Below are 72,089 nucleotides of genomic sequence, written 5' to 3' on the forward strand. Positions count from 1 at the left end.
TCCATACCATTGTGAGCCCAATTACTATCCATATACCCACGGGTCATACGAGCAAAAAAATCCTTCTATTTCTCTAGAAGAGTCTCTCAAGAGTTTCAATGAGTCAACACGGAAGTTATTTATGAAAGAGATTTATAATATTCTTCTCCCAGAAGAGTCCGTAGAGCGGTCAACTAAAATATCTCTAGAAGAGACCCTCAAGCAATTTACTGAGAGTACAAATAGGATTGTGGAAAAACTTGCTCAGGATAGTCTTAATTTCCAGTGTAGTTTTCCCAATACCACCCTCGAAAATAAGGATAATTTTTATTCACATAATCAAGATGACGTCAGAATTGGTAACACTACTTGTTTTGATGAGGTTCGACCTTTTTCATGTTATTATAATGAGGACTGTGATGAGGATAGTATTGATGAAGAATCTGAAATATATAGGCATAGTGATGAGGAATATGTTACTCCCAGTGAGCTCTTTAATGATAATATTATTTCTAGTTCAAATCCAAATAATTTTAATAATTATTCACCTATTCAAAAGGACGAGGATTTGACTACAGATACCCCCGTTTTAGACGATGTAGTATTTCCTGTTTACAAAGCCGATAATGATTTAGAGGAAAGAGTTTACCCTGAGAATACTGTTTTAGAATCTAGCGATTTAGAAACACTAGTCTTAGAAGATGATAAACTCGTAGAGATGAGTGAGGATGAACCAGACTTAGAAGAAGCAATTGACTATTTTCAGGAATCTGATGACCTAGAAATTAGGGAAGTTGTAAGTAGTCTTTCTAGAGACACAAAAAACTCTAAGTTTGGGGGTGATTATCATTCTCCGTGTGCTTTAACTCTTATAAAGTAACCTCCTGTAGGACTTGACATTTGTGCCTCAACCATCTTACAAGATTATCTTCATACACGTTTTCCTGAACCTAATGATGTCCAGAAAGAAGCTCAGTTGTTAGAAACCCATCCTCTGGTTGATGTGGTTAACCCAGGCTATGATACCAAGATTGACTTTGTTTTCCCACCAAAACCTTTTCTTCCAATTATGGGAACTTTTGATTTTCAAATGTGTCGAATATTTAGTTGTGAGACTAAACCTAAATGCTTTAGGAAATTAGAATCAACACATTTTCTTAAGAATGACTACTACCCTCACTGTGGTCAATTTTGTAAGTCAAACCTGATTGACTTAGAGGATCCTCAATTATATAGGTTATTATTATATGCTTCTAAATTTTTATTTGAGTTTTTACAGACTCTAGGAACTAATAATTCGGATCTCACTTTTGAGGAGTTACAGCGTAAAGAAATATATTTAGACCCTTTTATAGAATCTGAACCTGAACCACAATTAGATGTAGTTGTCTTAATCAGGAAACTAGGTAAGGGCATGCTAGTCTTGTTCATTTTCTTGGTTTACTGCAGTTTCCTTTGGTCAACTCTTTTTGGTTTTGAAGACCCACAGTTATTCCGGCTACTGTTATACGGTTCGAGTTGACTAATCCTTTCCTAAGTCTGGCTGAAGACTTTAAACTTAGCACTTCTTGGGAGGTAAACCATGCTCATGCAACATGGTAATATCTTTCCTTAACTCTTTTTCTTCAAGTGGTAACAGTTTCTCCTTGTTCATGCTTTTAATTTTATCTTTAGAACATCGAGGACAATGTTAGATTTAAGTTTGGGGGTGGGGAAGAAATTTTTAGTTGCACTTTTGAAACTTCTAGCGTCACATGGTATCTGGTTAGCTAAGTTTACATATTGTTTCTCACCGAAAAGATAGAAATTGGAATGCTAGGGATAACAACCTTTTGAGACATTCGAGAAAAATACATTGAGATCCTTGAAATTTAGGAGAGAACTTGTTCCTTTTAGAGGGTAACCGTGATGGACCTAACCATACATGATGGAAAGGCAAGTAGGTCAGGAAATGCCAGAAAGACAAAGCAACCTCACAATGTAGTCTTAGTTACTGGATTGCGACTCTCTCTCAGTAGAAAATTATCATCATCAACAAGCGGAGCGACATCAAAATCTATGAAGAAAGTTGAAGACGTTTTAGGTTTAGAAGCAACAATAGAAAAGAATAATTCAAAAATCAAAGTTGAAGTTATAAGAGCAAATGATATAAGTTGTTAGAATCCATGATACCAAGACATCACAAGTTGCGAAGATCCAAGTTTTGAAAGTCCTTCTCTCATGGCCATGTAAATTGTTGTCTTGTAATTTTTGTTTCCAAAAAAAAAAAAAAAAAAAAAAATGAAAAAAATGAAAAATGAAAAAAAATCATCGTTACGTTTTGTTCAATAAAGCCAAAGGGAAGTAGAAATTTATAAGTCAAGGAAGAAATCGAAGACAAAAGTTAATTGTCAAGGTTCTATGAGTTTCGATAGTTTATCATCAACAGTTGAAGACCGAAGAAGACGTTGTTTCTACTGAGCACTATGAGAGAGTCGAAGAAAGATACATTTGGTTGCTTTGTTAGTCCGCTTTCAATCTGGCACAAGATCTTTCTAGCACTGTTTTAACTCATCACACGTAATTTGTCCAGCTGTGTAGTAGATGTCCCTCTCATCTTTATCTCTCTCCTAATCTTATCCAGCTGTAAAGCAGCGGACGCATCTTACAATGTTTATCTAGCTGTGTAGCGGATATCTCTTTATCTAGCAGTGTTGCGGATGTGTCTCCCCTTTTCTTTAGTCAGCTTTAGAGCTGGCACCTTTAATTTCTCTAGCATTTTAGTTACTTGGAGATAGGTTGAGAATATGTATGTCCTCATAGCTCTTTGGATACTTGTGACCAAGTAGAAGTCATGGTTTTGTGGGTACACCTCTGGTAAACCCTCCCGAGATTAACTCGGTTTTATTTTCTTATTATTAGTTTTGCTCGAGGACTAGCAAATAATAAGTTTGGGGGTATTTGATAGACGCATTTATGTGTCTAATTTGTCCTCAATGTTTCATATTGTTAGTATTCGATTTCGTACTTATTATGGTGTTTTGTGTGTTTATAGGTATTTTTTGGAAATAAACATTGTTGGAAAATTCGGCTCAAAAAGTTGCTCGGGACACCTCCGGAGAACATTTGTTACACGGATCCCAGATTTGGATAAGGGGCACCCATGGTTATGTGTAGCCCAAATTCATCTTCAGCACCCAGGGCTATATGTAGCCCAAATTTTTCCATAACACCCATTTGTTATTGGCATCCAAGAAGCTGGTTAAGGGGCACCTTCATCCCCTTCGTTTGAACTAAATATTGGCGGGAAAATATTTTTATTCACTGTCAGATTTCAATCAAGGATTTGGAGGTGTTATAGGGAGACTAAATGGCTGAAATTTTTTGGGATTGTTCCTGGGACATATACAAAGCTATTATAAGTGTTTTGGTCTATCAAATTTGGCTGAAAAATCCGTGAAAAGAAATCAGGGCAGCACGTGCATGAAAGGGACAGTTCACGGGATTACATGAGTTTTGGAGAATTTAAACATGTTCTTCTCATGTATGATGACTCTAGCAACACTTTGGACCTTGAAAAAGATAAATGAGGATATTTTGCAACCGTAGAAACGCGTGAGAAGCTAAATCAGGGAAGAAAATATTCCCAAAATATTTTCTTTACTGCCCGAGTTCAATGAAGAATATTGAGAATCATGGCGTCATCAAATGAGTCTAAGGAGTATAAATAGGTGGATGGGATCATAGAGAAGGGGTGTCGAGAGTATGGGCGGCTGAGGAGAGCCAGAGAAGGAGAAATTCGAGTTTTCCCAAACTCGGTTTCTGCTGCTGCTGATGATGATGAACATGAAGAACACGAAGAACGGACCATCCAAGACCGTCGTTTTCCAACAGTAACAACGACTCACAGCCGTGGGTCGTACATCAGAGGCAGACTTATTTGTCAGCGTTTGCGGCACAGAGCCGTGGGTCTTAGAGCAACAGTATCAGTGACACATATTGTGGGTCGTAGTTCTCTGGTTTGTAACAAATATAATTGTTACAAACCCGGTTTTGAATTATTTCTCTATTTTCATCATTTGTAAACACACTTTGAGCAATAATAATGATTTTTGAGCGTGTTTCCAACATGATGAGCGGATAATTCTCCTACAACCAAGGCAATGAGGAAGCTATTTACGCATGAATAATTGGTAACTATTTTATTTTCTCTAATATTTAATTATAATTCACTCAATCACTGCTTTTGCAGAGTTTTAAATTGTTTGCGTAATTTTTCTAATCAGTTGTGATTCAATTAGATAGGTTATGCTTTGTTTAGATAATTTATTCTTAAGGGATACAATTGATGTTTGGGAATTTGCTTGATTATTACTGAGTTAAGATATAAAGGACTTCAAAGATAATTAGAGTTTTGGATTATTTACCATCATTAATTCATGTGTAATAGTGGAATCAGTGTCTTGGTTATTTTCTCATACCTCTCGCCCACTTTGTTAATATTTTTGTATATAATTTTATTAAATCTTTAAATTTAATCTTCACAAGTCTGAGAGTTTGAACCTCATTATTACAACATCATCAAAAATGTTATCATTGAGTAAAGCCTTCATACATTGATGGTAGGTGGATGGGACCACCTTATTGTCATGGAGCCACGGTCGCCCGAGTATCACGTGGTAGTCAGGTTCTTTCTCGATCACATGAAACTTCAGTTTTGATTGAATAAGACATACCCTCAAATCTATATACGTACATCCATATGTGTGGCTTTGGATTCCTTCAAATCCTGTCATCAGAATGGGATGACGAATAATTTTACCTTGCGGGAATCTGGCCATCCTAAGAGTTTTCATAGTGAAGATGTTTGTGGAAGCGCCTATATCAACGAGAGCCCTCCTAAATTCGGAGCCCTTGATGAAACCAGTCACGTACAAAGCTCGATTATGTCCTTCATCTACCATGCGATCTTCTTCTCCAAAAGTAATGTTGTCGATTGAATGTTCAGACGCCAGGGATATTTCTTCGACTGTTGGGGTTGGTGAAGTTATTTGCACGTCAGAGATATCTGGCTGAGCGCAGCAAACATGTCTATACGCTGCTCCCTGGAAAAGTGTAAAAGTTCACACAAGTTTTCGATCAATTGTGCGAATTCCTGATCCACCAGCTTCTCATAAGTAGTGAAACTATTGTTTGAGGGTTGGGTGACGAATCAGTCCCCAGTGTTGGGACTTCTGAAGCGGAGATGCCGCCTAACTCAGATGTCAGTTTGATGAGAAAATCGAGTATCTGGTCCATCATACTTTTCATCGGATCCATGTTCCTGGCGTGAATCTCCAGGATCTGAGCCAACTCTGTAAGATTCGGGGTTCCTCCGCCTTCCATGTCGTCAGATGTAACATTAGAAAGAGGAATATTGCCATTTGAAAGATTCTGGACCGGGTTTGGATCAGTTGAATTAGTACTAAGACCAACCATCTTGTGAAAGCTTGAAATTTTCAACCGAGAGATTAATCCCCCACTGTGGTCGCCAATCTGTAGATGGGGAAAAACGATTTGCTGGTTTTTACGGAATTGAGGAGACGTCCGTGTGGAGACTCCTTGAACCGAGCAAAATGTTGAACCTCACACAGATGCACTGCAAGAAGGGAGTGTTTTAAGTTCGATAGATCAATCTGTAGGACTCCGGCCTAAACCAAGAACAATGGTCGTTCCAGAGTCAATTCGGTCACAAGAGAGGATGGGTTGATCTGTAGGAGGGAAGCTGAGAAATGTGCGGGATCGATGGTGATCTGAGATTTTAGGTGTGTTGTGAATTCAGCGTAGGAAAGTTCTGAACGATTGAAGTTTACTCAATTGAGAGTGATTGCTCAAACGATAAGTTCGTGTAGACGAAAGATTGTCTATATGAACTTGACAAAAAATTCCTTGTCCTTTTTAATCATGATTCAGATGTCTTTTATATTGCTAAAATGAAAACACCATGATCCCATGAAGTGTGACAGTTGATGGATTCAGAGAGTGGGGAAGTGGGAAATCATGTCAAAACCAGTTACTCATCGTGCGGAGACTTGGTTAATTTTCCACCCACTACTTTGCTGACTCTTCCAACTGATTGCACGACTTGCTCACATTCTCGTCATGTGTTTAGACACGCGTTCCGTAGACCGCCAGACCAAAACCCTAGTTAATATCCCCCCATGTGACACGATTTACGTCTCGTGATTGTGGAGTCAGTTGCTGACTTTATGGGACGATGAATCCTTGTACTGCTGAGTTGAACATAATTTGCAAATGTTCTGAGACTCATGGATTGAACATGCCTGCTGAGGCAAAATATCATTGTCATATTGATAACCTGAGCAAACCGTATTTGCTGAATTGTTGAATATTGATAGTTGAACCAATATTCTTTAATCTGAGCAACTATTGCTAGTCTGAGCAAATATTGCTCGTTTGATGAATTGTTGGTTGCAGGACCAAATAAAATATTAATTTAAGATACTGACTGCTGGACGAGTATAATAAATAAAAGTGTTGATCATGGGATCAACATAAAATTATCAGTATTTGAATCTGCTCAGAATTATGTTTTGCAGAGCTCTGGATTCAAAACCCTAATTTTAATGAATTGATGATTTATTGAAAATCAACCGCAGAGCGAAGCAGGGACCGACTACATGGGATGATGAATCCACCATGTAATGCCCATATGCTCGAATGAGCAAAATACCAAAGTCTCTTGAGGTCCAGTTGGTGAAAGAATGATTAAATGCTGGTTTAATCATTTGTTAAAATAATGCTCGTGTGAGCGACATATAGTAAAACCTAACTATGAAAAGATGAGGAACCGACCAAGAGGTCATGAGACCGGCCCTTGGTGGTTGTGGGACCAATTGATGGTCATTTGAGCAAACCCTCAATTGTTTGAAAAGAGTTTCGGCCTAATACGGGCAATTGAGCAAATTAGGTCAAAATAACTAAAACATGTGGGATCGGCCATTTGCAAGCCTTAGGGCCACCCTTGGTCGGTCAAGGGGATATGTCCGTGTCGCCATGACGTTCGTTTCTCAGTCCTGAGAGTTTTCATATTTTCCGGTGTGCGTTTGAGCAACATTTTGAGAAAATATGCAGAATCTAGGATTTTGCTGAAACTAGGAAAAATTCATGAGATGATGAAAAATAATAATAAAATAGGGAATGATGGAGTGTGGGATCGAAAATGGCCAGGGCATGGCCGGCCGTCCAACGGGCCCCTGTCCCAGAGCACTCTTCCCAATTTTATGTAATTCTATGTATTTTCTCTGAATTGAGGGAAATTCCATGAAACTAAAGAGTTTTTATGAAATTAGGGAACTTCCATGAGATTAGGGAAATAAAATAATAACATAATAGGGAATGATTGAGTGTGGGGCCGGCAATGGCCAGGGCATGGCCGGCCAGCCAACGGGCGCGGTCCCAGAGCACTCTTCCCAATTTTATGTAATTTTCATGATTTTAGGGAATTTTCATAAAATCAAGAGTTTTGTTGAAACCAAGGTATTTTGTTGAAATCAGGGAGTTTTCATGGAATGAGGAAAACAAAACAAATAATAATAATAAAATAAGGGGCATGTGCTACCGGCTAGGGCATGACCGGCCGGCTCGGGTCCGGTCCCACGGTTTTCCTAATTTTATAATATATTTTCATGGGTTTAGGGAAAAATCATGAAATCAGAGAATTTTCATATGATGAGGGAAATAATAAAATAATAAGGAACCGTGAGGTGTGGGACCGGTCACGGCCAGGGCATGGCCATCCGGCTAGTGGGCTTGGTCCCGCGACACCTTTTCCTAATTTTATTATTTCCTTGACGTGTGGAAACACCATGGGACTGGGAGTTTCCTTGAAACGAAGGCGATTTGCTCAAATGAGAGGATTTTCATGAGATCAGGGAAAAATAATAAAATATGATAAAATATAAAATTGGGCGTGGGACTTGTCACGGCGTGACTGGATGGCTGGTGAGCCCAGTCCCCTGGCGCCTTTGTTAATATTTTTGATTTTTATTTTTCTTCTTATTTTGCATAGGTTCATCGTTCCTTCGTGCTCTGAAATGCTCGTTTGTGCATTCAGATGCTGGTCTGTGCATTATTTCTAAGTACACTTGCACCATTTTAGTCAGGGCTTAGTCGATGCTCAGATGCCTGTACGTTGAATATTTATTACTAACCCATGGAACTCTGCTGGAAAGAACCATAAATTGAAGTAACGAAATATTCAAAGAATCGTAGAATATAGTTGCATATTCAGTTACGATCAGAGATAATTAATTGATGGCTCTCTACTAGCAGGCATGCTGTCTAGGAGCATTAATTATATGAGAGTTGAGCAATATGAACTTGCTGGAGTGTCATACTTCTCCTATATAGTCAGGGAAAACCTGGTTGCATCCTGAAGACGTTGTTGCTCTATACTAGCAGGCATGCTATCTAGGAGCCGCCCAATCTTTCGACTCTATACAGAAATAATTACTGAAATTGCTCAGTATTCATGAAATGTGTCGTGGCCTCAGCTGGGAGACTACACATATATATATACTCTGAGAGACAGCCTTCTCAGTCAGAGATTTATGGTATGAGCTTTCATGCTTTACTCATCCGATTGCCGGATCCGGAGTATGTATAATTATGGTTTTACGATTTTACCCTTGTCGAAAATCCACCATCTACAGATTTGTTACCTTAATACCCATCTTATATGCTCTTGTTACTAACGGGTGATGATTAGGAGAAATTTATTTTTGTGTAACTTTGAGCAAGGTCTCTGTTGATCCTAAAAAATGTATTAATCTTAAACCTAAATTATCATAAATATATGTATAAACAAAATCATAATAAAATTTTATCTTTGTTTGTATCTGGTATTTAGTAGAACAATATATTTTCATCAATCTTTGAAGAAGATTCTATAGATGCTACTGATCCTATCAATTGTCTGACACAATACACTTTTTTACAGTTGCAAATATTTTTTGTATTTATTACAGACAGAACTGGCTCATACATCTCAACATTAATCAATGACAGAGATGATGGACCAATGACAGACTAACATGATAAAATGGACAAAGGATAAGAAAAAGGAAGTTAACAGCTGGAGGGTAAGATGAATGTTAACGAGAACTGCAACTATTATTATCCCCCCTCAGGATGAAGTTGTTTTGTAGAAAAAACTTTCAGATGGTTACAGAGAAAACTAAATCTTGTCCCTGCTAAGCCTTTTGTAAAAGTATTTGCTACCCGATCCACTATGGATATGTAATGAACATCCATAACTTTTGATTGCATTAAATCCTTGATGAAATGATATCCACTGCCATATGTTTCATACGACTGTGAAAAACAGGATTGGATGGCAGAGATATAACACTGACATTATCACACTGCATAATAGGAGGTATTGCCAAGAAGATATGAAGATCTTTAAGTAACTGACACAGCCAGACTACTTCAGCAGAAGTTTGAGAAAGACTTCTATACTCAGCCTCTGTTGAACTTCTATAAACTGTGTTTTGCTTTTTTGCTTGACCAAGAAATAGGATTAGACCCAAAAATACACAATAACCTCATGTACTTCTCCTTGTGTATGGATCTGTAGCCCAATCTGCATCACTGAATCCATGTACTGCCATAAGTCCGTTTGTAAAAAAAAAAATCCATAATCAATTGTTCCTTTAATATATCTCAGGATTCTTTTAGCAGCTAGAAAATGTACATCTGTTGGATTTTGCATATGCTGACACACTTGGTTGACTGTATAACTAATTTTTGGTCTTGTCCACGTCAGATATTAAAGTGCACCTACTAGTGATCTATACACAGTGGGATTAACAAGAAGTTGACCATCAGAAGCACTGAGTTTGTAGTTAACAACCAATAGTGAAGAACATGGCTTAACACCTAGCATATATGTCTTATTCAATAATTCAAGAGCATAGTTAGTTTGAGATAGGAAGGGACCTGAAGAATTCCTCTTAACCTAAAGGCCTAAGAAGAAATGTAATACCTCCAAATCTTTCACAGGAAAATGTGTTCCCGAATTTTTAATAACTTTACTGCAATGAGCTTTTTCATTCCCTGTAATGAGTATATCATCTACATATACTAGAAAAATAGTTATTCTAGTACCATTTTTCTGGACAAACAAGGAAGTATCAGCTCTTGAAGAAACAAATCCATAAGACAACAAAATGTTGTGTAACTTCTCATACCAGGCTCTTGGTCCCTGTTTTAAGCCATAAATTGTTTTATGAAGTTTACAAACATGATGTGGCTTATCTGGATCAACAAATCCTGGAGGTTGAAACGTGTAAACCTCTTCATGAAGATCTCCATGCAAACATGCATTGTTAACATCAAGTTGAGAGATATCCCATCAAAATGGACAACTAAAGAGAGAATTACCCTTATTGTAGTTGGTTTAACTATTGGAGTGAATGTATCTGAATAGTCAGGGCCCTCCTTTTGATAAAATCCTTTGTCCACCAATCTAAATTTGAGTCTTTCAATAGTGTCATCAGGATTATGCTTAATTCTAAACACCCATTTGCATCCCACTAAATTTTGAGAAGGATCTGGATCAACTGAACTTCATGTACCTGCATTTCTAAGAGCCGTGACTTCATCAACCATAGAAATTCTCCATTTTTGGAATTTTGTTTGCTTGAGTAAAACATGTTGGAGTAGTAGAAGGAGCCTTGGTAATAAGAGTGGTAGATAAAGCATGTTTGTAAAATAAACCTTTCTTTTAGATATTCTATTTTTACCCATGGTAATCATATGATGATTATTAATAGTTGGAGATGACAAACCTGTGCATATGAGTTATTTTGTGTACCAGAACTTGTTGAAGTTTCATTACTAGTAAATGTTACCAACAAAGGTGTTTTAATAGTTGTATTTCCAGAAGTGTGATCAGAGACAGATGATATGTCAGAGGAACTAGTAACTGTAAAATCATTACTGACATTTGTACTATCTGAATTAAGATCATTAGAGATATTAAAAATTGGGATACTCAAAGATGTAGTGCTAGTACTAGATATTGAAGATTTTGGAGAATACAACAACTTTGATTTCAATGGAAATACTGGCTCATGAAAGATGATATGCCTTGAAATGTATACTCATTTTTTAGTTGGATTATTTAATACATATATATCCCTTGTGAATAGTACTATAACCAATAAAGATGCATTGCTCTTTTTTAGGTGCCAATTTTTAATATGCATATGACCTTAACCATGGATAACAAAGATAACCAAATGCTCTTAAGAAAGTGTAGTTAGGTACCTGATGAAATAACTGTTCAAATGGAGATTTAAATTGAATTTCTCTTGTAGGTAACATGTTAAAAGTATAATTAGTTGTTTGGAAAGCTTCTAGAAATAATATGCAAGTCCTGATTGAATAAACGATGCTTTTCCAACATCAACCAAATGCCTGTGTTGTGACTCTGCTACACCATTTTGTTCAGGGTGATGTAGACTAGATATCTCATGAATAATACCACAATTTGACAGAAAACCATCCAGTTCATTATTAAGAAATTCCCCACCACCATCATTTCTTATAATAGCAATGTGACATTGAAGTAAATTTTTTATTTGAATTTTAAACTTCAGGAGCACTGTTTTGAAATAAACTTTCTCATATAAAGGATATATCCAACAATACTTGGAGTAGTCATCAACAATGTTTACATAATATCTGAATCCAGAATTAGAAGCAAAATGACTAGGACCCCATAGATCAAGTTGAAGTAATTCTAAGATGAAGTAGTTCTTGAAAATGCGGGGGTCTAACAACCACACCCAACAAATTCGTTTTGCAATATGAGAGGACTTACTCCAATATACTTTCTAGAGAATCAAGTAGACAGTCAGACTCAATCTAGAGTAAAGTATATCAAAGAGTTTAATATCTCGAACTCTTAATTCAATCCGCAATCAGCAAATAGAAATCTGCGAGCGCAATTGAATAAGAGGAGTAACTTGAACGATACCAAAGACCAATGTTCAAGTGTCAATCAATGTAAATCAACAACCCAAGGTTGGATATTCTAATTGATTGATCTTAACGCACAACCTGTGATATTTCAATTATATAACAAAATATAATGCGGAAAAGAAATAACACAGACACCAGGATTTTGTTAACGAGGAAACCGCAAATGCAGAAAAACCCCGGGACCTAGTCCAGATTGAACACCATAATGTATTAAGCCGCTACAGACACTAGCCTATTACCAATTAACTTCGGACTGGACTGTAGTTAAACCCTAATCAATCTCACACTGATTCAAGGTACATTTGCGCTCCTTATGTCTCTGATCCCAGCAGGATACTACGCACTTGATTCCCTTAGATGATCTCACCCAAACCAAAAGTTGCTACGACCCAAAGTCGAAGACTTGATAGACAAATTTTTCTCACACAGAAAAGTATATAGGATTGAATAAATTTGTCTCCTACAGAAATACCCAAGAGTTTTTGTTCCGTCTTTTGATAAATCAAGGTGAACAAGAACCAATTGATAAACCAGACTTATATTCCCGAAGAACAACCTAGTATTATCAATCACCTCACAATAAACTTAATTGACTAGCGAAACAAGTTATTGTGGAATCACAAACGATGAGACGAAGTTTGTTTGTGATTAGTTTTCTATCTTTCCTATCGGAGATATAAAATCTCGAGCCAATTATTTCAATTGCACTCAACACGATAGAACAGCAAGATCAGATCACGCAAATACAAAGAGAATAGTTGGTCCTGGCTTCACAATCCCAATGAAGTCTTCAAGTCGTTAACCTACAGGGTCTGGAGAAGAAACCTAAGGTTAAAGGAGAATCGACTCTAGTTATGCAACTAGTAACACACATGAGGTGTGGGGATTAGGTTTCCCAGTTGCTAGAGTTCTCCCTTATATAGTTTTCAAATCAGGGTTTGCAATCCAAGTTACCTTGGTAACAAAGCATTCAATATTCACCGTTAAATGAAAAACCTGATTCAACCAAGCTAATATCTTTCAACTGTTAGATCGAACTTAGCTTGTTACACACAAATGAAATGTGCCCTTATTTAGGTTTATGTAACCGTACCTAAACGTGTACACCAGGTTGGTTCACAAATAGTTAACCGAGGTTAGCCATATGATTACTCTCATATAAACCTTATTCATCTTAACCATAACTAGTTCAAATTACTCAAATGAAACTAGTTAAAGAGTTGTTCAATTGTTTAGAAAACACAATTGATACCAAATCGGTTTGATTCACTTGAATCAATCATGAACATTATAGCCACGGTTTGCAAATATTGCATTCCTTATGAATTAAATGTTTAAGTCCATGAACTGACCGATTTGACAAAGTAACCAGCTTAAGTATGCGTACGAGTATGCGTACTTAAGCAACCGATTTTGAGTTTTAAAGTTTCCTAACTCAGCAGAAATTTTTGGTCCGAAAACTTCCGCCAGTATGCGTACGGGTACGCATACTTAAGGTGACTAGTTAAGAGTTTTTCAAAAACCAAACTCAGCAGAAATTCTCGGTTCAAGAACTTCCGCCAGTATGCGTACGGGTACGCATACTTAACCTGTCTCCTTCACCAATTTCGTATACACACATATGCATATTCTTGGCTTCCGGTTTATGAATTTATACACTAATGTGCGAACACACTATATATGCTTATACTCAAAGATTGTTACATCATCAACTCTTTATTTAAATCATTGAAACATTCTTCTATAATGACAATAGACGTTTTCACATACTATTAGCATCGAAGCAATTTTCAAGATATTGAAATAATCATTATTGAAATATTCCAAGCCTACATCAAATGATTGTATCACACAAACCATGTAAGATGTTACTCGACAATTTTCTCATGATATAAGATGAACTTGGTCGAAGCGAAAGCTTACCAACACATATTTCGAGAAATATGTAAGCGAGATATACTCAGCTTGAAATCTCAAATATGTATAGAGAAAACTATATCGTATCACGACTTATGTCTCAACATAGGAGATAGTAGAAATAGACTTTACAAGTGATAGATAAGTCCAAGTCTCCACATACCTTTTGCCGAAGAAGTTCCACAAGCTCCCCTAAGTAGTTCTTCGTCTTCAAGAGATGAACGTCGAGAGATCTTAGCTCAACTACACTATCTATGTCCTAGTCCGAGACATCTATAAATATGCTAGAAATCAAGACTTATAGTTTTGATCACTAACATTGACAAACATGCATGAGATAGCAACGCATGCGAGTTCGACCGAGCAATGCTCTAACAGTTCTTACATGACTATATATAGTAAAAGGAAATTTATGACTTCTCCCAAGATGTTAGAGCATGGCTCGATTGAACCCATCAAGAGTTGGTATGTCAAGTTTGGTTGTCATATTTTAGTGAACCGAAACTCATGTTAAGTGTCGCTTGATTATGTACTTGAGTTAAACTTCTTATAAGTTAGCTTGAAAGTATTAGGATATGAGACATTACAAGTATTGCGAAGACTTGAAGATGTGAAAAAGCAAGGAGCTACAATGACAACAATCATCCTTCCACTTGAGGTTAGTGATATTTGACTTGAACTGTTTCATTCCCTAACGTATCTTTCAAGTCGTGCATATTGAAAACGTAACTGCGAAGCATATTTGAACTCTAGATAGACATAGTATTAAGGAATACAATACGAGGTTTATTGCTTAACCATTAAACTTTGTATATAAGACATCGCCATAATCATTTGAACGCGATTGTGATTATGTATGGGTATGAGGTGAGGATTTCATCCTAGGGAACAATGTTTACATGTGTTCTAAGGAAGTAAATTCATAAACTTGTTTGTGAACCGAAAAGGAAATTTCCAGGTGTTATTGGTTTTGTTATTCATTGCATATCTTATGACAACCAATATGTCATAAGATAGAGTATAACCACTCACAACTTGTTGTATTCTTGGTAGAACTGTTCACAAAGGCCTGACTTATGTATTGGTATGACTTTTATTAGTAAAACCAATCTTAAGTAATCACATGTGGTATGATCGGATTTTGTATGTCTGACCTAGTAAGGGAAAGGGAATCGATCCTTTTAAGGGAAAGGGAACCGATCCTTGTAAGGGAAAGGGAATCGATCCTAGTAAGGGAAAGGGAACCGATCCTAGTAAGGGGTGCAGTACATCAAAGGGAACCGATCCTTGTATGAGGTGCAACAAGGTTTATAGAAGAAATGGGAACCAATCCTATGGACATGTGCAACACATATAAGTTAGATACCAATATATGTGAGGAACTGATCCTAGTACCTAGTCAACCGATCTTTTGGGAATCTAGTGTGACTATGCACAGTACTCACATGGAGGTAGAACCGATACTTGTTTTGTTAGAACCGTAAACCCATGATTGTGATTGAATGTTGGTTTGACCAATCACATAGTTCTTGAAAGTCAGATGAACCAATTCTAAACTTGTTTGGAAGTGTGGCAAATCGGTTTCAAGGTTGTAAGTGTGAAAGAGAACTTACAAAGTTAAGATGTCGACAAATTTTAAAAACGTGCTATGAATGTTTATTTCTATAATTGTTCAAAGATATTCCTTAACGGCTAAGGGAAGAGAATCCCAGGATCGAAACATAAGTAAGTTAAGAATCTTTTAATTAAGGTTATTAATTTCATTTAGGGAAATTACAGAATTAGTAATGTGCATTTACTAATTATATTTTCCGAGAGATTTCGATCGTTATTTTTGAACAGAGCATTTCCAGGAATTATGGAAAACGAATTTGTGCTTTAATGAATATCTTGAGAATATTTTCGGTTTTGGAAATTCCTTGGTGTCCAAACTTCCTTGTCTATAAATACACGAATTTTTCCTTTCTAGCAAACTAATCCTTCGTAACAACAGACTTCCTCTTTTGTCTTTATTACTGGTGTAGCCGCCTATCGGAGATGAGAGTGATCTAATTAGGTGAAATCTCTTACGGCCGCTCGTTTTAAAGTCTTCTTTGGGATTGAGAAGCTCTAGCACGACCCGTTGGTGGGAAACTAGATAATTGCGGTTTATCTTTGTTTTCAATTGATTTGATTGACTAACGGTGGTTGAAATATGATTGCACCTAGTTTGTTTATTATTGAGAATCTTCTCTTCTGATATAATATTCACTCAAACTAGTTCAGAGTTTCGACAGGGATCTTTAGACTGTTGTGAGTTCTAAAGACGATCTTGTGATAATCCATTGTTAACAGACTCCGTTCTGTGCATGAATGATCACAAGAGATTCAAGTGATTGTGTGCAGGTTTTTATTGAAGATTTAAGAAGATTTGAAGACAAAGAAGATATTGAAGATCTGACTTGGGTTTTATAATCTTTGGTGTGCACAATACTTGTTTCAGTAAAAGAGAATCCAATTAATAATCGGATTATCCTTGTGGTAGATTGGATTGATTAATTGAGTAGATCGGCATCAACACAGTTCTTCGGATTAAAGGTGTTGTTAGCTTAATCTTAAACGATTACCTTTGGGTGATTGAACATAAGATAGATCTAAGGACCTGACTAAGGAGTTCATGTTAAGATAAACGGAAAAGCCTTTGTCCGACTCATATCACTTGGTTGAATAGAGTTGATACCAAACAGATTTGTTGTTCCTTTACTGTTTGGAATACGAACCAAAGGAATTGTTCCAAGTACGTGACTTATTCATAAGTTGGAGGTGTGGGAATATAGACGGAACTAATTGAACTATAGGGTTAGTTACTTGGTCTCAACTATACGAAGTTAGGTGTAATTTTGTGTAGCGGCTTAATCCTGAGAGTATTCAATTCTGGACTAGGTCCCGGGGTTTTACTGCATTTGCGGTTGATAGGTGTATAAAACACCTTAATATTTATCTATTGTTTATGCTTTCTTTGCTTAGTTTTCTTGTAAATTATGTATATTATGTTTGCTTTTGAGTTTTAGGTATTTTTGAGTCATTTGGAACAAAAGAAGAAGAAACGTCGCTTAAAAGGGCAAAAGTGTTGGAGGCGAAATTACTTCTCATTATTTGCTTCTATTTCTTAATTTCTATCTGAAAAGCATGTCGGCTTTAGTGATGCAAATATTTGTCTGAAAAGCACGACTGCTTTAGTGATGAAAAGAAATTAGAGAGAAAAAGTGGGTTTGAGATGTAAGAGGAAGCTGCTGCTGGTGGAAGAATTCGAGGAAGAAGGAAACCTAAAGAGGAAAGAGATCAATTCACAGGCGAGCGACAATTGGAGCCAGCTGAGGTTATGCCAGAAAGAGGAGAATGAACGAAAGAGGAATATGCAGTCGGTTCTATGGAACTGACAAGCAAATTATAGTTGGTGGCTCCTATCTAATTGATGTGTGCCTGTCGTAATCTCATTCATTACGACCCTACAATATAGAGAGTTATCTTCTCTTCTCATTATTGCTCGGTCTGAAAGTTAGAATTGAGAAAAACCATGGCGGCACATAAATCAGTGAAAGAGAGAAACGAGAAGCAGCGACTCAGCTGCTGAATTTCAAGAGCAAGAACAGATGGGAGATTTCAGTTGAGCGAAATCTGGTAGGTCGAGAAGACGATGCTTCTAATTCGAGAGTTTCTGTTGGTGGAGGAATTGATAAAGGGTTTTGAAGATTGAGATCTCAGAAGACGGAGAGATTTAGAAATTGATTGAGAAATTGAAGCATAAAACTAATTGTTTTAATTGTTTAGTTGTTCCTGCTGATGCTCAAGAGAAGAACACAAAGAAGAGGAGAAATTTAGGGTTCGAACTTATTGAAATGGATTTGGGGTTTGTTCAACTGTGTACAAGGGAGAAAGATTTGAATCTGAGATGGGCTTGCTATACAGATCGAGAAGAAATTGTTGATGTTGTTCAAAATGGAGAGTTTAAATGGGGTTTTGAATGAATCCAGATGAGAATGAAGAGTTGATGAGATTCATAGTAGATATTGGTTATAATGAATCATGGATAGTGTTGAGAGTCTCTGGCAGTTTCTATGTAACAGGTTTGCTGTAATTTGAGCTCGTGGTGGTCATGGTGTTCTCGAATGTGTTAGTCTGCCATGGAATTGAGCCTGTGTTGTGTTGAAGATGAAGTTTTTGTTACAGATGATATGTTATTGCTGCTGCTGTTATGGTGTTGGTTGAATTACAGGGAAGAAGGAGCTATATGTGAGTTGGAGATGAATCTGAGATGTGATAGGAGTTGTGAAGCAATTGATCTGGTGGTCTGATTGCAGAAACCAAGAACTGAAGGGTTGTTGAGTGAATATGTGTGTGAAACTGAGCTGCAGGTGTTGGATGTTATGGTGGTTATGAAGTATAATGTGTTGAGTATCACAGAGTGCAGTAGTGTTGTTGCAGTTTTGTCGGTACTCATGGATTTATGATGAGCTGCAATTCAAATGACAGTTGTTGCTGTTGGTTTTGGATGTGCAGCTGCAATGGCCTGAGGCATGAATAATGAATGCTAGATGAATGTCTAGGACAGATGAAGATTACATGGCCTGATGGCAGAGGAGTTGTTGCTGTGATGCAGAATTGCAGCTGCAGTTCGAGATGGACACCGATGCTGATTCAAGGGGTTTGTTCGAATTGAAGCTGAGAACTGAGACAAGAATGTGCATTACATGTTGAGTTGAAATGATTGTGTAGATATGTTATGAGCTGATCTACAAGAAAATGGAAGAGTTTTTCTTTCCAGGAAAGGAGAAAGGAATATGATGCTGTTAAGTTCATTGCAGGCGTTGTTAGAGAGCTAAGATGTGTTGTTGCTGTTGGCTTTGCAGGAGTTGCAATATAGGGCTGTAGTGGAGGTCCTGGTAGGGCAAGTAATGGCTTTGCAGCTCAGATGGAGTATGGTTGATTCTGGTGGTGAGTAACAACTGCAGCTGAACTGAAGTGCAATGCAGTTGAAAGGTATCGTGCAGCTGAAGTGATTTGAATGAATTGCCTGAATTGGTGACTTGTGGAGGTGGTGCTAAGATGCCTGGAAGGGTGGCTGTTAAGAAATGTAGTTGCAGCTGCAGCTTATGTGATGGAGTTGTTGTTGCAGAATGGTTCGAGACTGGTGGAATTTTGTTGCAGTAGTTGTAGATGGGGAAAAACGATTTGCTGGTTTTTAAGGAATTGAGCAGACGACCGTACGAAGGAGATTCCTCGAACCGAGCGAAATATTAAAACTCACACAGATGCACCGCTGCAAAGGGGGTGCTTTAGATTCGAGAGATCAATCTGTAGTACTCCGGCCTAAATCAAGACAATGACCGTTCCAGAGTAAATTCGGTCACAAGAGAGGATGGGTTGATCTGTAGGAGGGAAGCTGGGAAATGTATGGAATCAATGGTAATCAAAGATTGTGGGTATATGAATTCTGAATATGATAAGCTCTGAATGATTGAAATTGCTCAATTGAGAGTAGTTGCTCAATTGATGAGTTGATGATCTCGTGTTGTCGATGAGACGTGAGATTGATGATACTGTTGATGCTGATGATTCAATCATGATTCAGAGAATTATTTATATTGTTGGAATTGTAGACAGCATGATCTCATGAAGTGTGACAGTTGATGGAATCAATGACTGGGGAAGTGGAGATCGTGTTTGAAACCAGTTGCTCAACGTGTGGAGACTTGGTCGATTTTCCACCCACTACCTCGTGAATTCCTTCAACTGATTGCACGACTTGCTCACATTCCATCGTGTGTTTGAACACACATGCCGTAGACCACCAGACCAAAACCCTAAGTGATATCCCCCCAAAATGACACGATTGACGTCTCGTGGTATGTTAGTCAATTGATGACTTCGTAGTTTTATGGGACGATGATTCCATGTAGTTGCTGAGTTGAACATGATGTTCTGAAACTCATGAATTGAACATGTCATGAGACAGAGGTATAGTTCTTACGATGAAGTGAGCAAGTATTGCTCATTCGATGGATCGTTGAATATTGATTGTTGAACCAATATTCCTTGGTTTGAGGAAATATTTATCATCTGAGCAAGTGTTGCTCATGTGATGAATTGTTGAATATTTGATCGTCTGAGCATGTGCTGCTCATCAGATGGGTTATTGGCAGCATACCAGAAATATTAATTAGAATACTGGTCGTTGAACCGAGCATAATTAATAAAATTAATGACCATGAGGTCGTCGTAAAATTATTAAGGTTGGAATCTGGAATGATGATCCTTGGATTCGAAAACCCTAATTCGATCAATTGATGATCAATTCATGGTTCGTCATAAGCTTAACCATGGGATGAAGGAGGGAGCGACTACATGGGACCGTGGATCAACCATGTAGTGTCCATATGCTCACGTGAGCAAATACAAAGAACTCTTGAAGAGTTGACGATTTTTTGATGAAAGAATGATTAAATGCTGGTTTAATCATTTATTCGAAAATGCTCGTCTGAGCCTTAGGTGAGAAAACCTAATTAATTATGACGGAGTGAGGGACCGACCATGGGGTCATGAAACCGGCCCTGGGTTTTCACGTGACCGCCTGACGATCACTTCATGAAAATCCAAAGTGTTTGGAAGAGTTTTGGACCTAATACGAGCAATTGTGCAAATTAGGTCAAAACTATGAAAATTGATGGGACCGGCTTCCGTGAGCCAAAGATCCGATCTTGGTCGGTCAAGATAGCATGATCGTGTCCCCAAGGCATCCGCGTCTCAGTCCTGAGAATTTCGATATTTTCTGGCGTGCAATTGAGCATCCATTCGAGAAAATATGCCAAAATTAGGGTTTCGACGAAGCTGAGGAAAACACCATGAGATGATGAAAAATAATTATAAAATAAGGAATGAGGAGGCGTGGGACCTCCATGGTCAAGGCATGGCCGGCCGGTCGTAACCACGGTCCCGTGGTGCCTTTTCCTTAATTTTATAATATTTTGATGATTTTATGAAAAATTCATGAATTTTGAGAAATTTGATGAATTTAGGGAGTTTCCATGAATTGAAGGAGTTTTCATGAGTTTAAGGAAGCAAAAAATATTAAAATAATAAAAACAAGGGCGTGTGGGACCGTGGAAGGCATGGCCGACCGGCTTGGGCCCGGTCCCACGAGTTTCCCTAATTTCTGTGTATTTTTCATGTATTTTGATAAATTGAGGGAATTTTTCCTAATTTGAGAGAAATACCATGAAATCAAGGAATTTGATGAATTCAAGGAAAACTAATAATAAAATAATAAAACAAAGGGGCGTGTGGGACTAGCTAGGGCATGGACGGCCGGGCAAGGCCCGGTCCCATAAGTTTTCATAATTTATTTTATTCTATTATTATTTGATGATTTGTGCAAAAATACCATGAAATCAAGGAGTTTTTTCATGAAATTAGAGAAATAATAATAATAAAATAATAATAAGGAACCGTGGGGTGTGGGGCCGGTTGGGACCAAGGCATGGCCTGTTGACCAATGGTCACGCCCCACACTCCTTTCCTTAATTTTATATTATTTTTATTGATTTATGAAAGTACCATGAGACCGAGGAGTTTCCTCGAGACGAAGGACATTTGAAAAAATGAAAGAATTTTCATCAAATCATGAAAAATAATAAAAATGCATTAAAAATATAAAACTGGTGTGGGATTGACCACGACACGGTCGGTCGGTCGTGTGTCCGTGCTCCCAGCACCCTGGTCAATATTTTAATTATTTATTATTTTCTTCTCTATTTTGCATAGGTTCATCGTTTCGTTGTATTTTTGAAATACTCGTTCGTGCGGTGACTGTAGGTGTATCTTCGTTGAATACACCTTCACCATTTGAATTGGGGCTTACTTAGAGGTAGCTCAGATGCCCGGTTGTTGATTATTTATTACTAATTGTGGAATTCATTGGAGAATAATTCACAAAACTGAGTAATAATATGTTTATTATTAATTCATAGGATCAGCTGAGAATTCGACTACGAATTCAGAATAATAAAGTGAGCATTACCATTCCATGGGATCGTAGATTCGACCATAGAGTCGGAGTAATTAAGTTTTATCTATTACCATTTATGAGACCAGTTGTGGATTCGATCATGAAATCGGAGTAATGAGATAATATAGTTATTGCTATTCTATGAGATCAAGTCGTGGATTCGATCGTAGAATCAGAACAAATGTTTATTGCCATTCCATGGGACCAGTCGTGGATTCGACCATGGAATAGGAGCAATTGTTATTGCCATTCCATGGGACCAGTCGTGGATTCGACCATGGAATAGGAGCAATAATAGATTATTCTGGGAATTCAGCAGTGAATGTCATGGCAGAATTAATCTTAATTAGGAATAATTAACTTTGTGGCTCTATACTAGCAGAGCAAGCTGTCTAGGAGCATTAATTATCCCGATATGAGCTTGTCGGTAAGTCATATCCTTTATATAGTCAGGGTAAACTCGTTGTTTGTTCCTGAAGACGTTATCGCTCTATACTAGCAGAACAAGTTGTCTAGGAGCCGTCCATCTCGTGATACTATGTAGAAATAATCAATGAAAGTGTTCAATGTTCATGAGATATGCCGTTGTCCAGTCGTGAGACTACATATCTACATGTACTCTTAGAGAAAGTACTCTCCGTTCAGAATTCGATGAGAGACCCGTGTCTCAATACTCACGTCTGATTGCTGGATCAGAGCTTCGTATAATTATGAGTTCACGATTTTATCCCTTGTCGAAAATACACCATCTACATTAAGTCCCCTGCTTACTGAGGAAAGCTGTGTTCCTCAGTCAGCATTAAGTGGTGATTTTCCGGCCATAAATAACAATACCAGTAATTGAACTTAGTCGTAAGTTGAGACGTTACCGGATTTAGAGAGCATGAGCAAACCACGACTTGATGAAGGCTTCAATGTCATGATTGGAGTGTCGTTTGATGAGCATAAATTGGTGTTGAACCGCTGGTTTGGACGACGAGTCCGTGGTTGGTCAGGATTCGCGGGACGGGCCCATGAAAACAAATCCTTGTTTTGTGAATAGACGCTCGTTCGTTCGTTAGTTTAAGGAACAAACAAAATAGACCTGAGTCTAATGATATAAAATTCGTCTATGAGCTTTCACGAAAACCGGAATTTTATATTTTAAATATGTGAGATTTCACAAAGTGGAATAAACTCTCGTTTCAAAGGTGGATGCTCGTACGAGAGAAAAGTTTTTTTTTTGATAGACGTGCGTCTGTTAGTAATAAAATTTTGTTTATGAGCCTTCATGAAAATTTTTATCTTCGAGCTTTCGGAAATTTTTGAAAATATACTCTCTCTTCAAAGACAGATGCTCGTGCGAGGGAGCAAAAATATATAGATATATTTTTCAAATTTACGTGAGTTTCACGTTAAAATATATTTTGTAAAATCAATGTTTTGATTTTAAACAATTGTTGAAAGTAGACAACCATACATGGTGGAAGAATTCGAGGAAGAAGGAAACGTAAAGAGGAAAGAGATCAATTCACAGACGAGCGACAATTGGAGCCAGCTGAGGTTATGCCAGAAAGAGGAGAATGAACGAACAGAGGAATAGGCAGTCGGTTCTATGGAACTGACAAGCAAATTATAGTTGGTGGCTCCTATCTAATTGATGTGTGCCTGTAGTAATCTCATTCATTACAACCCTACAATCTAGAGAGATATCTTCTCTTCTCATTATTGCTCGGTCTGAAAGTTAGAAATGAGAGAAACCATGGCGGCACATAAATCAGTGAAAGAGAGAAACGAGAAGCAGCGGCTCAGCTGCTGAATTTCAAGAGCAAGAACAGATGGGAGATTTCAGTTGAGAGAAATCTGGTAGCTCGAGAAGACGATGCTGCTAATTCGAGAGTTTCTGTTGGTGGAGGAATTGATAAAGGGTTTTGAAGATTGAGATCTCAGAAGAGGGAGAGATTTAGAAATTGATTGAGAAATTGAAGCATAAAATTGAGGGTTTTAATTGTTTAATTGTTCCTACTGATGCTCAAGGGAAGAACACAGAGAAGATGAGAAATTTAGGGTTCGAACTTATTGAAATGGATTTGGGGTTTGTTCAACTGTGTACAAGGCAGAAAGATTTGAATATGAGATGGGTTTGCTATACAGATCGAGAAGAAATTGTTGATGTTGTGCAAAATGGAGAGATTAAATGGGGTTTTGAATGAATCCAGATGAGAATGAAGAGTTGATGAGATTCATAGGAGATATTGGTTATAATGAATCATGGATAGTGTTGAGAGTCTCTGGCAGTTTCTATGTAATGGGTTTGCTGTAATTTGAGCTCGTGGTGGTCATGGTGTTCTCGAATGTGTTAGTCTGCCATGGAATTGAGCCTGTGTTGTGTTGAAGATGAAGTTTTTGTTACAGATGAGATGTTATTGCTGCTGCTGTTGTGGTGTTGGTTGAATTACAGGGAAGAAGGAGCTATATGTGAGTTGGAGATGAATCTGAGATGTGCCAGGAGTTGTGAAGCAATTGATCTGGTGGTATGATTGTAGAAACCAAGAACTGAAGGGTTGTTGAGTGAATGTGTGTGTGAAACTGAGCTGCAGGTGTTGGCTGTTATGGTGGTTATGAAGTATAATGTGTTGAGTATCACAGAGTGCAGTAGTGTTGTTGCAGTTTTGTCGGTACTCATGGATTTATGATGAGTTGCAATTCAAATGGCAGTTGTTGTTGTTGGTTTTGGTTGTGCAGCTGCAATGGCCTGAGGCGTGAAGAATGAATGCTAGATGAATGTCTAGGACAGATGAAGATTACATGGCCTGATGGCAGAGGAGTTGTTGCTGTGATGCAGAATTGCAGCTGCAGTTCGAGATGGACACCGATGCTGATTCAAGGGGTTTGTTCGAAGTGAAGCTGAGAACTGATACAAGAATGTGCATTACAGGTTGAGTTAAAATGATTGTGTAGATATGTTATGAGCTGATCTACAAGGAAATGGAAGAGTTGTTCTTGCCAGGAAAGGAGAAAGGAATGTGATGCTGTTAAGTTCATTGCAGGCGCTGTTAGAGAGCTAAGATGTGCTGTTGCTGTTGGCTTTGCAGGAGTTGCAAGATAGGGATGAAGTGGAGGTCCTGGTAGGGCAAGTAGTGGCTGTGCAGCTCAGATGGAGTATGGTTGATTCTGGTGGTGAGTAACAGCTGCAGCTGAACTGAAGTACAATGCAGTTGAAAGGTATGGTGCAGCTGAAGTGATTTGAATGAATTGCCTGAATTGGTGACTTGTGGAGGTGGTGCTAAGATGCCTGGAAGTGTGGCTGTTAAGAAATGCAGTTGCAGCTTATGTGATGGAGTTGCTGTTGTAGAATGGTTCGAGACTGGTGGCATTTTGTTGCAGTGGTGAAGCCAAGGAAGTTTGCAAGGTCGCAGTCTAACGATGTGTGGTATTTGAATGATGAATGGAAGAAGCACAGGTAGTTGAGCTGTGAACTGATGATTTGGAAGAGATGGAGCTGCAGCTGTGAAGAATGAGCAGCCACTATGGCTGGAAGTAAAGCAGTGATGCACCATCCTGGTGCAACACAAACTTTGGCCCTTGCAAAATGGCTTTGGCATGGCAGACAGATGCTGACTCACTTAACCCAGTTGACTCACCCTGACTCAGTAACTTTGACTGAGTTGACCCAAGTCGACTCGTTTGACCTGTGACCGGATGGACTTTGCCGGTCACCTGAGTCAGGGTTTGCTTTCATCTTCTTTATTTGATTATTGATTATGATGAACTCCATAGCTATGAGTAGCTAATTTATTCATTATTGGTTAAGGATGTAGCCCTATGTCTACAACTTGTGCTTGATTAATGCATTAGTTTTCTCTCTTGATTATCGTTCGAACTTCTACTGTTTTTTATAATCACGTGATTGATGTATTGTGATAGGATTAGATGTTTGTTTGGTTAAGTGGCCAATTAATTAGACTTGCATCTTTGTCCAAAGCTAATTGAGGGTTTATCATCGAGCGATAACCATAAATACAAGTAGCATGATATGATTACGGTTTATAGTGATACACTCTCGTCATCATATGTAGAGTTTGACCATTGTCCGAATTGTCATGCGCAATGTATGACAATTGCATTGATTAGCCTATTTCCAAAAGTTAATGCTCCTAGGAATTGAACTTAATTAGCGCAAGGTGTTAGGTTATTCTTTAGGTAGAATTCACATACGCAGCTCTAGTGTGTGTGTTGATGAACTTAGGAAATTAATGGAATATCTTGCTCTCTTGATACTCTAGGCTTATGATGATAAAGAGATTAAATTGTAATTATAATCATGTATGCAAGCACATGTTTAAGATTGAAGATGAACTCCTTGACCAATATTCTCAACTCATTGATTATTTCTCTAATTACTTTGCTTTTGATTTACTTTTATAGCTTACATAAAAATCAGAAATCCCCCTAATTGGTTACTTTAGGAAATTGAATATATAATAACTACAACTGCCTCTCTGTGGAAACGAACTCTTTCTTATCATATACTTTAGGAAAGTGAAATTATTTTTGACGCATACGACAGCGATCAACGGTTTCCTCGTTAACAAAATCTAGCTGTGTCATTTACTTTTATTTTCCGCATTATAATTGTTTTATTATAATTAAAGTAAATCACACAAACGTTAATTCCTATTTACTTGATAAGCAATCCTATTGTGTTTGGTTAAGTCCGAACCTTTGTATCAAGTAAACATACTTCGTTGTTGTATTGTCTCGATCTCGTATCCATAGACGATCACACGAAGTGTGAACCGATTAGTTGTATTGTCTCGACTCAGTTCATAGACAACACTTTCGGAGAAAGGACTTATAGGTAGGAAAAGTTTTAGCTTGAGGTATATTTGGGTACCCTCGCCTTTTCACAAGCTGACATTCAATACAAAACATTGGTTTCTTGCAAACAGAACTAAGATTTAAGGACTTGCAGACATGCTGAAAAGTTTGAAACGATGGAAAGTCTTAGATGCCACACTTCAGCTGAAACTTGACTAATAGCTTGATAAGATTTATTTGAAGTAGTTAAGGTAGTGTTTTTCTTGGAAGTAGTTGACTGGAGAAAGTGTAGTGGATATAATTCATTAAATTGTTTGCCTTGTAAAGTGATCCTCCCAGATGAGAGATCCTTAAAAACAAAACCACAACCATCAAAAGTAATAGAGCAATTATTATATTTTGTAAATCTTTGAAAAGATAGCAGATTTGCTGAACTTTTTGGAACTAGAAGGACATTATTTAATGCAAAAGAAGTATTTGAAGACTGCTTAATAAAATTACCAGTGTGTGTAATTTTCATACCTTCACAATTGGTTGCATGAATTTCCTCATATCCATCATAAGAAGATGCACATTGTAGCTCAGACTCATCAGCGGTGATGTGATTGGTGGCAGCAGTATCAACATACCAAGGATTTTCGCCCAAAATGTTTGCAATTGCAAGCATTGCACTCAAGTTATGTGGTGTATTGACATTCTGATAATAAAACTGAGTGGATGCCTACATGCCAAAGCTTGATGTCCAGCTTTGTTACAAATCTGACATGGTTCTTCACTGTAGTGGAAGTTGATGCAAAACTAGAAGCTGGTGGAGGAATGAAAGGTATATAGAAAGTATTTTATGTAGATACTCCGGCAGGTAATTGAAAATTACTTCTATATGAAATGGAATTACCTCTATATGAAGGACTGAAATTGTAAAATCCCCTAGACCTAGGCCTGTAAGATGAAGAGGGAAAATAATAACCTCGTAGTGGTCTCTGAGCTGCAAGATAAGCTTGTTGAGATTGAAAAGCAGCAAAAGCTTTGTTGTTAGCTTCAAATAATAGAGACCTATATCTTTCAGCAACAACAATTTCTTCACTTAATAATAGATTTTGTAACTCATCAAAAGAGACGAGAGGATTTCGAATAGTATAGAAGTACTGAACGAGTTTTAATCTTGACCAATTTCATTGAGAACTAACACCACAAGTTCTTCATCATAAATTTCAGATCCAGAAGCTGGTAGTTGATCTCTCGATTCCCCTAAATATGTAGCTATAAAACCAGATCCAAGCTTTAGTGTTTGCAGTTTAATTAGTTCGAATTTGTATAACATGTGTTGTTGAAGTGTAAGCAAATCTTGAATCAATATTATTCCATAATTCCCTAGCCGATTCAGCACCAACAACATAAGGAACAACAAAGTCTGAAATAGTAGATTGCAACCACAAAATAAGTGTGTTATCATCATCACACCAAGAAGTATACGAACGATTTATAATTCCTTGAGTTAAATCAGCTTGAGTGAGAAATTTTGGAGGACAAGGAGTAGATCCATCCAAGAATCCAGATACTTTGTATCGCTTCAATAATGGAAGAATTAAGCTTGTCCAGGTGATAAAATTGTCATCCTTGAGTTTGTATTGAATAATATTAGAGATTTTATTTAATGGAACATGAGAAATTCTTGAATCGTACTGAAGATTATCCATTGAAGAAAATTAAGAATTGTAGATCAAAGATTAGCCATCAAGAATTGCAGATCAAATAAGAAAACGAAACTAAGTTTTGATAGAAGAAAAGCTTAAAGAAACACCATTAATGGTGATGAACATCAGAAGAATGGATCGGAACTTTAAAATGATACCATAGAACAATATATTCTCATTAATCTTTGAAGAAGATTTTACAGATGCAATTGATCCTGTCAATTGTCTTACACAATATAGTTTTTACAGTTGCAGATATTTCTTGTATTTATTACAGACAGAACTGGCTCATACAACTCAACACTAATCAATGACACAGAAGATGTACCAATGACAGACTGACACGATAAAATGGACAGCAGGGTAAGAAAGAGACAGTTCACAGTTAGAGTGTAAGATGAGACACTGCAACTATTATTAGTATTAGTTCAGGATATAGTGCTTTCATACTATATCCTACTTGCAAGCACGCATATCCTGTTTTTCTTATTGGACAATGATCATCCACAATAAATCTAGATGAATCAATGTTTTGTCTTTAATCTAAACATAATCAGTGGATGCTTGTATGATTGTATGTGTAATTTCTCCATGCAAGGGTCTACAACGAAAAATAAACATAGGAAGTGGTTTGTAATCAAAATTGAGATGTAAAATAACGTAATTCATCATATCAAATTTAATTTTTTAGACTAAATTGAGAGCAAATGACATTGAAAATGCGAGGTTTTATGTGGGACATATACTTGTTCCGGGTATCCAATACCCGATTAGGAGCTGATTTTTATCGGTTCTTAACTAGGTCTACCCATATGGTGGTATAATGGGTCTTATATTAGGACCCTGAATCGGACCCATAAAACCTGGTTCGGGTTAATTGGGTACTCATTGACAGTCCTACTACGACCTATTGACACAAAGGTTGACCCAATCACACAAATAATGGGATATCACTTAGGATTTGGTCTAACGGTGTAAGACACGTGTTGAAAATATCCAACTGTATTTCTCACCACCAAAGAAAAACGTTGGTCGAGAAAATATAGGAATAAGTAAAACTCATCTCAGCTTATCTCAAGCTATTTCTTTAATTACAAATGGAGTGCCCCTCACGGCAAGCAATTCTTGTCTCAACGACTTGAGATGAAAGAGTTCATATGTATAAATAAGTTAGTAATCAAATCCGCTAAACACAACTCTTAGAGAATTCTTTTGCAAACTTACAATCACTCTGATCTTTCTTTCTCTCTTTGTTTTCCTCCCCAAGACTAGCCCCAGTCTTCTCTTGTGAGTGTATTAGCCTTCGAACAACCTATATCTTGATTCAGGTGAAGAAGGCTGTTCGTGCTTAACCTTTCACATCCATACATATCATAACCACCCTTTGCTTACTCTGTCCTACCCCTGTTTTTCATCATCCACCCTTAGTTACCGGCCCCATATAGTCAAGCACCGGCATGGTGCTTGTAATTTTTGTATTTTCTCTGCCATTAGCTTAGGCTCTTCGACAAGTAAAAACTCCCGTTGGAACTTAGTCAAGGTACATGACAATGATTGCTCTACCTCCCCCAAATGGCTCCCACAAACCCATTACCCATCAAATGGAAATTGGGGTCCGGTAAAATTTATAGACAGAGGAAAGCTGGAACTTTAATCCGTGCCAAGTGCCAGTGCCGTAATCTAAGACTAGACTAGACTCCCATATAAAGGAGACTTTGTGTTTGTTTTTCTTCATCGTCTAAATCTCTTTCCTTGGTTCCAGAGAGAAGAAACGATGGGTGATTTTAACGAACGGGCATTAAAACGATCACGGCAGGAACTTTTGGAACTAAGGTAGGTAAATCTCTTTGTTTTCATTTTGTAATTAGGGTTCGTTTTATTTGTTTGCCACAACTTATTTACTATCATTTATTTTTGGAGGTATTTTTAGGGTGAAATGTTATTACAGGGTTTGTGTTTAATATTTATCAAATTTCCTTTTATGTATTGATTTACAGTACTTCGTTCTGGGTAATTCCAGGGCTCAATTGACAACTCTCTTGAATGACTGGTATCCATTTGTAGATGGAGAAGGCATTATTAGTAAATATGCGCGTCTTCTGAAGATCACTAATCCCAAGATACATGAAACCAGGAGCGACATATATGTTGATTTGGGTATTCTAAGGGTATAGTTGCTTCATTTTCATTTTAGAGACTACTTCGATATGATACTGACTTAAGATGTGTAAGTTTAGCTTAAGTGATTTTGTCTGCGTCTTACTCTTAGGCTCTTCTACCTAAATTGAAAGACGAACATGCTGAGGCCAAAAAGGAATTCTTCAATGCTCAGTTGTTATCTATCTACAGCTATAGAAAAAGATCCATGTTATAGTTAGTTCTAACTCAGACTCCACTCCAATTGTTACTGTTGCCTGTTAGTGACCTTTTTGTTTCCTTCTCTCTTTTATGTTGATTTGCGTACTCTTCTTAGATGGCTGAGCTTACAACAGGTGCTCCATGAGCTTCACGGTCTCTTACTGAAAAAGATTCCGGATGACCTTCGGAGATGGATTAAACAGCTGTTAGCAGCTGATGACGAATGGACTGATATTCTTGCGTTTTCGGATGAAAGGGAAGAAGAATTGATGAGAAGAGCTAATTCCAAGGGGGTTCTGTTGACGAAACAAATAATAGACCCTGAACAATTCAAGGTTGACAACATAGATCTCGTTCCAGATCGTTTCACGGTAGTAACTAACATATGCTTCCTATATGGCTGTACATAACTTCCATCACATATAGAGTATACCTGATTCTCAATTTTGTCGGATGATTCCTTCACCTTTGGCTCACCACAGGAGTGTATCTAGTTGGATTTTCTGCTGACATAAGAAAGGCGGAGGGGATATTACGTGCTTGCCCTGATAACCCGCTGACGTGTCAATCTATTGAGAACCTTTTGTCCTTTCTGGAGGATAAATGTTTATTGTTACCTGATGACAGCATTAAGGTAAATACTCTTCTCAGCATGTTTACAACATATTTGAACTTGAAACACTGGTGCTTATTGACTGAACTTATGTTTTTTATCCATTGTAGGAAGTTGAGGAAAGCCAAGCAAAAGAAGTTGACTGTTTGCTGGAAAAGGTAATGGTGCATTACCATAATTAAATGCAGCAAAGGGAACACTGAAGGTTTGCATGACTTTGTTTGAGAAACCTGGAAACATATTTGATGCTTTCGTAACTGTCTTACCAGCATGTTTTCCCGTTTGTAACTTCGTCTTTGTTCATTTATTTTTCTTTTTATTCTTGATTCTATGTTAGTTTTCTCATGCATTGGGACATAAATGATATGATGTCTTTTGTGGCAGGTTATTGACATGTTGAACGACAACCCGAGCAAGATTGTGAAATAAAATAGAAGATGCATGTATGCCTATATGAGCAGTAATAAGAAGCAGTGTGGCCTCAAAAGAAATCGGTGCTCAAATGCTGATGGCATGGAGGATTTTTCTATCACCATTCACGGTACTAAACTTCGAAGCCCGGATACAAATTCATCCAAGACCTTAATGCCAACATCTGATGAATTTGATGAACACCAAACTTATCATGATCACAGTGGAGGGATCAGGGACTAGAAGTGAAACAAGTGCACCATCCGCAGATTCCAAAGCCTTTTTATCCGGTCCATCAGCCAAGTCCCTAAAACCATTTACTAGATGGAAAACTTGTTAATGAACAACTTCACCAAGACAATGTGAAGAAAACAGTGACAGAAAAACAATGAATAGAAGATTTCTTTGTGATGAAGCAGTGATTTGATAGTGAAGTGGAAGGTCGACTGTCACTTTCTATAATTATTTTATACTTTTTTTCCCTCTTGTTTTTTTTACAATTTGTGGAGGTGCAAGACTGTCACTTTCTATAAAAAGAAGCTAAATTAGTCATGAAATGAATCCTGTCAGGTTAAGCTTTTTCAATGTCAATCTTGTTTTCAGATTTTTTTTCCCTTCAATATTTTGATGTCTCCTAATTGCGAACTGTACAACAAAAAGCCTCGAGCATCACAGCTTCTACATAATCCTAAACATGGTTTTTGTTCCCAAGAAGAACATTACAAGTGTTCATTGTCAGGTAAAAAATCCATCCTTGTAACTTTTGACTTGACGGTTCTACTGCTCGAGTCACTAAACTTGAACTAGAAAATGGAAAGTCTTTTCAGAAGGGAAAGTGGCGCATCTGAAAATTATGTTGATAGATCACAGGTTTATAACTTTATATACATTTGCCTGCACTACTTTCTGGGTTCTTGGTACTTAAAACGTTATTGTGATGCTGAAACATTACTTCTACTCTGAAGTTTCAAAAATGAATACAAACAACATGATTCACGAGCTTTCTTAGCATAATAGGAGAACTAAAAGGCAACATCAAAAGCTCACAGGGAGTGATTATATGATTGGGCAGTGGGCACATCCTCTCACAAGTGCATGCAACTAATATTTATGTAAGTTCGGCCCATTAGGGGATGTACCGGTGAAATTGGAAGACTTTTAAAGAAGAAGACAAAATGTACTTCACCAAGATTTGTGTAAAATTTTGCAAATCCTAAAGAAGGTTAAGTTTGGAATTGAGTTGTCTTTGAAATCTCTTTCCTTGGTTCCTTCCTTCCAGAAGAAACGATGGCTGATTATTACCGAATGAGATTAGAGCAGTTACGGGAGGAACTTTTGGAACTAAGGTAGGTGAATATCTTATTGTTCTCCAAATATTTTGTAACTAGGGTTTGTTTTGGGGGTATTTTTAGGGCTAAATGTCATTACAGGTTCTTGTTTCCACCTTTATGTATTGATTTGCTTCATTCTTCTTGGTAATTTCAGGGGTCAAGTGACAGCGCTCCTGAATGACTGGTATCCATTTCTAGATGGAGAAGGCATTATTAGTGAATACGTGCGTCTTCTGAATACAACTAATCCCAATATACATAAAACCAGGAGCGACATACATGTTGATTTGGGCATACTAAAGGTATAATTGCTTCATTTTCATTTTAGAGACTGCTGTTCTATGTTTAGCTTAAGTGATTTTGCTGCATCTTACTTTTTAGGATCTTCTGCCTAAATTGGAACACGAACATGCTGAGGCCAAGAAGGAATTCTTCAATGCACAGTTGTCAAATATCTACACTTATAGAAAAAGATCCATGGTATAATTAGTCAGTCCTAACTCAGACTCTATTCAATATTTTCCAATTGTTACTGTTAGTGACCTTTCTGTTTCCTTTTCTCTTTTATGTTGATTTGCATACTCTTCTTAAATGGCTGAGCTTACAACAGGTGCTCCATGAGCTACACGGTCTCTTACTGAAAAAGATATCAGATGACCTTCGGAGATGGATTAAACAGCTGCTAGTAGCTGACGACGAATGGACTGATATTCTTGCATTTTCCGTTGAAAGAGAAGAAGAGTTGATGAGACAGGCAAGTTCCAAGGGGGTTCTGTTGACGAAACAAACAATAGACCCTGAACAATTCAAGGTTGACAACCTAGATCTCGTTAGAGATCGTTTCACTGTAGTAACTAACATAGTAACATATGCTTCCTATATGCTTTCTATATCACATATAGAGTATACCTGATTCTCAATTTTATGGGATGATTCCTTCACCTTTTGCTCATCACAGGAGTATATAATTGGATTTTCTGCTGACATAAGAAAGGAGGAGGAGATTTTACGTGCTTGCTCTGATATCCCACAGATGTGTCAATCCGTTGAGAACCTTTTGCCCTTTTTGGAGGAGAAATGTTTCTCAATGTACAACGAAAAGCCATCCAGCATCACAGTTTCAAGTGTTCATTGTCAGGTATAAAATTTATCCTTTTTGACCTGATGGTTCTACTGTTCGAGTCAGGCCGGCGTAGAAACTATGGTCTATTTTCGGGAGTTAACTTGTCCTCCTACCCCACCTGGTACTTGCTACTGGAAACGGGTTTTGGTCTTTGGTTCTACTGTTCGGGTCACCGAACTTGCACAACAAACTAGAAAATGGAAAGTTTGAATTGTGCATCTGAAAATTATGGTGATAGATCACAGATTTTTGATTTTCTTCTTTTTTCTTCTCATGGAACGGGAACCAGAAACTGAGTAAATTATAAAGAATGACAGGCAAGACAATTAAACTTTAATAAAATGCAATATTACATTTGATGTTCTTGACATTGGAAAAATGCAATATTACATTTTTCTTCTCAATCAAAAATGAAATTACATTTGTCGGATATGAGAAATGCAATATTACATTTGATGTTCTTGACAATGGAAAATGCTAGTAAAAGAATAACACATCTTCTTTTTAACTTTTCTTTTTTGTTCCCTTCTTACCAAGTGTTTTTCTTTCTGAAGAAGTGGTTTCTTCCCCGGGTCGACATTCTAGCAGTTCGCCTTACTTGGCGAGGCCGAGGATAAAGAGCGTCTTCAAAATCATAAGATTCAAGATAATCATTCCATAGTTTACAAACTGACGTGCACCTTTCCATCGACTTGTCTTCCAAGCGCTTGAAAATTTCGCACATGATATCCGGTGGAAGCCTAGTAACATGGTTACTAGACCTAAGATGATACTTCGGTTTCTTGGGAAGTTGATGTGATTTCTTGGTGGTATTCATTGTTTGTGGTAGTGATTTTCTTTTTACGTATCTTCTTCTCTATAAGTAGAGGAAGAAAAGAGAACCCTAAAACGTGTGCGTGGGTTACTGGCGAGTGGGTAATATAATTATGGCAGTTATGCTCAAAACTTCCAGTACATCCACGATTTTGAATTTCAAATTGTTTACCAAATATATTTAAAAATAATCTCCATTATGAAATCATATTAGGTAAGTGATAAAATTTTAGAAACATATATTTCCGGTCTTTTCTGGGTTCTTGTTGTGCGCCTATAGTGCACGGTCCATGTGAACAGTATTCTTAGTCAGTCTTATACGTGCAATTCTATAGTAGGATGTACGTAGCTTAACTAGCCGGGACAAGTAGGTTGCAGAATGGCCAACTGTCATTGCTGACTTACCGTTTTACCAACAAAAACTGTTGTACCTCTTACAATTTTGATCTTGAATACAGCAGTCTAATACAAAAATATTCTATTTAACTTTCGTTTCACTGAAATTCAATCCAGTCTTACATGATAAAAGAAAAAAAAAACAAACTATGTTGTGGTACAAGGTTTGTTCTGTTGTAAATCTCAACTGGTAAAGTTGCAGTCACAAAGAGATATTGTGTAGTAACAGGTGCAAAATTGCGAAAGCTATGCAACACTTGGTGACAGTCTTCACCGGGGAATAGTATATCGACCTCATCTAATAATACAGCACTAGTAGATCCGGCACAAATGCAACACACTTTATTCTTCATTTGAGAGAGAGAATGCAAGGACTCAAGCAACTTGGACGACCCCTTACCATTTCAGGTTTGTTAGCTTAGCTGCAAGAAGCCTCCTTTATGCAGGTAAAGAAAACGACCTAATATTACTATGAGAAGATCCATATCTTGTTGGAGGCTTTCTAACTGTGTTTTCTGTCCAAAACCACCTGTTGCTGCCATAGACCTGAAAGGAACCCCAAATTTTGACATGGATCTGCAAGTACTTAGCACCACAAAACTTAAGGGCGTCAAATAAAATCATCCAAAAAACTGTAGGTGCACGAACCCAGATTCAATTTAAATACTAGTATACATATAACCAAGCTGGGAAAAGGAAAACGACGAAGAGTTATTGGTGGTACATGAATGGAGCTAAGCAGCTCTTACTCTGGTTTTTCCTTTTAAGTTTAGGTTGGCCGTAGTAGACAAACACAACAGCAAGCTTGTGAACTAATGTCAGTGCCCGTTTTATTCAAGAACATAGTGATTATGTCATACACAACATGAGCAATCAATCTTTCAGTGCCAGTTTTAGAAGCCAGAAATTACTCTCAAATATCTTATCAAGAAAATAACAGGTTAACAAATTCGGTCATTAATGGAAACCTGATCAATTTGAGGTTATTTGACTAATAAAACCCACATGTGTTACCACAGAACCATGAAACTGACTGTATTATTAGATAGTTGCCCATGGTCAGGGTAAGCATTTCAGCTTAAGAAAATGAAACATTATAAACTCCCTCCTAATTAAACCTACCGAGTTTTAGTCTAGTAAATAGCTTCCATTCTAGTGTGTTATTTAACTACACTGACACTAATTCTTTTGGACTCTAGATAATGTCTGCTAGCGTACTACTCAAAAGTTGATTACTAGTCAACGACTGGAAGAAAAACAGAAGGCAACACAACATCAGTTAATCGGGAAGTATGAGAATGCACTATCTGAGCTTTGACCTGAAATCTAGTGAATAGGGGCTCAATGCTCATTTTCACAGGATCACTGAGCATTAATGCATGGTATTTCCCACCAAGCATAAATACTTCCTTGGCATATGTTTGAGATGGCATACATGTTTTTTATCAACTGATCCACAAGCACATCTATCATATGAATAACCAGTACTAACTTGAGTTTGAAAGCAACTTAAGTCAAGAGAAATTATACCTAGGTTGTAAGCAACAATGCATGCTTCCATCCAAGAGCGACTTTGGTGAACTTTAAGGGTGATGATAACATCTGCGGATGGTAAGCATCAGATTGGCCACTGAATCCTCTACCCGAAGTGTAGACATGCCTAACAGCTGATTAAGCAGAAAAATCATCATCTTAACTACGTGCACGAGCTTAAAATAAACATCGGAACAGTGTGGTTGTACGGTGTAACAAAAAACCAATTCGGTACAACTGGTTCGCTGTTTCTTAAAAGGAAGACTCGAGAACCAGAAATAACAGGGAACTTCGTAGTAGTATGACAATGAATCACAATACATTCCTAATGGTTCAAAAACAAGAAAATCACACATAATATGCAATTACCTTCCAGTTGGTTCGATTTACCTTTCAGCAACGAATGGCGCACCCCGCATGTAATCTGTTTTGGAACTGAGATACGAAACATGAATAGGCAAGTGATAAGACTCATAATCTCCATTCCCTAGTTGTCCAAATGAACCAATCTCCATTCCCTAGTTGTCCAAATGAACCAATTCCACAAGTATAAACTTTACCACTATCTGGAACACAGTCATATCGTTACAAATTACAATCAAACACAAGACGAAACAGGTTTTGGAACGGCCACACGGGAGTGCAACTGTGAAAGACTTTGAGATAAAGATTCCATAACATGCAACAGAGATTAAAATAAATTATAAAAAGGAACTGACAAAGATAATTAAAACTAGATTTGTATTGTTGATGAATCAAAAATGAAAAATTACATTTAATTATCAGTAAAAATGCAATTTTACATTGATTGATATTGCTATTGGCGGAAAAAAGCCAAAGAAAACAACTTCATTAAACAAACAACAAAAACCAAATAGCCAAATAGATCATTGAACAACTTCATTAAAACCATTTAAACCGTGAGTTTCTCCATGCCCCCCAGGTTGACATTCTCGCTGTCTGCCGGGGAGGACTAGGAGCGTAATCAAAATCCGAAGACTCAAGATGAGTCTTCCAGAGCTTACACACTGATTTGCACCTACACATCAAATCATCTTCTAAACGCTCGAAAATGTTATACATCATAACTGCCGGAAGGTTGGTGATGTGATTACTCGATCTTAAATGATACCTCTTCTCCATTTTGATGGAAGAGGTATCATCTAAGATCATAGTAGAAGATTTTTCCGGAAGTGATTTTTTTGTCTTCCCAGTAGAAGGTTTTTTCGGAAGAAGCGGTGCCTTTTTTGTCATCACAGTAGAAGATTTTTTCAGAAGTTCTGATTTCTTTGTCTTCATGGTTTGCTGTAGCAGTTTCCCTTTACGAATCTTCTATAAATAGAGAGAATTCCTTCTTTGTTTTTTTCAAAAAAAAAAAACCCTAAAACGTGCGTGATTACTGGCGAGTGGTATTAGACCGTTATAATCAAAACTTCTTGTACATCACGTGTGGTACCCACGTTTTCTAACTAATCAACCCACGATTTTAAAATGTTTACCAATTATAATTAATTTTTTCTTTTTAATTTTTACCTTGAAATTTAAAATTATTGCCGAGTTTATAGTAGGAAATCATACGAGGCAAGTTATAAAATATAAATACTTCCGGTCATTCCATATACGTGTTTTCGAGGATTGACAATACAGTCCTACTGGTCACTGGTGCGTGGCATATTAGGATTATCAAACTTGTGCGCGTTCTTATTGTGCGCCTATGCGTGCAGTACTCTTGGTTTAGACGTGCTTTAGATCGATTTTTTTTCCCGCTTGTTTCCGGCGACCGGCGTGTTGTTGCTAGATGCTCTGGGTTTAGATCGATCTTTTTTCGTTTTCTTTCCGGCGTTAAGGCGGTTGAATCACCAGATCAATCTTTGGTTTTCTTTTTAGGAAAGAAGGCTTCTAAGATTAATCTTTGTAGAGAAGGCGTAAGAGCTAGTTATTATTGATTGGCGTAAGAATTCTTAAAAAGCTGATCGTTTGCTTAACTACCATGAGTACATATAAGGGCCAAGTTCATCCAGAGCAAAAGCAGCAGCAGCAGCAGCAACGAAAGCCTCATAAACGTAAACATAAAAACAAGAGTCTGCAAGTAAAACGAGTAAAGATCAATGCCAAACTCATCCAGAACAAAAAGAATCTGCAACGATAATTGAGAAAAAAGATCACTCTTTTAATCAGCCAACATGGGAGGGTCTGGTGGCTGAGAAGCCAAGGGGGGCTCTTCTATATTGGATTACGGTTCCCAAATTGAGTAAGCATGGTAGATTAGAGGACTATCTTATTCCAACACGTTCTTATAAAGCTTGCATTAAAACATGCAAGCCACAAAAATTCAGAATTGAAGTTTGTGGTTGGTATATGGGATACGGGGCTATTGTACGTGACAGAATGAGGAACCCAATGATTGTTATATCTAAGGGGGTTCTTGATGATTATGTTTCTCCTTTTTATCACGAGTTGCAAGGAGTGTCTCTGGGTTTGAAGCTCGCCATGAAATATGAAATCTGTTTATAGCTATGTTATGCGGACTTGGAACCACAAGTATGATTGTGACTGTCCACCAAGAGATAATCCCATGAATCCCAGAAAGAAAAAGCACTACTGTGTTGAGTGTTCAGCAAGTATATTAAAAGAAGTTGAGGAATGGAAGAACGCATATAAGATCTTACCATTAATTGATGAAATTTTTTATGATGCTTTAGAGTTTGCCAGTGAAGGTTATATAGATTTGTATTTGTTTCCTATTGAAAAGTCAAGAGCTAAGGCTGTTTGGCATGTAGCCAACTCGGGAATAGACCAGGAGCTAAGAATACATGAAATTGAAGAAGATGAAGAAATAGCAGATATTCTCTACAAAGAAGTTTTCGGTCATGGATCTATGCAGGAGGTGGTGTTGCTGCAACAAAAGCTCATGTTGCAGAAACAAGAGCTCAGGTTGTGGAAACAACGGAATCTGGCGGGAGCGTGCTTACCAAGAGAGCTTGTTGGAAAACGGTGAAGCCTAATTGATTTATCATCTGCACTCTTGGAAGATGTCAGCAACTAACTTTGTAATAATTTAACTGATGTTAGGCGCAACTACATTATTTCACTCTTCTAAGGCTTGTTTTTGGCATTGTTTAGGCGTCTCTTATTTTGCTAAACTCCTTGGTGAGCTAAGTCCGTTTAACAGCAATTTTAGATACAACAGGCTATATAACGAGATATGACCTTATGAATATATGGAACCAGAATCGGACACTTGGGTTCAGAGTTGCAGCCAAACCCATATTAGGGAGAAAGTGGAAATTGAACTATTGTCCTTGTTTTTTATGGTCCTTCACAAATATCCCTAACACACTTTATAAATGTCCCTGATGGCATAATTGAAATTTTATCTAAAACAATTATTTTCATGGTTTCCGTATTTAACCTTTATGGATTATATACTCAACTTCTTCTATACTTCTCAGAAAACACGAACACAACATCTTCATCGCTGCCTCCGCCACTACCATTTCCGTCTCCACCACAACCAACACCACCATTACCACCACCACCACCTCCTTAGTCACCATCTACATCTCCAGCTTTACAACAGATTCAGGAATCAATTAGATTTGATTTTATTAGATTTGATTTTGACGGAGAGATCTGTGATTGAAAACAAAACCAAACCAAACTAATCCCACCACCACCATCTTCATCGTCACCAGCTCTGAAACTATCACCACCTTCGTCGCTGTCAATTGGTTCGTGATTTAGAAGATTAATTTTCAAAAATCAGATCTGACGAGATGGAGATTTGAATCAAAACCTAAGTTTTAAAAGAAGATGGTGTTGATTTGAAGAAAACGATGGGGTTGGATTGGATCTGAGGTTGATTCGCTGAACTCATATAAGAAGAGGAAATAATTCTGTTGTTGATTGAAACAAGAATATTATGGTGTTAAAATGGGTTTGGTGTTGAGTTGATGGTGGCGGTGTTGGTATGAGTTGCTATTACAGAGATTGAAGTCTGTTGCTGAATGAAATATGGTGGTTATCTGGGTTGAGTCAGGAAGTGATATATGTGTTTGAGTAAACAATCACTGTTGATACAAATAAAATGGATCAACAGTAGAAGTTTATCCAATTTAGGGGATAAAAACAGCAGTTTATCCAAATAAAAATAGGATAAACAATATAAATTTATCCATTTCAGTGATATTTTTGAGTAAACCATCACAATTGATCCAATAAATCTATGTAAAATACCACAGTTGATCCAATAAGAGGTAGTTAAAGCATGGATAAACATCCATTAATGGTTGATGGTTTTGTTGGTGGATCTGAAACAGTAGCTGGAGAAATGGTAGCATTTTTCCATCAGCATGGATAAACATCGATTGTTGATCCAACTAAAATGGATAAACTTATACTGTTGATCCAACTAAAATGGATAAATTACTGTTGTTGATACAAAATTATCTGAACCGATGGTGGCGGCAGCAATGATGACGGTGGTTGCTTCTATGGATTATTAATGGTGGTTGATGGTTTTGTTCGTGGATCTGAAACTGCAGCTGATGAAATGGTAGCATTTTTCCATCAGCATGGATAAACATACATTGTTGATCCAACTGCAATGGATAAACTTCTAATGTTTATCCAACTGCAATGGATAAACATCCATTGTTGATCCACTTACTGTTGATCCATCATCATGGATAAACATCCAATGTTGATCCAACTGAAATGGATAAACATCCATTGTTCTTCCAACTGAAATGGATCAACTACTGTTGTTGATACAAAAATATCTGAACCAGCGGCGACGGACTAGTAGTGGTGGCGACGACGGTCTAGTGGTGGTGGATGACTGTTGGTGGTGTAATGGTGGTGGCGAAGGAGTGGTGGTGGAATATTGGTGGTGGTGGCGGTTGGTAGGTGGTGGAATGGTAGTTGAATGTTGGTGGTGGTGGTGGTGCTAGTGGTGGTGGTGGCGGTTGGTAGGTGGTGGAATGGTAGTTGAATGTTGGTGGTGGTGGTGGTGCTGGTGGTGGTGGTGCTAGTGGTGGTGGTGAAGTCGTAGAGGAAATTTGTTCCATTTTGAAATAAAGAAAAATATTACATGGGTGAGGGTATTAAGGTAATGTAATATTAAATGGATAAGGTTATAAAAAAGTAGGGATTATTTATTGTTGAATAAGGATATATTTGTTGGGTTTGAAAAGGAAAGACATATAATTAATATAACCAGGGAGAAATAGGATTTCAGCACGAGCCCTGGATTTTGCTATGTAAAATTTCATATACTCAATTATAAAAATACAATTGTTTGCTCAACCCAAAGTGAAAATTACATTTTAATTATGGTTTTCCCTATTTCATATCCCTACTTTTCCTATTTCCCATCCGCCTTAATTCCTACCCCCAATTATCCTAAGTACCATCCAAAAGAAATTTCATATATCCTAAATCCCATCTATTAATTTTCAATTTACACTTATAATCATCTCTCAAAGCATAATACATCATTCACCACCGAAGCATTACCTCTCCAACTATATCTCTATAATTCATCACTAGCTTCAGTCACTGTTTCAAAGGATTATTTGAGATCAATTAAGCTAGAAAAGAGTTGGTACCGATATCGAAATTAGGGAGAGTTAATTTGCAAGTGCTAGACACTCTTTTAATGGAGATTCATTTGATTTCTGTATAGCCTATACAACAATATTTTTATAGTGCGTCTAAATAGGATCTATTGTATATGGTATCTGTGTGACATGATTAGCCTATTTTGATGTACACGACTGAGTAGTTTAAGTTCAAGTGCGATCAATAGTCGGTACTTTACTGCAATTGGATGCAAAATCAGACTAACATCTTTGATCTATGTGCTTCTATCACCACACAAAAAATGATTAACCAATAAACCCAAGTCCCCACCTATTCCTAAATTAAAAAGTTACCGATTGAACAGGTGGTTATTTAGATTAACTACTAACCTCTAAACCTTGTTCACAAAAAGGGATTTCAATAAGATTAACATAGTATTTTTTGATATTCGATTGAATAGGGTAGAAATATTTTTATCTAAATTTTCAATAACGGATAACAATAGTTTACGGATTAATTCATCTATGTCTCAGCAAATTAAATTACACAAGATAAAGAAATCAGTGTACTATAATAACCATTAACAGGAATCTAATTTAAGGTTCTAACTAGATAGTTTTTGGTTTTGTTCAATAAAAAAGAAGGAAAAACGAAGAAGAAGACAGGTAAAAATGGTAAGTCATGATAAGAATCAATTTGACTTTTATAGGTGGTACATAGGAAAAATTAGAATGCAAAAGTAAATTCATTCTAAAAATTGCCAAGGAGATAGGAAATAGGAAAAATGGGGATGGGAAATAGAAAAAATCTTAATTATTAAATAAATAATAAAATGCGATATTACATGCAGAGTCTAGGGATCCCTATCAACAATAATAAACTTTGAATGGTCCTTTCTTGATAAGTGCTGTTCATGCTCGTGGTTTTGTTCTATAACATCTTACGATTGGCCATACTGGACGAGGACAATGAGTAACTTCGATAAGAGGACGATAAACAGCTTTAAAATCGGAAGATCCGATAAGACCTCTCCAATTCTTGCAAACTAATTTGCAATTTTTGATCAACTTGGATGGTAAGCGCATTAAGATGTCGTACATCATGTCTGGCGGCAGTCAATTTAGGTGATCACTCGGGCAAACGTGGTGCTTCACCATGTTGATTGAAAACGATTTGCGGGAATGTTACGTGACTGAAACTTTTTTACTGAGGGAAAGATTCAAACAAAGCCTAGAAAATTTTAAAACCACGATTTTAGTATTTATATTTATCCCACATATATCACTGAATTCCTAAAAATAAGGTAGACAAATAAAGAGATAAAATTCACTGCTTATTTCCAAAAATAAGAGATAGAATTTTAAGGAGACTATCTTATACCTTTGGAATTGTAGACCGGCAAGCAAATTGGTACCCCTATTAGCAGCCTGACACTTAAGGGCACTGCTTGAAAAAAACTGAAAAACTACTGAGAATAATGTCAATGATGGTATTCCGTGATCCCAAACAAAAAAAAAAAGGAAGAAGAAAATGATGGGTGTAAGAAAAGCAAGATGTAGGCATGTAACTTTTTTTATAACAGGATATATCTTAACTGGCCAGGAGAAGTAGGAAGTGGGTTGCAGAGTGGTTTCGGTCTCATTGCTGTGTTTAATGTGCTTATTCGGGACCAAAACCCTCTTGATCCCGAAATTGTGATATACCAAAATTAAATAGTTCATTCAAAATACTCCTATCAGGTCAGAGTTTCAAATTAACCCTATCGTTCTTACACAAGATGTGCTACTATGTAAGTCAATTCATACATTTTATTATACCTGTCAATTTGGAGACCAGATGTAAACATGATTTGAATAAGAGAAGTCTTCTTGAAGATCTTGCAAGGAGTTCCAATCAGCGTGTGTTTCTGGAATATCTTTGCGGCTTGGTTACAATAAAGTACGACTGCAGTTGCTAAAATCCGAAATGCTGCCTGCAGATTCAAGTACAAACCATGGTTACAGAACAAACTTCCAAGATGTGAGTACTAATATACGTGTTCTTTAAGTTAGAACTTAGAAGGGGATATATGTCAGACCTCCCAGTCTGACAAGCTCTGTGCAATAACAATGCTGGTCCTGGGAAGTGCAAGAGGGCCCCAAAACATCGCAAGACATTCCTTGTCTTTGGGGGTGTCATCGAGCTTTTTTAAGACATTCCTTGGGAAGTCCATGGCAGCTATGTAGGTGTCGTCAGGTACCGTCTCCAACCAACTGAGACAATGACGGGATCGCTGGACTTCAACAGTTTCATATGCCAATCAGGGCACTTAAGTGTCACCTGGAAGAACAATAAAGAATAAATCATCCAATGGATCAGGTTAACAGTAAATATAACTTAGAGAATGGCATAACAACCTGCATATACCCATAATTTTCTTCTTCAAAACCGACAAATCCAACAAGAATAGGGTGACATGGATTAAAAATTTGACCATATCAGAGGGAACATTATGAACCTCCATCTTTAGGAAGGTCCCTGTTTTAAAACCCTGAACTTCGAACCTTCCATTGTCTTGAAATCTCCGCCTGCTGCGAGTATCGGCAGGTAAAGGAAAAGGATCAGCGTAGCTTGTTACGCCGAATAGAGGGAAATCACCAACACCAGCAACGTGAACCTGACATTAATAACATGTCATCTATACATTTGTGGAACAAAATGCTGGTAATCTTTAAATACACTACAATCAACAACATAATGTTAAAGTTTTACGAGTGCCATTCTCTAGTCGTAAAGTTTGTAGGCCTTTTTGTTCACTTGTTTTGTGTTTGCTTGAGCTCCATGCAGAAGTTAACATAATTTCAAGTGAAGTACAGTTCATAACAAAACAAAAAATCAAGAAAAGGTGATTCCCTCACTCTATTTATATTTATTGCCTAAATTATGCACTGAACGTTGGTTTTGTATTTTTTTCCCAATCTAACAAATATACACAAGTTCAGAAAATATGAAGAATATAGACCGCGTAAAATGGGTTTAGAATCTTTAGATGGATAAAATGGTTTTAGAATCTTTAGATGGAAAGGTATCATGCAAAATTATGAGTACTACTACTATCACATGAAAACCAACCAAAAACATCAACATAACGAAACATCTAAAAATGTGATAAAACAAGAAACATATGTTTGCACAAGTCATCTCTAGATCCAAAGAGTGGATAAAAACCAAGTTTATCTACAAGAATTACCTTATTCTCATTCTTGATATCACAACCTCGAGGTAGCCATATATAAATATGTCTCTATGACATTTTTCATCCATGTTCACCTTTTTTACAGGAGTAACATCTTCAAAATATTTTGTCAGAACATAAGGTTGGGCTCGCAATGATGAAGGGTGTGTTGGATATTGGCTCGATTTTAGGAAACATCAGTTTGATTTTCTAAATCAGTTTTGACTGATTTTTAGAATTGTGTTTAGACTTTTATCTAAACAAGGGTTTCCTATCTTAGCTAGTTTAGGTTTCCTAAATTAGAGTAAAGTTTGGTTTCCTAATCGAAGTATTGTAAGCCTATAAATAAAGGCAAAAGTCTTAGGTTATAGGCATCTACATCATCTACATCAATATTGTCTAAACCCTTAGGTTGTAGACATCTCCTCACAAAGAAAAGAAGTAATCTCTTCATTAGAGAGATGTAGATCCTCTCATAGCTTTAGGGCTGAGAGAGTTTAAGGTGAGTTGAGAATGTGAAGAAGAAGAAGGGGTGTTGAGTGTCATGTGCATTGTGTATTCTATGATATATGAAGTAAGTGAATTTCTGCCCGTGGACGTAGGCACATTGCCGAACCACGTAAATCTCTGTGTCTTGTGTGTTCTATGTGCATTAGCTTCCGTTGATTGTGTAGTTTTTCGTTTCTGATGCCAGATCCTGTGAAGCCTTGAGGAACGATATGAACCTCTCGGCACAACAAACTGGTATCAGAGCTTAGGTTTAGGTTCTTGAAATCTAGGGTTTGCTCGTTTGAATTGAGTCAGAAACAATATGTGAAGATGTCAAATTTGAAAAAGAACACAAAGACAAGGTGACGTTTTTTGACTGAAATTTGTGGTGAAGAATCGTGATAGTTCTGAAAACTTGTGGTGAAGGTTGGTGACAGTTTTAGAACTATGGTGCAAGGTTGTAACAGTTCTGTCAGAAAACGTGGTGTATTGAATTAGCAGTGGATTTGTGGAAGAAGACATATTTATAGATTGAAGTAAAGCCTAGAATAAGATGCATCAATAGGCATGTTGCAAAATCAAGTTATGTCTGGTTTGAAATCAGAGGTACTTTGGAATTCGGAAAATCATTGTGTAGCCTCATGTGAAGAATCTTGGAGACAAGGTCGTTTGAATTGCATCAAGTTGAAGAGGTGGATTTTCTGATTTGACAAGCACTGTTTGAAGTATCAATTACGCATAAACGAATGTATTTGAAGTGTTTCACATCCATTGATTGATACACTTTTGAAGTTGAAGCTCTACTTGAAGGAAGGATTTGACGTTGGTATACTTCTTGAGAACTTATCCCTCTGTACTTTGCATCGCTTCGGGTAAGTAATTCCATAACATTATTAATTAGTTTGATAAAGGTGTTTGGTTGTTTTTTGTTCTTTACCTTGTTTGTTTGAGACTGTTGTGGACTATTTGGGAATACCTTGTTGGTTTTCCGTTTGAATGTGCTTGCTTTGCAAGCCAAGTTGCAAGGAAACAAGAGAATCATGTTTGAAGTACAAGTTGAATGGTTTGTACGTTGGAAGAGGTAAATATGCAAAAAAAAAAATTGGATTCGTAAAAGATCCTTAGAATTGTTCGAAGTACCAAGAGGAACAATTGTGAATGTTACTGGTTGTCATTAGTTTGATCATGTTGTCCTTGACGTAGTCGAAGGAATTGAAGAAGAAGTTAACTCAAGTTTGCCTCAGTTGCATGGAGTAGCGAGGATTGCAGAAACCTATTAGTAGGTTTCATGTGAAAATTATCGACCATTTGAATATATTAGTGTTGCGAGGGCACTAGTGGAAGGTTGATAAATTCTAGGTGAAGAGTTTAATTTCATGAAGAAGTGCTTGAAGCTGGTAGCTATAAGCATATTGCATTGTTAATGATCGATTGAAGACGCGGTAATAGATTCCCTATATGGAGATATTGTGTGTGGTGGAGCTGTAGTTTCTTGTTCTGTTTTGAAGAGAAGCGATTGAAGATGAAGTGAACACAATTTTTGGCATATACACCTTGGGTATATAATTGAAGAAGGGTTTATTTGAATGTGTTGAGTGAGTAACTTACCTGAAGAGTAAACGTACGCGAATTGAATTTCTGCAAGCTTTTGTTGTTTACACACATTGTAGGAGCAGAGTTTCTCGTACCGTTGAACACCGCAAATATGAGAATTAAGGTGTTTACCTTTTGAAGTCATCAAGTTGAAGAAGTGCATGACCGTGGTGAAAAAAACAGATTGGTTATATGGATATGTTCCGTTTCTGAGGTGAAAACACGGTTGCAAGGAACAAGGTACCATTGTAGCACTTCACAATTGTAAGGTACAATACTACATGTGAAGTATATAGTTAAGCAAAGAAATCGCAAGCTATTTGAAGAATGCAGTATGTGAATTGATGTGAATTGAATTGAATTGCATTTTGTGGTGCATTGGAAAACAAGGAAAGAATGTTTTTCTGACTTTTAAGAGTTGGAGTTTGAAGTTGTAGATGTTAAGCATTCAGTTGAAGTATTTAGATGTAACTCGAGAAGCTTGAAGTTGTTCGGTGTGTACCGAAGTTTGAAGAAGAATCTGAAATTATTAGATCCATTTGACTCCGTGGGGTTTAAAGTTGTTTAAACGGTGGAGTGTTGAAAAAGTTTTTCCAATGCAGTTACAATGATGAAAGGATTGAAGAATGGAAATCCGTATTGCTGAATATGGAAGTAAAAGGGTTAGATAGTGCGCAATCTAATAAAGTTGGAGACTACTTCATGCAGTTAAGGCATGAAGTTGAAGAAAGCAGAATCATGCAGATTAGGATTTTGCGAACATTGTGTGAAGGTGGAGAAAGAATTAAGCTTAGAGGAGAAATTTCCAGTTTTTGAAGATATGAAATATCATAAATATCACCACATATGGAATACTGGAATGTGTTCACACAAATGTTTGGGAACTTGCAAAGACTGCATCTTTGTAAGGTACGAATTATTTCATCTTTTGAAGAAAACTTCGTCGGTATGGGGGTACACCATACATTTGCATGTGATGAAATATTGAACTCCGCATTGAAAGACGAAGTGTTGGAATTTGAAGAAGTAGGATGGAGAAAGAGCTCAAATTTGACAAGTGAAGTGGTGAGTTGAAGTCAAAGACTATATCCTACAAGTTGAAACAAATGTGCAAAGAATTGAATCTTGCAAGTTTGAAGAATATGTGCATGTGAAAATATATGAAGCTGAAGACGCGTCAAGAATTCATAGATAATTGGATTTGCTGAGAAATTAGAAAAGTAGCAAAAGAAGTAGTGGAATTCGGGTAAGGCCTTCTTGGAATTAATCATGTCTTTTGAGTTTACTACACGATTCAGGTGTATTGGTGTCTTTAGACACAGTTGCAGCCCTGTTATGAGATCGAATTTGTAAAGCACATTGCATCTTAAAAGGAATTTGAAACACCATTTGGTGTATTGGTGTCGGTGGACACATTTGAACCTTAGACAAGGATTTTGGATATCGTACCAGTGAAACAACGTCTTCGGATGAATGAAAAATTGAAGCCCATTTGTGGGAGTGCAGCATCTTTAGGATGATTGAAGTATGAAAGCATCATTAGATGAGTGAAGTATTGAAGTCCTTTTATGGAAGTGAAACATCTTCGGATGGTTGACACCTACGGGTGAGTGAAGTGTTGAAGTCCTTTAGTGGAATTGAAGCATCTACGGATGATTGGCACCTTTAGGTGATTGAAGGAAGTAGAATACAAAGGCGTGGAAGATGAATGTCGAGATTTCATGCCAAGGTGGAGAAATCAGAGAATAGTGAAGTTGAAGTTGTCCTAGAAATCTTGCCAAGGTGGAGAATTGTTGGATATTGGCTCGATTTTAGGAAACATCAGTTTGATTTCCTAAATCAGTTTTGACTGATTTTTAGAATTGTGTTTAGACTTTTATCTAAACAAGGGTTTCATATCTTAGCTAGTTTAGGTTTCCTAAATTACAGTAAAGTTTGGTTTCCTAATCGAAGTATTGTAAGCCTATAAATAAAGGCAAAAGTCTTAGGTTATAGGCATCTGCATCATCTACATCAATATTGTCTAAACCCTTAGGTTGTAGACATCTCCTCACAAAGAAAAGAAGTAATTTCTTCATTAGAGAGATGTAGATCCTCTCATAGCTTTAGGGCTGAGAGAGTTTAAGGTGAGTTGAGAATGTGAAGAAGAAGAAGAAGGGGTGTTGAGTGTCACGTGCATTGTGTATTCTCTGATATATGAAGTAAGTGAATTTCTGCCCGTGGACGTAGGCACGTTGCCGAACCACGTAAATCTCTGTGTATTGTGTGTTCTATGTGCATTAGCTTCCGTTGATTGTGTAGTTTTTCGTTTCTGATGCCAGATCCTGTGAAGCCTTTAGGAACGATATGAACCTCTCGGCACAACAGGGTGAAACTCCTTATTCAGTATGAAGTTTGCCAGATCGCCAATATCGTGCTTCCAATACCTAATAATTGTGTAAATTGGATAAGAAACTTAGATGATACTGTCCTTTTAGTTTTTTTCTTTTTAAAAAACTTGGCTAACATAATCACAAAATGATATAAACCAGGGGCATGAATTGTAAGAATCTACTTATCAATGTTCATCCAAGAGACTTACATCCCCTGATCGAGACCAGATAAGCATAAAAGTTTTCTGCTTCATCCCTGAGGTGTTTGGCTATTTTATGATTATTTCCAATGCCATCAACAAACGTGAGCACCCCTATAATTTTAGGAATGTCGTGAACTCGTAACATGTTTAGGAGCTCAAATGTTTCCTGCAGTCAACAAAAGCATTTGCAGTTAAAAAAACCACGGTAACATGTTTTTCTCAAAAGTTGAACAAATTTCCAGACACAAAAAGAAAAATCACAAATTAGAGAGTCTTATGTAACAACGGTAGAGGTAAGTATATTGGTGCCAGACAGCAGACATAGCGAGTGAGGAATTAAGCAACATATGGTCTCGCATTTACATGTGTCTGTATTATGAGCTTTATTAAGCATGAGGTTTCACAAAATTAAGCGGATTGGGGTGTGGTTTCAATGGGAAGCAAAGATAGATTGTTATGGCATGGGAAGATCCACAGAGTCACCTATTATTCTCCAGTGGAACCCAATCACACTTACTGGTGTAGCGCCCTCAAAATCTAAAGCTGAGTAATGTTCTAAGACAAATCTAGACTAGTTCTACCTTGTATAAAGCACGAAGCAAGATCTATAAATACAAAGCAGATGGCAGTCCCCAAAATCATATCTGAGGAAAAGATTATTGAAACTTTTAAGTTGTGAGTCTTTATGACTTACCATTTCAGATATATCACCGCGTCGGAATACTTTGCAGCATCAATCAAGCCATTAACATTATTTGGACATTCCACAAACTGTGTCCGTCTTCCATTACCTAGAAAACAAACATTTAAACAAAATCATTATAACTGCTCTAATTAGAAGCACACAGGACTAAAGAGCAAATAATATACCTAACAAGAGCTCGGAAGTTTCATCACGTCCAGAGTAATGCTTCACTAATGATTTTATCAACGTGGACTTCGCAACCTACGCGAGAGACTAAACAATTTCAGATATCATACGCAGTTATAAACTAACCTTAACTGTAAAATGACTAATCACCTTGATAGGTCCATGGACTACAATAACATATGGGGCTTGATTTTCTTCTTCGATTGTACCATCAACAACTGGTTCTTTCATCTGATTCAATAACAATAATAAGGTAGAGCAAATACAAATTAGTAATCAAAAAAAGAAGAAAAAAAAAGGTAGTGCATGTAGCTCTGGTATGTTAATTTCATCTTCATCGTACTTCCTCTTCTTGTTCGTTTTCTGTATTCACATATGTTAAACCCCGTTCGATGATTCTATCTGGTAGAGTAATATGTTTAGCTCCTCGCTGATTACGAGAAGAACGATCCTTCATTTTCACTTAAAAATAAGATCAAATTGTTTTTCCCAAGAGATAAATCTAATCTAGTATTACGCAATAAAAATTAAAGAAAACCTCGAAGAGGGTGAAATGTTGACGGCATTATAGAGGATTATTTTTATTTCCGAATGAAATTTGAAGCGGTCGAAGGATAATGTAAAACAGAGAATATAAGCCTGGTTAGCAATTCAGCGAGCGGCAAAAAAAAGCGTGTTTTATTTCGGCTTGGTAACCGGTCAACTGTGTGATCAATTATCCAGAATTCAAACATGGGAAAATGCGTAAATTTGTATTTAATACGTTTTATTTACATATCTTAATTCGATGTAAAGGCCTCGGCAAATAGTTAACAGAGCAATCTATAACTCGATCAAAAATCTGAATACATATGTAGTCCTTCTAGTTATTTAGGGTCTTGTTAACTTGTATACCCGTATACATGTTAAGGTTCACTGGAAAACTATTTTTTGCATTGGAAATAAGGTTTATTTGTTTTATTGCATTGAAAACAGTGACTTTTTACATTAGGAAAATGATTTGTTGTTTTTCATGCAAGAAAAACCAATTTCTAGTAAATAAGACAAAAAAACACAATTTTAAATGAAATAAAATAATTTTTTATTAAACCTTAACATGTATAGCATGTTAAGAAAAAAAATGTATAGCATGTTAATATCATGATTTGTTTTAGAAAAAAATGTATAGCCCAATCATCTATCAATTCATCAGGTGCCACTCAGTTTGATCGTTGGTGGATATTTGTAGCCTCGTCAAAAAAGAAATCATCAACAACTTCATTATTTTCCTAGTAAAATAAAAAAAGAAAAAAACTTCATTATTTATTTAACCCGGCTAAATTAGGGCCTATGTCACTTAATTGGGCCTATAGCTAGATGACAAAATAAGATCATTCAGAAATATTTCATAGAAACCCCTTATCCACTATTTATGTTAATACCTAATATACCCTCGTTAAATGAGTGCTAATTTGGATTATTAAATAATACTTAATCAAGTTAATCATGAAATTAACTTTCATTAATGCATAATCAACAATTGTCAAAATTTTTAATTTTTTTTCGAAAGACTCGATCCAGAATCGGTTTATGTTAGTTAATTTGTAAACCGATTCTGGGTTGAGTATTTTCAAGTAAACCCAGAATCGGAGTTTTAACAATACCCAAATAAACCCATTTACAAAATCGGTGTTTATATATATATATATATATATATAATCCGATCATTCCTTACTTTCAGGAACAAAATATTCATTACATAGTTTAGGAAATTATTGCAACACATATAGGATTCAATATGGGAATTCTAGAATTTGACACATCAAATGCTCGTCAATGAACCTCCGAGCACGTCGGTACAACGTCGTGTATTTTTTGTGGTGAATGAACTTTCTTTCCCCATTACGAATTCTCCATAGCCCATTGAAACGTTCCAGCTGAAATTCAATGAATTCTTATATGTTAGTATGTGAACTAGTGTAGTTGACATAGGTATAAAAATGATTGCATTACTCACTTTTTCCCTAAGAGGAGCTCGTGGATGATAGTGGTACACCATATTTCTAACTATTACGTACTCTCGCATTGCCCCTTTAATGTATTGGAATCGAAATGTCAAGTCTCTCCATTTGCGGTTGTTGGGATTCGCGGTACGCCCGTAAAAGAACTCTTTAACTCTCTTCCAAAACATTGAATATATTTCATTTAGACGTTCACGGAACGTATTAGCAAAGGATTTAACGAGACACAAATCTTCAAACGGTTCCCATTCCATTTTCTAGGCTAAGTGTGTGATATGGGAGTGGCTGAAAGAGGTTGTCCTTATATAGACAAGGACTCAACGGCTATTTTTTTCAAATTCAAATCAAACAATCAGACTTTAGGTATGTTCACATAAACCGATTATGTCCTTACAAAATCATATAAATTGTGCCTCTCAACAACCGGGCTTTTTTAATGCACATGTAAACCGATTGTCAAAGTTACATGACTTTTCTTCATAAAAATCGGATTACATATTTATACATGTAAACCGATTCTAAAAGTTACAGAACTTTTCTTCTTAGCAATCGGATTACATTTATGTACATAAAAAACGATTCTTGGCTTCAAATGTTATAGGAGTTTTCTTCATGACAATCGGATTTTATAAAGGTACATGTAAACCGATTCTGAAACTGGACCTCTGGGAAATTTTCAGAATCGGTTTACATATAGTTACATGTAAACCGTGTCTGACTGAAAAAATGCCAGGATCCTACAATTTTTGCACATATTGTAGTTGGTTATTTTATCGCGTCTTGGACAAACATAAACAATTTTTTAAAAATACCAGATTAAGTCATTCATAAACTAGGAATATAACCAAACATAATTCGACGATAATTTTAAGACGAGACATAAGTTTTGACTCCATGATTATCCATAGTTAAAGACATAAACATGAATGTAACCATTCATTCATCAACATCCCCACCACGACCACGTCCACCGCGTCCTCGTTTAGGAGGTTGGGCACTGCTCGATACACCTTAAGACATTCTTTTTGGGGATGTTCTCTTCCTTTTTTTTCTTTGGCTCCTCCTCCTCCTCCTACTCCTCCTCATCATCATCATCCTCTTCCTGCTCCCCAAAATTTGCACCAGCTTCTACATCTTTGAGACCGTTCAATTCATCAATTAGATTTTCATTGGCCTTCACATTTTTCCCTTCCCTGATTTCTAGTTTTTCCTGGGTTATCAAGTGTCCGACTCTTCTTCTCTGTTTCAATTTCAAATAACAAACATTCAATATATAATGCTAAAACCATTAACAAAATCGTAACTGATTAACAATACGCACCAAGTAATCGAGAGCCGTATCTTTGTCCTCTATCTTGGGCCTCTCATCTACTCGTATCACTCGAGTATGCGAAACTTTGAGGTACCACCGTATGTAACCCGAAATTGTCTCGTCATCTGCTCGAGATGGACTATCCAAAGGATATCTATGAAACGCTTTGTCGTCCTAATAATCACATGATGGTAAAGGCTTGTGAACAATGACAATATCATTATCATATGATTTGGTTTTTGTCCAATTGATGTTGAACATCTTGTGCGCCTTTGGGATTTTTTGTACGTAACCACATTGTCTTGCAACTCTCGTCGGGTTGTACATTACATATCCTCTTGGGTGAAACAAAGGCCCACAATATTCACTTTTATCTCTGCATCCAACCTTCTTTCCTTTTCCTTTAGCCAAATCCTGCTTGTAAGGATCAAAGACAATATCCTTCGTCGTCAAGTTGTCTAACTGGCGTCTCAAATTCAGAAAGTCCCTTTTTTGTTTCTTCGGCTTACTTCTGTAGTTGTACTTGTCTCCATAATGCTCTCCGTCCCATTTCTTGTTCTCAAAAGCCCTTTTAGTAAATATTTGGAAGTGCAAATATATCCACGCCTGCAGAAAATCCATATTCCCTCCGAGTTGGTTCCTGGATGCCCTAGAAGCCTTTCTCAACTCTTTCAACGAGTGTGCAAGCATGGCAGTGCCCCAAGAGTATTCATGCATCTTATCAAATGGTTGCAATAGCTGGATAAAGTTGGAGCTCACAAGCGCACCGGAAACGTTGGGGAAGGTAACAACTCCCAGGACATAGAGGACATACGCATTGGCCGTGACGATGATACGTTACGGCGTCACCTCTTTTCCCTGAGCACGAAGATTCTTTGTTCCCATGAAGTTTTCCCTCAGCTTCGAGAGATGGAATATCCTCTGCTTTGACTTGCCTACTAGCATCTCCTTCTTGGTCTTCTCCTCATACCATTGGAACACTTCCTTGGTCCATGCATAAATCTTGTCCCACGCAAGCTCTTGCGCGTACCCTTTGTGCTTCACGGATTTACCTTCTATGCTTAGCCCGGTAATGAACTTCGCATCATTTGGAGTTATCGTCATTTCTTCAAACGGAAGATTTAAAGTATCCGTTTCCCCGTAGTATCTCTCGGCAAAGGCGGAACAAAGAGGTCTATCGTAACCAAGGCGGTCCAAATTGTCGACCGCAGGTACCAACCCCATAGAATTGACTAGATCGACTACTTCCGTAAGTTCTCCTTCAGTGGATTCTGGTGCTATAAGTGGTCATTGCCTCATCATACTCACTGACGTTCATGGCTTCATAAGACGAACGACATCCTTCTGTTCCTATAAAACAAAACAACCACGATGGACAATCAAAACACTACACGGATAATAATGTTTACATCACATAGCATAAGGTTTAGGTACTTACTATGGTATTGTAAACGACGGAGGCCCAACTTCTTTTGTAACCCCATAATACATTTCCTCCATCACCAGGTATCCTTAAAGGTGAATTATCAGGGCCGCGAGCAAAGATCTTCAACGGGTCAGGCATGTGGTCACATTTCTTCTTCTTTGCTCCTTCTTTCTTCTTACCTTTTTCTTGAACGTCTCCTCCTTGGTATTGTTGTTGAACTTCTTGTTATTTCACTTGTTCTTGAACGACTTCTCTTATCTCTTCATCAACTTCCTTCTCACTTTCATCCTAACCTTCTTCTTCATCACTTTCATCCTCACCTCCTTCTTCATCACTTTCACTCTCATCACTTTCTTCTTCAACACATTTCTTGCCACGACTTTCTTCTTCAACACCTTTCTTTCCACGACTATCTTCATCACTTTCACTGTCATCACTTTCTTCTTCAACACCTTTCTTTCCACGACTTTCTTCTTCTACATTCATCTCCTCATCACCACCTTCTTGTTCAGTAGGTGTATCAGAATCAGGTTCTTTATGTGTTGGTTGGTCCGCTGGAGGTGGTGGGTCATTGATGCTGATCCCTTTGGATTTACTCCCCGTGGCCCTTCGGTGGGAAGCATTCAAATTTTGACCGCCTTTTCGACGAGGTTCCAAAGGCTTAGGAATAGCAAGGTCATGTCTCTTCTTATATTTCTTTTCGGCTTTCTTTTGTTGGTTGTCCTTGTTTGGCCTGTAGAATACGGAGTTAAGCGACACAAAACAATGGAATCGAATGCATTTTTTCTAAGTCAAGGTACACAATCGTATTTTGTTAAGTGCTAATGTAAACCGATTCCAGAAATCGGTTTACTCGATATACATATAAAGTCCGATTCCAACTACACAATCGGTTTTTGTGAAGACATATGTAATCCGGTTCCAACAAAATAAAGATCTAGGAATATTGGATACAACAATCGGGCTATTTATACATTAACGTTCCCTGATTCCTTTTCACATGCAGAACAATCGGTTTATAAGTTTCAAAACATAATCCGTTTCTAACAAGCATCGGGTTACTTCGTCATTAACGTAACCCGATTCTGTGAACACTGAAACTTTTTGATTTCAAAATTCTCGATTTCTAACCTAATGCATGTTACTAAACCCTAGTTTAGAGGATTGGGTTGATAGAAAAGTACCTGATTCGACCCATTTCTTCCTCTTGTGCGATACGAGAGGCTTCAGATTGTTCTTGCACTTCCTTCGTTCTACTTCGAATCGCTTCAAAAAGTCCGGGATTGTCCGCACTAGAATGATTCATGTTAGTAGCATACTTAGTTCTTGGTTTCGACATTTTATAGAAGAAAGAAACGATTAATCGTTTTTGAATCGGCGATCATCGACGATTTTCGGTTTCAAAAATATAAAAATAGAGGGAGTAGAGGAGATGAAGAATCAGTTTTTAGGTTAGAAATGAAAACTAATTTTTGTTAGTTAGGTTTATTTAGGATTGATGGGGGTAATTTAGTAATATTAATATTTTTTTGAGGATAATTTTGGTAGTTTACATAAATATTAGACACCCCTTATCATTGTGTATTAGGTAGATGAAGTAATCTATAGGCCCCAATTAAGTGGCGTAGGCCCCAATTAAGTGGCGTAGTTAGGTAGACTTGGCTTTCTATCTTCTAATTCAAAGTTAGTAGCACTTCTCGGTATTATCGAATTCACCCTCATATATATAAGATCTTCCAACATATCTGATGTTAGTCTGTTTCTTTTCTTCGTTTATGCAACGTCAAAAGTACTTCAACTGCAGAGGCACTGCATGGACGACATAATAAACGAACTACAACCTTCTTTGAAATATGAACTGATGTATATCGTAGGTGCAGAAATTAATTCATATTATCTTCTACTTTACTAATGAATGATATAGCAGTAAATATGATTTGTTCCCACGAAGAGAGAGAGCTTTAGTCGTCAAGAGTGTCACAAAAAGGGGGTTTGTTATAGATTTTATAGCAAAATAAATGATAAAGTAAATAAAAGTAATTAAAATTGCAAGCAATAAAGAGAAATATGATCAGGGTATCCTTTTTGGTTACTAAAGAGTCATCAAAGTAGTATATTCATTTATTCTTTATTAAACACAGACTATCACCAACCGTAGGATAGCAGATACAATTTCTATGACTCTCTTAAACACTTCTAAGACTTCATTGATCACTTAAACACTTGTGTGTGTGCATGATTAAATCATCTCGTGTTTTAATGAACATCAATTTGCTTACTAAACCGAACACTCATTATACAAGGTTATTTAACCGGATCACAATGTATATTCTTTAATTGTTTTTCAAGACTAAAAGTGTTTGCTTGATTCTCAAGTTATTTAGCTTGAATTTTAAGCAACCCTCAGTCTTGAAAATCTATAAATAAAGATGCTCTTTCAACTTGGAAAATTAATCTCTGACTTTGTGTCCTAGTTGATTGCTAGAGTCATCCTCTATTGACCTAGATTTCCTCTGAGAAACATAATTAGGTCTACGACTAAAAGACTTCGTTTTAGGGATTCGTGAAGCCAGGTCTGACTATTTTTACCTTGATAGTGTATCCTGATCTTGCTTTTCTGTTATCAAGGTTCTCGTAATCTCTTTTAGGCAAGATATATAGAAATCACAAATTTCTCTTCGTCACAGACTTTGTGATTCCTCAAGATAGATAGCCGAAAATTGATGTTAAGTGATTTTTTGAAGATTATTCTTGAGAGGTGGTAAAAGATCCATGCTTCACATCTAAGTGAATATAAGTGTTTCGGATTATGAGGTTTGTTAACTTTGTCTATTGAAAACATATTTCAAACCTTGATCTTTGACCTAAAGGGAAATAAGATATGCTTATCTGTTAGAGGCAGATTGATATAAAAAGTCTTCACTTAGGTTAACGCAACTTTTAGGATGTAAAGGACATCATCTAAGGGAATCAATTTCTTAGAGCCTTGTGAGGTTCGAGATACATACAGAGCGCGACTGTAACTGAATCACTTGGAGGGTGGTTTCGGTCTCAACTACATTACAGTCCGAAGTATGATAATAGGCTAGTGTCTGTAGCGGCCTAATACAGTTCGGTGTTAAAATTTGGACGAGGTCCCGAGGTTTTTTGCAGTTGCAGTTTCCTCGTTAGCAAAACTTCTGGTGTCTTGTGTTTTTCTTTTTCCGCATTATATTGTTTATCTTTATAATTGGATTTACACAAGTTGTACGTATTCAATCTAAGTAGATACGTCCATATAATTGTAATCGATTACGATTCTCATTTCTTGTAGAATTCGTATCTTGAAAGATAGAAAAAAAGTTTTATTGCTTTGCATAACTCCAATTGGATTATTTGGATACGACTAGATTAATCTTGGATATTTATTTTTGTGATTGTCCAAGTACTCCTTTTAACAACCAGGTTCATGGATTCGTTGTCTATATATATAGATACTGATTGAGAAGAGATAGAAATATATATATATATAAGTTTTGTACTAAGTTGGTCTAGTTGCAATTGTATTAAGTTTTGTACATACATGTTGTCGGATGCAAAAGTTGGTGGTGTACTTGGTAACCCCGCGTTTTCACTCGCAGCTTCTTGGATTCATAGGCTGCTATGAGGTATGGTAGTTATATATTGAACCAATAGCTACTTTGCTGGTGACAATGAGTTAGTTAGTGAAGCTAGATGTCCTGTTTTTGGATGGAAAATGCAGGGGCATGAATTTTCTTTTGATATGAGGATGTTATCTCTAGGGGGTTGTGACATGCTTCTATAAGTTAATTGAATGAAGGAGGTGAGCACCGTGGCTTTTTGATGGAGAGAGATTTATGGAAAATAAATGTTTTATTTTGTTATCATTATTTTTATATTAAATTTTATAATATGTAAAAACACTGAGGAAAAGTATTACAAAGGCGTAGTTGGTAACCTAATAACAAGTGGGCACCAATACCTTTTTGGATAGCCAACCCCAATCTTTGAAAAAGAATACTACCATGATCACTTTAAGCATCAAGATTGGCTAGGCAAATCTTAAGTCTCTTTAAAAATACAACAAAATCCTCACCAAGCTCACCCAAGGTAGTGAATGCCAAAACCCCCAAGTCGTAACCATGAGATACACACTTATCCAGGTATTTTGTTCGTTTGCGTGAACAACATTAACAATGGCTTGACGTGGCTTGAAAATATTCCATGCAGCAGTAGTAAAAGGTGAAACACCATTAACATCCAAACACACATCTTGACCATTCTCCCAGCCATAAACAAGAATATCAGTGGGTTTCAAGGCATGGCGCTCCGCAAGAAAGCCTATGGACACCTCTTTCCTAGCATGAACACCATCCCTACAACACATGTCATCAACGAGATCCCTAACAAGATCATGAAGATATTTGATCCATGTATATTTTATTAATGATATTTTTAGTAAAAACGTAATGAATTTTCGAATATAATATTTAAGGTTATTTTAGGATAGTGTATAAAAGATTATTTTTAGAGTTTCAATAAGTTAGTAAAGTTGCCTAAAGGTAGTAGATACCTTGGTGTTTACGGGTAAAAACGATTTACTGGTTTTTGAGTAAAAGTGGAAAATTGCGAAGTAGGTGGATCCTCGGATACGCAAATCGTCTAAAACCTTTAACAAATGTATTGCACATAAGTACTTGAATTTGAGAAATCAAGTTGTGAAACTCCGGCCTAAACCAAGAAAGTGTATGTTCCGAAAGTCAATTCGTCACAAAGTGGGATGTGTTAGAGCATTGTTCGGTTGAACCCACGAGTTTTGCTATCTCAGTCTTGTTTTATATTTTATATGATCAAAACTATATCTTGATTTCTAGTCTACTAAGCCAAGTCTCGGACTAGGTTAGAATTTGGTATTTGAGTATTAAATATCACCCTTGAAGACTGAAGATCGACGAAGACATTTGGAGAACTTTTTGTATCTGATGTGTGAAGACTGAACAAATCTATTTTACTCACTATATTACCATTCTATCTTTTTGAGATGATGGTGTATGACTTCTAGTAGATTTACAAAGAAGAAATTTTTAGTCAAGCTTTTCTTGTTAAAAATCTCGAAATATTCTAAGCAAAGATTTTGAACGATCCTTAACAATATTAATTCTAAAAATATATTGCGTGAATTAATTTTTGGATCAATTTAAATTTTCCCATGATTTACGCAGGAATATTTCAAACATCATAAGAGATAAATATTGAACTTTTTGATATTTCTACTTAGGATAGGTTGGGGAACCAGTTCTCAAACCATAAATATCTAAGTTTCAGAAATGTAGGAGGGTTGGCAAACCAGTTCGCAAACCGCAAGTTCAGTTGGGGACTGTTCACGATCCCGGTTCACGAACCGTTGTGAACTGAATTTTGAAAGTTGATATTATAGGCTAGCAGTTGACGAACCCGGTTCACAAAAGCGTGGTCAACTGAGTTCGGTAGTATTGGAGGCTTGGCGAACCAGGTTCACGGACAGTTGCACCCTGACTCGTGAACAAGCCTAACGGTTCACGAGCCATTGTACCAACTGTCTAAGTTTAGTTTTTAGTATATGCTCAAAGACTTATTTTCAAAATATGTTTAGCATTAATAAAACTCTCTCAAACACTTCTAAGACTTCATTGGTCACTCAAACGCTTATTTGCATGCATTATGATTAAATTATTAAGTGTTTAAATGAACATAAAATTGCTTTAGTTCTTCGGGATACTTGCCAAACCGAACAATCATTACACACGATTCCAGAACCGGTTACTAGTGTATATTTTTTTATTGTATTTTGAAGACCTAAAGTGTTTGCTTGATTCCCAGGTTATCTTAGCTTGAATTCTAAGCAACCCCTGGCCTTTGAAAATTTATAAATAGATATACTTTATCAACTGGGAAAATCATACCCTGACACTTTGTGTCCTAGTTGATTCTAGAGTCGTCCATTATAGACCTTGGTTTTCTCTAAGAAACATGATTAGGTCTACGACTAAAAGACTTCACTTTGGGATTCATGAAGCCAGGTACAACTATCTTTTCCTTGATAGTTTGTGTATCCTAATCTTTGTTTTTTGTTATCGTGGTTTTCGAAATCTATTTCATGCAAGATAGATAGTAATCACAAAGTTCTCTTCGTCTTAGACTTCGAGATTCCTCGATATATATATATATATAATATATATATCTGAAAACTGATCTTAATTTATCTTTTGAAAATTGTTCTTTAGAAGTGGTTAAGAATTTAGGCTGCTCTTCGGGAGTCGTAAGTTCCGAATTTGTGAGGTTTGCTAGCTTGTCTACTGCAAATATATTTCCTCACCTTCATCTTTGATCTAAAATAAATCAAATAGGAATATTGGGATTAAAAGTCTTTACTTAGGTTGAAGCAGCTCTTAGGTTGTAAAGGAAGTCAGCTAAGGGAATCAAGTGTGTAGAGCCTTGCGAGGCTTAAGAGATGTAAGAAGCGCCACTGTAACTGAATCGCTTGGAGGGTGGATTCGGTCAAAACTACATTCCAACCCGAACTATGATAGTGGTATAGTGTCTGTAGCGGCTTAATACATTGTGGTATTCTAATCAGGACGAGTGCCGAGGTTTTTTTGCTATTGTGGTTTCCTCGTTAGCAAAACTTCCCGTGTCTTGTGTTTTTCCTTTTTCGCGTTATATTGTCTATCTTTATAATTGGATTTTTACAGGTTTGTAAATATTCGATCTAAGTATACACGTATTCTTAATTGTAATCGATTACGAGACTAGTTCTTGTAGAATTCGTATCTTGAAAGATATATAACAAGTTTAATTACTATTGAATTATTTGGATATAACTAGATTGATCTTGGATATTGATTTTTGAGATCGTCCAAGTACTCTGCTTAACAATCAGGTTCGCGGACTCTGTGTCTATATACATATTGATTGAGTAGAGGTTAGAGATATAAACTATATATACATATTGTCAATGATAATTTAGTTGGTCTACTTGAAATTATATTAAGTTTTGTCCATACAGGTTGCAGAAAGAAAAGTTTGGGTGTGTATTTGGTACCCCTGCGTTTTCAGGATGAGGGTCGATCTATAGGATGAAAGCTGAAATTAAAGTGTGAGATCAATGGTAATTGATGGACTATGGATGTGTTAAATTATTGGTGTTTGATTGAGATTAAAAAAATTATATGTTTGATAATGATGGACTGTAGTAAGTTGAATTACGGTAAGTTCTAATCAGTTAAGTTCGGCTGAGTTCTCAATTCATGGGTTGACGAACCAATTTATTGCAGAAGTAATTAACATACTGAACTCCAGTAAGTGTTGTCGGTTGAGGAGAAGTGAAAGAGTAGGGAAGTGGGGAATCGTGATTAAACCAGTTTCGCATTGTATGAGAAAGTTGATTGGTTGTCCATCCACTACTTTACTTACTCCTTAAACTACCAGCACGACTTACTCACTTTCTCATCATGGATGTCCTGCTACATCGCACGTGCTGCAGGGCGCCAGACGAAAACCCTATTGAATATCCCCCATGTAATATGATTGATGTCTCATGTGAAGTATGTTTATGCAAACGAGTGTGTAGTTAGTAAATTGTTGACTTGGATAGACCACGAGTCTTAGTTTTGATGATTCGAGCATAACTGTCGAATGTGCGATACTCTGTGACTCATCATTTTGATGATTTGAGCTAGGGCTGAACATGGTTTCAGTTTTCCACCGGAACCGGACCGAACCAGATCAATTAGGAAGAAACCGAACCGAACCATTTACTAACGGATTGGTTATGCTAAAGAAAATTTGAAAACCGATATTACTGGTTCAGTTTTGGTTTGACCCCAAAATCGAACCAAAAACCAACGGAAAACCGTTTATGTTCAACCGTTAGATTAAAACTTAAGACTTAGTCTACACCCTTTGTTTTTCATAACCCTAGTAATAGATATCATCGACCAATTTCTTAACCTCACTTCAGTTCTCTATTTTTTTTCTTCACCTCCTTCTTCAGTTCACAGAAGAGAACTATCTTCTTCCTAATGATGTCAAGATCGGTTAAAATTCTACTATGATTTTTTTTTTTTTTTTTTTAAGATTTGAATTGTCAGTTTCAGAAAATTGATATACAGTCGATTTTCTATTAACCTAATTGGATGAACCGAAACCGACTAAAACCATTACAAAACCGAATCAATGGTTAATGGTTCGGTGATGGTAATATTTTTTAGAAACCGATAGTATTGGTATTGGTTTGGTTTGGCTGGAAACCGAGCCAAAACCGACCATGAAAAGCCCTAATTTGAGCATAAGGTGTCTGGGACAACAACATGCTTAGACGTTGAGTCTGATGAATTGTGATATATCGTTGTGCCAGCTACGGAAGCAATGGTACTCGAATGATTTGGATTGATGAACTTTAGTCTAGTGAGATTGTTGGACCGATCAAGTATTATTATAATCCTTGATCCACCATGCCATGAGCAGTCGAATGACAAAGTAGAGATTAAAATATTGGTAGATATTGGATGATCGACCAAGTGGATGGTCGTCTAAGGAAATATTGAATGATTAATTATCCAATAGTCGGGCAACAAAATGCTGGTAGTAGGACCGAACATTAGATAGTCAATTAAAATATTGATAATTGAATCAATATGAAAGTTATTGATGCTCAGACTTGATCAAAATTATCATCAAGTACGAAACCCTAATTTAGGAAGCCATATATCCAAGAGATGGAGGATTGTCCAATATGGGTAGAGATACCAACCAACCAATGGGTATAAATATCGGCCATTGGTGGTGGTGAGACCGTCTATGAGGTGTATGGAGGATTGTCCAACTGGTAGACTAATCAAAATATGGAGGATTAATCAAATAAATAAATAACTAAATAATATGGGACCAGCCAGCCATGTGGCCAAGGGACCAACTAAGACCGACATGCTGGTGCACGAGCCACCATGCCGACAGTAGTCCATTCTAAAAAAATTTGTCACTTTTTGGTGGTCATTCGAGCGTTATTTTGTAATTTCAGAAGAGTTTGATCTTGACTGAAATTCCTCATTTTGCATGATTTAGCAAGTAGGATTTTTCTTGAACGTCCAATATTAAAATATTAAAATTCAAATAAATGATATTTTAATATATTTGTTGGTGAAAATACCTTATGGCAGCGTAGAGGTGTAATTTTTGCCCGGCAGCCCGAGGTCCAGTACCGTCCGCCCTGTCCCATGACAGCCCATGGGTGACCGTGGCCCTTTACGGGCTGGCCCGACCTAGCCCATTTAAATAAGAGGGCGGGCATAGGCCACAATTCAAATTTTATTTCCCGGCCCAATACCCTCCCTATTATCCCGTCAATGCTACCCGCCATTGTTATCCATTTACCTAGCCTAAGTGACTGTTCCAATTTTGTTTTATCCTAGAATATACTTGGTACATATACTTAATACAGTCAACCCTCGTAGTTTTCATATGTATTTCTTAACTTTTATTCCATAGGAGTCTAATTTTGTTAACCATATAGAGAAAATATTGAGCAAAATCTAAGGAACTTTCCTTTTCTGATGATTCAATTCAGGAAAAATTATAGGAAGTTTGGTTTATCTTATTCCCATCTCAATTCTCGTATTTGATTATTAATTTTAAGTAAAACTTGTGTATTATTACTACTTTCTTTTTATTTTTAACAATATATATGTATAATATATATTTGTTTGTAATATTCAAGGCCCTCCCGGCCCTACCCGCCCGAGCCAAATTACAAAACAGGCTTGGGTAGGCCATGGGTACTTACTGTAGATAAATAACCCTGCCCGCCCGGCCCTTTTAATTTCATGGACAAGAGATGTTCCGGCCCGCCCTATACCATCCCATTTAATAAATAGGCCGGGCTGCCCAGCCCGGCCCAATTTACACCCCTATGGCAGCGGGACCATCTGATTTGTAGGCCTTCTGATGAATTGAGCAAGATATAAAAAAAATCAAGAGTTTGCTTTAATGGAGAAGTCCTCAATTAAGGAACCATAAAATAAAAATAATGAAAAAATATTGCAAGGGTGACGACCGGCCATGGATCTGAACGTGGCTTGGCCGACGGACCGGTGCGCCCGGTTCCCACTACAACAAAACACACGTCTAGTGTTTAGGGAGGAATATTTTTTTGGTCACAATATATATTTTTTTCTCGGCAAGCGGTAGTCTTTAAAGTTGTCATTGAAAACTTTTGTGACCAAGTATGGTAACCAACTCTGTCTCCGTCTCTAAATATCTTTTTTGTGACCACATATAGTGACCAATCCTGTCTCTGTCTCTAAATTTTTCTTTGTGACGAATTATTTTGGTCACGTAATTGGTTTCTAGCGACATATGAAAATTATAGTCTCCAAACATATTATTGCTAACGATCGAAGACTTTTGTCCCTGAATATATCTTACACTGACAAAATTAGTTTGTCGCCGAAATGAATGCCATCAAACAAATATTTTGCCATTAGAACTATTAGTATCCAAACAAATTGTTGTCGCAAATGGATTGTTTTCTACCAACGGAAAAAAAAAATTGGTCTCCGAAAAAACTATTGCTGACAACGTGTAACTTTTGTCCTTATATCTATTTAGGCAGACAAAAATTGGTTCGCCATCTAAATGAATACGAAGCAAATTTGAAATTTCACCGTTAAAACTTTTTAATGACAAGATAAATTATGGTAAAAAAATTCAAATATTCGGTGACTGCTTGTGATTTAGTCTGCTCAGAGGAATTGAAGTGGTGATGTTGCTTCGAGTATGACTAGAACGGTTGTTGCAAAGACACTCCTCACAAGCATCACCTGAACCTGAATCATCAACAGATTTGGTCATGATGGAGCTTCGACTACCTTCGAAGTAACACGAGAAAGGGAATAATTCGGCACACCGTATCAGAAGAGACTAAGCAGTGGTTGAGCATTTTGACCAATTAAAATGCCTTGTAATACATTTTGAGTCGAAGATATAAACTGAAGAAAGTAGATATGTTGCATTCCTTTTCGCACTGAATCTGGTAGAAAAAACCATCATACCTTGTGTTGTTTGCTCAATTCATGAAAAGCAGACTCGCAATCCATTTAAAGCGTATTTACACAAACATATTGAGGCTTTGAGACGTCTGCAAAATGAGCTTATAAAATCAATACAGACAATAAGGTTACTTGAAATCCATTCTAAGCGTAATCTGTTTTGGGCTCAATTCATAATAAGGCAACTTAAAATTGAATGAAGACTATGGAGTACGATATCTAAAGCATTGAGGTCCGTACAAATATTTCTCATCTATACTAGCACTCGAAGCTGAAGGATTGTTGTCATTCAGAGGGCTGGTACCGTGATTATCAGCAATCATCTGGTTACCTAGCTCTGAAATTGAACCCTCTTCCAGGTTATCTGATACCGAATCATCACTGTTTCTACCACTGGTTTCAAGGCGTTCTATCAGGCGAGAAACACTAGCAATTCTAGCATTTACCTCTCGTCGTACTTCAGTACCAAGATCAACCATCACAGTGTTTCGAGAAAATAGCCTCTCCTTCCATCCTTTGGTACTTTTTGTAATCGACTCTTTGTACCTTAGATAACAATATTAATAAATAAGCTAGAATTCAACAATGACCAACTTGTAACTCAATTAACGTAGGATGCTATTCTCATTTTTGTGACCAATACCTTGTTGAAACTGCATTAAATTTTGATTTTAGAGTTTCAGAGAAAGACTGTAACTCAGATGTCCCTGCTCTATCTTGATCTATTGGGGAAGATTGACCTGCAGAATTACTAAATGGCCAAAACAAGAAGAAAAAAACGGGTGAAAACGAGAAAAAAGATCAGCAAAATGCAAAAGATGCATCAAAACAATCTTCATATGAAAGCGGATTGTTAGTTGATGGGGTACATGGGGGAAATGCAATTGAATTCTATGGCACCTTGCATGAGGTTGTTGAGTTAGAATATCAACATGGATATCGAATAGTGCTGTTTAAGTGCGACTGGTTTGACGTGAGCCCGAATAGAAATAAAATTCGAAAGTATTACAATTTAACAAGCTTAAATGTGAGCAACTTGTGGTATAAGGATGATCTGTACGTTCTTGCATCACAAGCACAGCAGGTATTTTATGTTGATGATCATAAAAATGGTGCAAACTGGAAAGTTGTTCATAAGATGGAACATAGACACTTGTGGGATGTTCCGGAGGTGGATGATCTGGGCGTGACTGTTGACGAGGCCTATCAGCAAGGTGGGGATTTGCCAGTATTATCTACGTTTGAGGGAGGGGCTGATGAGGGAGGGTCTGAACTTGATAGAGATGACGTCCAAACGGAGATGGTACAAGTTAATGTTAACGATCCCAATGATGCTTTGTTCGAAACAGATGATGAAACGTTGAATGAGTACAATAATGACATTTTGGATGCCGACGAGATAGTGATGAATGGTGAATACAGTGATATAGAGTGATCACAGTGTTCTTCGCTTTTGAGTTTTTTTTCTTTTTTTTAAGCAGGCTTATGAGTTAGTCTTGAACACCAGGTGGTTTTTATTTTACTACATTTAATCATAGGTCCACTGCATTTTGACACTTTATGATGAGCAGATTTTAGTTTTTTTTATTTTCTTCATTTTGACACTTTATGAGTTGGTCTTGAACACCAGGTGGTTTTTATATTATTAAATTTAATGATAGGTCCAGGTGGTTTTTTTTCATTTAATTATAGGTCCACTGTCCCGTTTGCTCAATCTGAAGAATGCCAGTCCAGGTCCTTCCCATCGTTTATTTTACAGTGTACCGCAAACGTTAAAATCTTATTGTTATTAGTGTGACCAATTTTAAGTCTTATAATCAACAAACAAATTTTACACGATATTCTCTCCAAAACGAGAGATTTACAAGATATTCTATCTCGATTTTAAAAGAGAGATTTCATCAACTTTCCATACATGTCGCTCCACACTTTAATCTAATTTATTAGGAGATAAATTTATTTCTCAAAATACACGGAAAAACTCAGCTAATTTATTAGGAGATAAATTTGTTCCTCAAAATACACGGAAACAACTCAATATTAGTTGACATATACTATTCTAAAACTGAAACATAAAGATCCTAATAAAAAGATATGTCTGCAAGTTGCAACAAGAGAAAAAAATACAGATAAGAGGAACGAAAATGAAGAAAGATTTGGGCGGAAATTCCCGCTTTTATATGGTGTTTCAATTTTTCAGTTCCCTCCAAATTCAAGATCTATCACCTTATATAAAGTATATGAAATCTCTGAAATCTCTATACAATTTTTTTTCTCCATTGTTTCTCAATTTTTGAAGTTCAACCTTCTACTGCTCCAAGTAATAAATCTTTCCTCTTCTCGTTTTATATTTCTTCTCAATTATACTTGTTTTATCAAATATCGTTAGTGATTATAATTATCAATGGATTTTAGTTGATTTTTCTCTAAATCTATTTTTATAGAAATCTAATAGGGTTATAAGATTTACCTCATTTTAGATGTAGTATATCTCTTCGGGAGGTCTATGATTCCATAATTTAGATCTTTCTTAAGGGGGTCTGTTCTTTATGGCCGGCTCTTAATTGTAGATTGATTTTACTATTTTTTTATTTATTTATTTGTGAATCTAGAGTGCAAACCAAATAAAGATAGAGTTCATTATCATAATTTTTTTTTCTTCTAGATATGTCTAATTACAGAATAATGGAATATAAAAAACTAATGTTAATTGGTCTTATAAAACTTCTTCTGTTCAGAAGTATCTCATTGGATTTTTTATTTTTTAAGGGTCGTTTTCAAGGCGAAGAAGGAATTGAAGAATGACTTCTAAGGTATTACTAGCATAATTATTACTAGTTATTATAATTACACTTGTTTTAAATATGGGCTAATGATTTTATCATTGTTGTAGAAACGACAGGTAGCTCTTAGGGGCCAAAAAGTTTACACAACGTCGAGGTCATTCATTAAGCACCACAAAATGGTACATATCTTTTACTACTAATTACTATTAAAAAAAATTACTCTATCACTTGTAATTTATATTTTTGCTTACAACTTATCAGCCTCTCTTTGACGTGGAATAGAAAAAAAAATTCGGAAGAACCCACACTTTTTGAGGTCTATAAAGAAAGCATTGTTGAAGGAGAACAAAGAGATGATATTTACAATGAGGTTTTTGGAAGAAGATTTATAAGAAGAGACATGAGCATTATTCCTTTTGAAGATTTGATTGAAAACCTAGAAAATAAAATTCGAAAGATGCAAGCAGATTCCGAATTATTCAAATTAGAGATATCGATTGAAATGTTGAACCTTGATGAATACGTCAAGTTATGAATATACGGTTTCAAGTTTTTAGTGTTTAGAACTAGATGAATTCCAATTTATATTTTGTTTTTAGGTAATTTGAAAGTAATGGTAATCTCATATTTAAATATTTGATTTAATAAAACATAAATATTTTGTGCTCAACATATGTTATGATTTTCTGATTGTAATAAAAAAAAACGAATCACGAAAATTGAATGAATTTTTTTTATTATTATTTTTGTTTGCAGTTTATATAAAAGCTTGTAGAGACGAATAATTTTGTCTTTGAAATTCCCTTCTAAGCAAAATAAGTAGTCCTTAATAAAGTATTTAGGGACCAAAAAAACCTCTTTAATGAAGTAGAAAGTTGTCTGAGAAATTCATTTTCTAAGGAAAACTGAGTTGTCTTTGAATAAAGCATTTCGAGGCAAACTGAGTTGTCATTGATGGAAAATTTTGGGACAAAACATGTTGCTTTTGGAGGCAAAAAAAATTGTATTTGAAAGTTCGTTTTAAAGGCAAAATGAATTGTCTCCAAAATTTTGATATTCATGGGCTATTTATATTGTCTCTAATTAAGTTAATTCAAGACAAATTTTTTGGTCATAAATAGTTATCATTAAAGACAAAATAAATTGACACAAAACTTCTGTTTTTTAGACAATTTTTTTGGTCTAAAAAATTTAGCATTAAAGACAAATTAAATTGATGCAAAACTTCTGTTTCTGAGACAATTTTTTTGGTCTTAAATAGTTATCATTAAAGACAAATTAAGTTGACACAAAACTTTCGATTTTGAGACAATTTAATTGATCTTAAATAGTAATTATTAAAGACAAATTAGTTTGTCCTTGAAATTTACATTTTTGCGATAAAAAACTTGCTCGCAAAAAAGTGTCTTTTGGTGGATAATCTTTTGGTCCTTAAAATAACTTTCGCAGAAAATTTTATTTCGTTGGTGAAAGAGACTTTTGTTGACAATAAATTCTTAGTTGTTAATTCATTTTTCTCGTGACCGTTCGTAATTTTGTCGCGAAATACTTTCCCAGACGAGGTATTCGAGACAATTTCGTGACAAAAAAAATTCATCTCAGAAAATATTTCGAGACAAAAACAAGGGATTTCCCGACAAATTTTTTTGACACCAAACCCCCATTTTCTTATAGTGGATCCACATGTCTTTTTTTTTTATTATTATTAATTATTTTTTGTTTCCTCTTTTGATTAGCTTTCCATATCCTCATTCGTCTATATTTTGGGTGCTCGTTTGAGCATTGTTGCTAAGTACAACGTCGATATTTTTTGACTCGGTGGTGGCCCATATGTCCGAAAAGTGAACATTCATTACTAATACATGGGATTCAGCCGGTAAAATCCATGAACTGAAGTAATAAAATATCGTGGTGAACATAGAATATGTTCTAGGAATTCAGTCGGTGAATATAGCACTAGAATTAGGTAATTAGTGGCTTTATACTAGCAGGAAATCTGATGAGGAGCATTATATTTATTCGAGAGTACATGATGGCAGTAGCACCGTGTTGATTATGAATATTTATTATGCACAGTCAGGGAACACAACGATAACATCCTGAAGACGTTATCG

At 36.7% G+C, this 72,089-nt stretch overlaps 2 protein-coding genes across 5 annotated transcripts; one reads left to right on the plus strand and one right to left on the minus strand.

The window, feature by feature from the left end:
• The first annotated feature begins 29,679 nt into the window (after positions 1 to 29,679).
• Positions 29,680 to 34,979, plus strand: LOC113331209. 4 transcript variants are annotated; one of them, XM_026577947.1, is made up of 6 exons: positions 29,680 to 30,297; positions 33,332 to 33,479; positions 33,559 to 33,657; positions 33,788 to 33,988; positions 34,136 to 34,315; positions 34,855 to 34,979. In XM_026577947.1, exons 1-6 carry the CDS (start codon positions 30,239 to 30,241, stop codon positions 34,915 to 34,917), a joined length of 750 nt encoding a protein of 249 aa, XP_026433732.1. In that variant the 5' UTR covers positions 29,680 to 30,238; the 3' UTR covers positions 34,918 to 34,979. The 4 variants fall into 4 exon arrangements, with proteins under 4 accessions (XP_026433732.1, XP_026433731.1, XP_026433733.1 ...); XM_026577946.1 differs by lacking the exon at positions 29,680 to 30,297 and adding an exon at positions 33,051 to 33,192; XM_026577948.1 differs by lacking the exon at positions 29,680 to 30,297 and adding an exon at positions 33,051 to 33,192 and having other exon boundaries at positions 34,858 to 34,979.
• Positions 34,980 to 54,853: 19,874 nt separating this feature from the next.
• LOC113331301 (protein MAINTENANCE OF MERISTEMS-like) lies at positions 54,854 to 55,903 on the minus strand. The gene is made up of 2 exons (XM_026578024.1): positions 55,529 to 55,903; positions 54,854 to 55,417 (listed from the first exon to the last, which is right to left on the minus strand). The coding sequence occupies exons 1-2, from the start codon at positions 55,901 to 55,903 to the stop codon at positions 54,854 to 54,856; spliced, it is 939 nt and encodes a 312-aa protein (XP_026433809.1).
• Positions 55,904 to 72,089: the final 16,186 nt, after the last annotated feature.

This window comes from Papaver somniferum, unplaced genomic scaffold (assembly GCF_003573695.1).
Source record: "Papaver somniferum cultivar HN1 unplaced genomic scaffold, ASM357369v1 unplaced-scaffold_125, whole genome shotgun sequence".
In the NCBI taxonomy this organism is placed as follows: domain Eukaryota; kingdom Viridiplantae; phylum Streptophyta; class Magnoliopsida; order Ranunculales; family Papaveraceae; genus Papaver; species Papaver somniferum.

Bases quoted from the DNA above. Each gene is read 5' to 3' on its own strand.
- LOC113331209 (XM_026577947.1), top strand. From the start codon at position 30,239: ATGGGTGATTTTAACGAACGGGCATTAAAACGATCACGGCAGGAACTT. The intron at 33,989-34,135 runs GTTGACAACCTA...TGCTCATCACAG, and splicing joins TAGACCCTGAACAATTCAAG to GAGTATATAATTGGATTTTC. The intron at 34,316-34,854 runs GTATAAAATTTA...TTCTTTCTGAAG, and splicing joins TTTCAAGTGTTCATTGTCAG to AAGTGGTTTCTTCCCCGGGT.
- LOC113331301 (XM_026578024.1), bottom strand. From the start codon at position 55,903: ATGGGGTTGGTACCTGCGGTCGACAATTTGGACCGCCTTGGTTACGAT. The intron at 55,418-55,528 runs GTGACGCCGTAA...AACTTTATCCAG, and splicing joins TTCGTGCTCAGGGAAAAGAG to CTATTGCAACCATTTGATAA.